The following is a 72,089-nucleotide window of genomic DNA, read 5'->3' as shown; positions in this document are numbered from 1 at the left end:
ATTTGCATTTCTCTGATGGCTAGTGATGATGAGCATTTTTTCTTGTGTCTGTTGGCAGCATAAATGTCTTCTTTTGAGAAGTGTCTGTCCATGTCCTTTGCCCACTTTTTAATGGGGTTGTTTGATTTTTTTTCTTGTAAATTTGTTTAAGTTCTTTGTAGATTCTGGATATTAGCCCTTCATCAGATAGGTTGATTGCAAAAATTTTCTCCCATTCTGTAGGTTGCCTGTTCACTCTGATGGTAGTTTCTTTTGCTGTGCAGAAGCTCTTTAGTTTAATTAGATCCCGTTTGTCAATTTTGGCTTTTGTTGCCATTGCTTTTGGTGTTTTAGACATGAAGTCCTTGCCCATGCCTATGTCCTGAATGGTATTGCCTAGGTTTTCTTCTAGGGTTTTTATGGTTTTAGGTCTAACATTTAAGTCTTTAACCCATCTTGAATTAATTGTTGTATAAGGTGTAAGGAAGGGATCCAGTTTCAGCTTTCTACTTATGGCTAGCCAGTTTTTCCAGCACCATTTATTAAATAGGGAATCCTTTCCCCACTTCTTGTTTTTGTCAGGTTTGTCAAAGATCAGATGATTGTAGATGTGTGGTATTATTTCTGAGGGCTCTGTTCTGTTCCATTGGTCTATATCTCTGTTTTGGTACTAGTACCATGCTGTTTTGGTTACTGTAGCCTTATAGTATAGTTTGAAGTCAGGTAGCGTGATGCCTCCAGCTTTGTTCTTTTGACTTAGGATTGTCTTGGCAATGCAGGTTCTTTTTTGGTTCCATATGAACTTTAAAGTAGTTTTTTCCAATTCTGTAAAGAAAGTCAGTGGTAGGTTGATGGGGATGGCATTGAATCTATAAACTACCTTGGGCAGTATGTCCATTTTCATGATATTGATTCTTCCTATCCATGAGCATGGAATGTTCTTCCATTTGTTTGTGTCCTCTTTTACTTCGTTGAGCAGTGGTTTGTAGTTCTCCTTGAAGAGGTCCTTCACATCCCTTGTAAGTTGGATTCCTAGGTATTTTATTCTCTTCATAGCAATTGTGAATGGGAGTTCACTCATGACTTGGAACCAACCCAAATGTCCATCAATGATAGACTGGATTAAGAAAATGTGGCACATATACACCATGGAATACCATGCAGCCATAAAAAATGATGAGTTCATGTCCTTTGCAGGGACATGGATGAAGCTGGAGACCATCATTCTCAGCAAACTATCGCAAGGACAGAAAACCAAACACCACATGTTCTCACTCATAGGTGGGAACTGAACAATGAGAACACTTGGACACAGGAAGGGGAACATTACATACCGGGGCCTGTCGTGGCATAGGGGGAGGGGGATGGACAGCGTTAGGCGATATACTTAATGTAAATGACGAGTTAATGGGTGCAGCACACCAACATGGCACATGGATACATATGCAACAAACCTGCATGTGGTGCACGTGTACCCTAGAACTTAAAGTATAATAAAAAATAATTACAATAAAAGAGAAAAGAATCAAATAACAAAGGAGAGGAGCTCTGTTTTGTCTGGCAACAGACTTTTCAGCAGAAACCATACAGGTCAGAAAGGAGTTGTATGATATATTTAATGCACTGAAGGAAAAAAAAACCTGTCAACTGAAAATATTGTGCCCAGCAAAGCTTTCCTTTATACGTGAAAGAGAAATAAAGTATTTTTCAGATAAACAAAAGCTGAGGGAATTCATTACCACTAGACCAATCTTACAATAATTCTAAAGGGAGTTCTTCAAACTGAAAGAAAAAGACACTAATGAGCAAGAAGAAAATATTTGAAGGTATAAAATTCACTGGGAAAAGTAAATACACAGACAAATTCATACTAATCTAATACTGTAGTTGTGGTGTATAATCTACTCATATCTCTAGTACAAAGACTAAAAGACAAATTTATCAAAAATAACTATAACTATGGCAACTTGTTAAGATGCAATATAAAAAGATGTAAACTGAAACAAGAAAAAGTCAAAATGTGGAGAGACACAGTTAACATGTAGAGTTTTTTAGTTTTTCCTTTGTTTCTTTTCTTCTCTTTTTGAACAAAGCTAAGTTATCTTCTGTTTAAAGTAACTTGTTTTATTTATAAGATGTTTTTTGTAAGCCCCATGGTAACCACAAAGCATAAACCTATAATAGATACACTAAAAATAAAAAGCAGTGAATTAAAACACACTACTAGGAAAAAAAAAATCACTTAACCACAAAGGAAGACAGGAGTTATTATACAAAACAACCAAAAAACAAGCAACAAAATGGCAATAGCAAGTCCTTACCTATCAATAATAACAATGAATGAAAATAGACTAAAATCTTCAATTAAAAGACATAGAACTGCTGAATGAATAAAAAAATAAGACCCAACTATATGCTGCCTACAAAAAACTCACTTCACCTATAAAGACACATGTAGACTGAAAGTAAAGAGATGGAAAAGATATTTTTTGCAACAGAAACCAAGAAAGACCAGATATAGCTACACTTACATCAGATGAAATAGACTTCAAGTCAATGGCTATAAAAACAGACAAAGTCACTATGAAATGATAAATGTCTCAATTTACAAAGAGGATATAACAATCGTAAATATAAATGTACCCAATGCCAAAGCACTTCAATATATAAAGTAAACATTAATAAATCTAAAGGGAGAGATAAACTTCAATATAATAACAGTAGAGGACTTCAACACCCCATTCTCAATAATGGACAGATAATCCAAACAGAAAATCAACAAAGAAACATCAGAGTTAAACTACACTCTAGACCAAATGGACCTAGCTGACATTTACACATTTCATCTGACTGCTGCAGAATAGACATTCTTCTCATCAACACATGGCACATTTTCCAGGACAGACCATATGTCAGACTACAAAACAAGTCTGAACAAATTCACAAAAGTAGAAATCATATCAAGTATCTTTTCTGACTATAATGAAACAAACTAGAAATCGAGAACTAAAGAAACTTGGAAACTACACAAATACATGAAAATTAAACAACATGGTCCTGAACGATTAATAGGTCAATGAAGAAATAAAGAAGAAAATTTAAAAATTTTTGAAACAAATGAAAATGGAAACACAACATCTCAAAGTCTATGGGATATAGCAAGAGCAGTACTAAGAGGGAAGTTTATAGCAATAAAAAAGAAATTAAAAGTAGGATGATTTCAAATAAACAACCTAATGATGCACTTCAAGAAATTAGAAAAGTGAGAACAAACCAAATCTAAAATTGATAGAAGGAAAGAAATAATAAAGATCCAAGCAGAAATAAATTAAATTGAGACTAAAAGAATACCAAAAGTTGGGTTTTTGAGAAGATAAACAAAATATTTTTGAAAAGAAAAACATTTAGCTAGGCTAAAAAAAAGAAGACACAAATAAAATCAGAAATGAAAAGGGAGACTAACTCATACTATAGAAATACAAAGGATCATTGGAGACTAACATAAACAACTATAAGTTAAAAAATTGGAAAACCTGGAAGAAATGAATAAATTCCTGGATGCATACAACCTACCAAGATTAAACCTGAACAGACCAATAATGAGTAACAAGATCAAAGTAGTAATAAAATGTCTCTTATCAAAGAAAGCTCAGGAACTGATGGCTCCACTGCTGAAATCTATCAAATGTTTGAAGAAGAGCTAATACCAATTCTACTCAAACCATTCCAAAAAATTGAAGATGGAATACTTCTGAACTCATTCTACAAGGCTAACATTATCCTGATCCCAAAACTGGACAAGGATACAACAAAAAAGAAAACAACAGACCAAAACATCTGATGAACAGAGATGCAAAATCCTCAGCAAATATTAGCAAACTGAGTTCAATAACTCATTAAAAAGATTATTTACCATGCTCAAGGGGATTCATCCCAGTGATGCAAGTATGGTTCAACATATGCAAATCAATAAATGTGATACATCACCTCAATAGAATAAAGGACACAAACCATAGAATTATTTCAATAGATGCTGAAAAAGCAATTGAAAAAATTCAACATCCCTTTATGACAAACACTCTCAACAAACAATATAGAAAGAACATGCCTCAAAATAATAATGGCTGCATATGACAAACCCACAGCTAATATCATATGGAACAGGGAAAAATTGAAAGCCTTCCCTCTAAGATCTGGAACAAGACAATGATGCACGCTTTTACTACTTTTACTCAACATAGTATTGGAAGTCCTAGGCTGAGAGAGAAAGAAATAAAGGGCATCCAAATTGAAAAGGAAGAAGTCAACTTATTCTTGTTCACAGATGTATGATTCCACCAAAAAACTGTTAGAACTGATAAACCAAGTAAAGTTACAAGATAAAAAATTGACATACAAAAATTAGTAGCATTTATGTATGCCAACAGTGAAAAATCTGAAAAAAAATCGTGAAAGTAATTCCAATTACAATAGCTATAAAAAATATAAAATACCTAGAAATAAATTTAACGAAGAAGTGAAAGATCTTTACAAGGAAAACTAAAAGACACTGATGAAAGAAATTCATTATTGAGGATGAAAAACATGAAAAGATATCCCATGCTCATGGATTGAAAGAATTAACTGTTAAAATGTCAATACTACCCAAAGTGATCTACAAACTCAATGCAATCACTACCAAAATACCAATGACATTCTTCACAGAAATAGAAAAAAAATTACTAAAATTTGTATAGAACCACAAAGGACTCCAAACAACCAAAGCAATCCTAAGAAAAAGAACAAAGCTGGAGGCATCACCTAACTGACTTCCAAATATACTACAAAGCCATAGTAATCTAAACAGCATGGTACTGGTGTGAAAACAGACACATACGACTGATGGAGCAGAATAGAGATCCCAGATATAAATCCATGCATTTATAGTCAACTCGTTTTTGGCAAAAGCATCAAGAACATAAATAGAGGAAAGGATAGTCTTTTCAATAAATAGTGCCAGGAAAACTAGATATGCAGAATAACGAATCTAGACCCCTACCTCTCACCACATACAAAAATCAGACCAAAATGGATTAAAGATTTAAATCTAAAACCTGAAACCATGAAATTACAAGAGGAAAACATTGGGAAAATGCTTTAGGACAATTTGGGCAAAGGTTTTTTGGGTAAGACCTTAAAAACACAGGCAACAAAAGCAAAAATAAACAAATGAGATTCCATCAGACTAAAAATCTTATATACAGCAAAAGGAACAATCAACAAAGTGAAGAGATAACCTACAGAGGAGGAGAAGATATTTATAAACTGTCCATCCAAGAAGGGGTTAATAACCAGAATACATAAGGAACTCAAACAATTCAACAGAAAAAAAAAAAAAATCTGATTTTAAAATGGGCAAAAGATGTAGATAGAGATTTCTCAAAAGAAGACATACAAATGGCCAACAGGTATATGAAAAAGAAATGGTCAGCATGGCTAATCGTCAGGGAAATGCAAATCAAAACCACAGTGAAATATCATCTCATCCCAGTTAAAATGATTTTTATCAAAAAGATAAATAACAGATGCTGGTGAGGATTCAGAGAAAAGTGAATGTTTGTACACTATTGCTGGGAATGTAAATTAGTACAGTCACTATGGAAAACAGTATGGAGGTTCCTCTAAAAACTAAAAATAGAACTACCATGTAATGCACATAATCCCTCTGCTGGGTATTTATCCAAAAGAAAGGAAATTGATGTATCAAAGAGATACCTGCACTTTTGTGTTTATTGAAGTACTATTCACAATAGTCAAGATATAAAATCAACCTAAATAGCTATCAGTGGATGAACAGATAAGGAAAATGTCTTGCATATACACAATGGAATATTATTCAGCCACAAAAAGAATGAAATCCTGTCATTTTCAGCAACATGGATGGAATTGGAGGCCATTAATGTTAAGTGAAGTTAGCCAGGTGCAAAGACAAATACTGCTTGTTCTAACTCACATGCAGTGAGAGCAAATAAGTGGTTCTCATGGAGGTAAAGAGTTGATTGGTGGTTACCAGTGTCTGGGAAGGATAAGTGGGTTGGAGAGAAAAAACAGAGGATCGGTTAATGGGTATGAAAATGGAGTTCAATAGAAGGAATAAGATCTAGTGTTCTATAGCACAGTGGGGCAACTATAGTTAACAATAATTTGTTGTATAGTTCAAAATTGCTGAAGAAAAGAAATTAGAATGTTCCTAATATAAAGAAGGGGTGAAATTTTGGGGTGATGAATGTCCCCATTGCCCTGGCTCAATCATTACACATTGTAGGTGTGTATCAAGATACCACATATATCCCCAAAATATGTACAACTATTATGTATTGCTAAAATGTGTGTGTGTGTGTGTGTGTGTGTGTGTGTGTCCAAGAGGAACCTAAGTATAGATCACCACTAATTTTAATGTGGCATCCTGAATGAGATCCAAGGACATTAGGTAAAAACTAAGGAAATCTGAATAAAGTATGAATTGGTTAACAATAATGTATCATAGTGGTCCATTAAGTGTAAGAAATGTATCATACTATTCTAAAATATTAATAACAGGAGAAAGTGGGTAGAGGGCTTAATGGGAACTCCCTATACTACCTTTGAAATTTTTTCCTATAAGCCTAAAACTGTTCCAACAATAAAATTCATTAAAATTTTTAAAATGAAAAAAAAAATAAATTAACATGGACAGATAACATTGTAAAAGAAAATAAATCAATGGGATATATCAATTAGTAGAATAAAGGGCAAAAACTGCATTAGCATCTCAATAAATGCACAAAAAGCATTTGTCAAAATCTACCACATTTTCATAACAAAAAAATCAATAAACAAGGAATTGATGGAAATTTTCTCAATCTGACAAAGGTCATCTACAAAAACCTCAGTTAACATAATATGTAGTGGTGAAAGACTGAATGTTTTCCCTTGAGATCAGAAGCAAGCCTAGATATCTACCCTCGCTACTTCTGCTCAACATTGTACTGGAGGTTCTAGGCAGGGCAATTAGGCAAGAAAAAGAAATTAAAAGCATCCAAATGGAAGTGGAAAAAAATTAAACTATCTCTATTTGTAGATTAGATAATTTTTATATAGAAAACCCTAAGGAATCTATCAAAAATCGTTGACTCTAACAAGCGAGTTCAGCAAAGTTGAAGGAATACAAGATCAATACACAACTATCAAGTGTATTTCTATATGTTAGCAATGAACAATTTGAAATGAAATTAGAAAACAATTCTGTTTGCAGTAGCATCAAACAGAATAAAATACTTAAGAATAAATTTAACAAAAGCAGTGCAAAATCTATACTCTGAAACTTATGAAACATTTTGAAATAAATTGAGGAAAATCTAAATAAAGGGAAAGTTTATGGATCAGAAGACTTAATATTGTTAAGATGGCAATATACCACAAGTTGATTTACAGATTCGATGGAATCCTTATCACAATCCAGCTGCCATTTTTGGCAGAAATTGACAAGCTTATTCTAAAATTCATAAGGAACTCAAAAGATCCAGAATACCCAAAACAATCAATACCAAAGTTGAAAGACTCATACCACAAAGCTACAGAAATCAAAATAGTGTAGTTATTGGCACAAGGATAAAGATAGATCAATGGAATAGAATTGACAGTCAAAAGATAAACCATTACCCCTATGTTCAATGAATTTTCAACAAGGATGCCAAGACAATACAATGAGAGAAAGAATAGTCTTTTCAACAAATAGTGCTGGAACCATTAGGTATCCATACACAAAAGAATGAAGTTGTACCCCTATTTCACAACATACACAGAAAAAAAAATACTCAAAATATATCATAGGCTTCAATGTAAAAGCTAAAGCTATAAAACTCTTATAAGAAAACGTAGGCACAGCCGGGCGCGGTGGCTCAAGCCTGTAATCCCAGCACTTTGGGAGGCTAAGACGGGCGGATCACGAGGTCAGGAGTTCGAGACCATCCTGGCTAACACGGTGAAACCCCGTCTCTACTAAAAAATACAAAAAACTAGCCGGGCGAGGTGGCGGGCGCCTGTAGTCCCGGCTACTCGGGAGGCTGAGGCAGGAGAATGGCGTAAAAACCCGGGAGGCAGAGCTTGCAGTGAGCTGAGATCCGGCCACTGCACTCCAGCCTGGGCGACACAGCGAGACTCCATCTCAAAAAAAAAAAAAAAAAAAGAAAAAAAAAAAAAAAAAAAGAAAACGTAGGCACAAATCATCATGACCCTGGATTAGGCAGTAGTTTTTAGATATGACCCTAAAGCATAGTGAAAAAAGAAAAAGTAGATAAATTGTACTTCTCAAAATTAACAACATTTGTGCCTCAAAGGACATCATCAAAAAATTGAAAATACAACCCACAGAATAGGATAAAATTTGTGCAGATCATATACTGATAGGTAACTTAAATATAGAATATATGAACAAATCTTACAACTCAACAATAAATAGACAAGCCACCAAATCTATAAAAGGGAAAAGGATATGAATAGGCATTTCTCCAAAGAATATACACAAATGGCCAATAAGCACATGAAAAGATGCTCAACATCATTAGTCATTAAAGCAATGCAAATCAAAACCACAGTGAGATACGACTTCATCCCTAGTAGGATGGCCATAAGCAGAAAGGTAGACAGCAACAACTGTTGGTGAGGATGTGGAAAATTGAAACTCTCATACACTGTTGGCCAGAATACAAAACCGTGCAGCCACTGTGGAAAACAGTTTAGCATTTTCTTCAAAAAGTTAAGCATAGAGTTACCACATGACCTAACAACTCACTCCTCAGTATATGCCCAGGAGAAATGGAAACTTCCCTTCCATTCAGGAGCCCCAGTCCGCAGGACAAGTTCAACTGGAGGGAGAGGAGAGCTGGAAGAACAAGAATGGGACAGTTATTCCTGTGTGGGTCTCAGGGTGCCAGGAAAAGGATTTTTCATGAGTTTTGGACTTTAATACCCTGAAGGGCCTCTTAGGGTTTCTTTGTGCTGTGTGTGTGTGTGTGTGTGTGTGTGTGTGTGTGTGTCTGCTTCCTTGTGCATGTGAGTAGCTAACTATGTACAAAACAAGCTGTGGCATGTGATGATACAGCCCTCATATTAAAGTATCATCTCATAGCTCAGTAACTTAGGAGGTAAAGTCTAAAACAAATATTCAGCAGGCATTTTATCCCAATCACAAAATAAAAAATTATTAAAAACAACTCTGAATCCCCTGTCTTCCCATAGTCCTGTAGCCTTAGCTACTTCAAGGAGGAGTAAGCTAAGAGGGGCAAGCTCTGGCAGTTTGGGGTGGGAGGACCTGTCTTGGTGGAGAAATGTCAGTCATTTGCTTATGGCCCTTGACGTGGTTTGGCTGTGTCCCCACTGAAATCTCAACTTGAATTATATTTCCCACAATTCTCACGTGTTGTGGGAGGGATCCAAGGGGAGGTAGCTGAATCATGGGGGCTCGTCTTTTCCATGCTATTCTCATAATAGTGAATAAATCTCATGAGATCTGATGGGTTTATCAGGGGTTTCCACTTTTGCCTCTTTCTCATTTTCTCTTGCCACCACCATGTGAGAAGTGCTTTTTGCCTTCCACGGTGATTCTGAGGCCTCCCCAGCCATGTGGAACTGTAAGTCCAATTAAACCTCTTTTTCTTCCCAGTCTCTGGTATGTCTTTATCAGCAGTGTGAAAAAAAGACTAATACAGTAAATTGGTGCCAGTGGAGTGCAGCGTTGCTGAAGACATATTCAAAAATGTGGAAGCAACTTTGGAACTAGGTAACAGGCAGAGGGTGGAACAGTTTGACGGGCTCAGAAGAAGTCAGGAAAATATGGGAAAGTTTGGAACTTCCTAGAGACTTGTCAAATGGCTTTTCCCAAAATGCTGATAGTGATATGGACAATAAAGTTCAGGCTGAGGTGGTCTCAGATGGAGATGAAAAAGTTGTTGGGAACTGAAACAAAGGTGACTCTTATTATGTTTTAACAAAGAGACTGGCTGCATTTTGCCCCTGCCCTAGAGATTTGTGGAACTTTGAACTTGACAGAGATGATTTAAGGTATCTGGCAGAAGAAATTTCTAAGCAGCAAAGTGTTCAAGAGGTAACTTAGGTGCTGTTAAAGGCATTCAGTCTTATAAAGAAAGCAGAGCAAAAAAGTTTGGAATATTTGCAGCCTAACTATGAGATAGAAAAGAAAATTCCATTTTCTGGGGAGAAATTCAAGCCAGCTGCAGAAATTTGCATAAGTAGTAAGGAGCCTAATGTTAATCCCCCAAGACCATGGGGAAAATGTCTCCAGGCCATGTCAGAGAACTTCCCAGCAGCCCCTCCCATCACAGGCCTGGAGGCCCAGGAGGAAAAACTGGTTTCATCAGCCAGGCCCAGAGTCCCCGGGCTGTGTGTAGCCTAGGGACTTGGTGCCCTGTGTCCCAGTGGCTCCAGCCGTGGCTGAAAGGGGCCAATGTACAGCTCAGGCTGTGACTTCAGAGGGTGAGAGCCCCAACCCTTGGAAGCTTCTATATGGTGCTGAGCCTGTGGATGCACAGAAGCCAAGAATTGAGATTTGGGAACCTCTGCCTAGATTTCAGAAGATATATGGAAACACCTGGATGCCCAGGCAAAAGTTTGTTTCAAGGGTGGGGCCCTCATGAAGAACCTCTGCTAGGGCACTACAGAAGGGAAATGTGGGGTCAGAGCCCCCACACAGAGTCCCTACTGGGGCACCACCTAGTGGAACTGTGAGAAGAGGGCCACCATCCTCCAGACCCCAGAATAGTAGATCCACTGACAGCTTGCACCATGCACCTAGAAAAGCCACAGACAGTCAACGCCAGCCCGTGAAAGCAGCCAAGAAGGAGTAAGTCACAGGGGTGGAGCTGCCCAAGACCGTGGGAACCCACCTCTTGCATCAGTGTAACCCGGATGTGAGACATGGAGTCAAAGGAGATCATTTTGGAGCTTTAAAGTTTGACTGCCCCACTGGGTTTTGGATTTGTGTGGGCCCTGTAACCCCTTTTTTCTGGCCAATTTCTTCTATTTGGAAGAGCTGTATTTACCCAATACCTGTACCCCCATTGTATCTAGGAAGTAACTAGCTTGCTTTTGATTTTACAGGCTCATAGGTGGAAGGGACTTGGCTTGTCTCAGATTAGACTTTGGACTGTGGACTTTTGGGTTAATGCTGAAATGAGTTAAGACTTTGGGGGACTGTTGGGAAGGCATTATTGGTTATGAAATGTGAGGACATGAGATTTGGAGGGGCCAGGGTGGGAATGATATGGTTTGGCTGTGTCCCTATCCAAATCTCAACTTGAGCTGTATCTCCCAGAATTCCCACATGTTGTAGGAGTGACCCAGGGGCAGGTAATTGAATCATGGGGGCCGGTCTTTCCTGTGCTTTTCTCGTGATAGTGAATAAGTCTCACAAGATCTGATGGGTTTATCAAGTGTTTCCGCTTTTGCTTCTTTCTCATTTTCTCTTGCCTCCACCATTTAAGAAGTGCTTTTTGCCTTCCGCCATGATTCTGAGGCCTCCCCAGTCATGTGGAACTGTAAGTCCAATTAAACTTCTTTTTCTTCCCAGTCTTGGGTATGTCTTTATCAACAGTATGAAAGCAGACTAATACAGCTCCCCATTCACATTTCTTCCTGATTGATCTACTGGCATGCCTTCAGCTTCTTACTATACTAATTATTATAATCACCACTAGTCAATGAACTCACGACTGTAATCTCCACTAATATAATTGCAGTTAGACAGATATAAATAATTCCTAGCCCCATTAACATGACAAAAAGTAGGTAAATGCAATCTGTCACCTGTGTGGTCTGGGAATCTGTCCTTCAGGTCTTTGTCAGCTTGGGCGAGCCCTTCTGCTCCTCTCCGTGAACAAGCTCATTCATTCTCCTGTCCCCATGGTCAGCAGCGTGGAGTGGGTAGCCCCTCCCTGAGGAGCACATCACTGTAGATCTGCAATGACTACTCTGGCTTTGCCACTGCACTGCTTGTGAAGCAGGCTCACTGTGTGCCCTTATCAATCTCAGAGGAAGACTCTAAACATTTGCCCAATACTATGCACCAGTATCAACCCATTTTATGAGTCTGGTGAGACAGGACACTCACACAAGTTAAGTGAAGCAACTTTATTATTCATAGAAAGGCAGCAAAGGACAAAAGAAGTCTTTGATTAATGGAGAGTCCTCCAAGGCTCAGGAAAACTGCCCAAGGTAGTCAAAGTCTTGCCAGCATGTGCTCCACTTGCACTGCAACCAAGAGATCCTGAAAGCAGTTTGCTCTGGGTTTTGTACCCCGGGGAGACTATGACTCACTGGGCCACAGCGTTGTAGGATATCCTGCTCTAGGAGGGACAGGAACAGAACCTGGGCTATTCCTGCCAGTTCCTCCTAATTTTTGGAAGGTGTTGCATTATCACCACCCTGTACAGTTATTCTGAGAACTTCAAGTGAGAAAAGGGGGAATAGCTGGGTCACCAAGGCCATCCAGAGACTCATCCTGCACTGCTGGCTGCCAAGTTTTGAGAACTTAAACTGAACCTAGTATGGTACCAAGTGCCTTGCCAGCCTGACTCTCAGAAAAAGGTGCCATTCTCATCCCCATTTTACAGATGTGAAAACTTTGCAGGGTTAGCAGTGTTTAGTGACTTGACCAAAGTCCTGCAAATACTGAGTGATAAGCCAGGTGAGCACACATTTTTCTACTAACACATGGAGCCAGAACTCCTCGTCGCTCTCCCCTTTTTTCCGCCTTTTCTTCATCTTCCTCCCTAGTCTTTTCCCCACAACCCAGCACCACCAAGTTTCTGTGGACAAGCAGCTTGAGATATAAGATTCCGTATCACCTTCTGCAACAGCAAGAGGGATATGGCTTCAGAGACATTATGGGAGGAAGGCCAAGGCCTCCAGACTTACAACCCACTCGAGGCCCCTCCCCTGGCTTCGAGCTATATGTCTGGAAGAAAATGCCTTGATTTCTCCCTCACTTCTAGCAGCTCACCCAAGGAACCATCCCCATCCTCAGCATCGCGTCGCTGCAGGTGTGTGGGTGACAATAATGCTGTTCCCAGGTTTACTTTCACACAGTGTGCCAAGGAGTTTCTCCTGGACCTCATGTGATCTCACAGCGTCCTGGGAAGCAGAGCATTATGCCACTTGAATGGAGAAACAGGTCACATCAGAAGGTAGGGGCAGAACCAGCATCAGATCCCAGAGTCTCTCATTCCCAGGTCAGCATCTGTAACAAAAGGGCAGGCCAACCTGTGAGTCTGTCAGGATGTCAGTTATTTTAGTTTTTATTTCAGCACGAGTCTCACTTGCCTGCTCTTCAGAGCCATGGGGGAGGGTGGGGCCAGAGCTGTCTGGATTCAGCTCAGGGCCCTGCCTGCCCCCGCCAGAGCCCCTCACCCTGCCATTGACCCCTGTCCTACCCCCTATGACGCAGTCTGCCTTGTGCAGCCCAGGAAAAGTCCCCAGACAGGGACTGCCACTAACTCATGGTGTGTGACCTTGGGCAAGCACTCCTTTGCCTCCACTGGCCTCAGTTTTCTCATCTGTAAAATGGTCTTTCACGGGACCAGGGCACTGAGTTTGACTGCTCAGCTACCTGTGCTCAGAGCATCCCGTTCCCCAGGGGCTTCAGGGCTGGATGTGGCCTGCACGGCCACTTGGCTCTGCAGCAGCTGCTTCACTTCCTCAGCCAGGATTGTAATTCCTCCTGCTGGAAACTGGGTCCATGCATTTGGCCTGAATAAGTTGATTTGTCGAAATTACTATTTCCTGAGGCTGCTCACATCGGAAGCAGCAGGTGGTTCTCCCGTGTGCTTCAGAAAGCGCCCCAGAGTCCAGCTGGGACAAATCCATCCCTCCAAAGCAACATCTGCTGGAAGGCAGCACTGAATTACGTCGCATTATAACAGCATTTCACTCGGTTCCTGTGACCTTCATTTAGCCAGAACCAGAATCTCCTGCTGAGACGCCCACTCCCGTGTCTGGGGACTTTTCCTGGCCTGCACCAGGCAGACTGCATCATAGCGGGTAGGACAGGGGTCCACGACAGGGTGAGGGGCTCTGGGCCAGGCAGGAGCAGGCAGGGATGGAGAGGAGAGGGCGGGGTTGAGAGGACCACACCCATGGGACAATTCGCTTCACAGGGCTAGTCACCCAGCGTGGGTGGTCCTGGAGACTCCTGTCCCCTTCACCCATTCCCTTTCTCACTCAGCAAACATTTCTTGGCCACTGATGTACCAGGGTGACATACCAGGTTAAGGAGACACAGAGATGGGGAAGAGCTTGCCTTTACCTCAGGGACTCACAGTCTGGAACAAGAGGCAGAAACTCGCCATCAAGAAACAATAACAGACATCAAAGAACAGGAGGAGGGAGCAGTTAACTCCTTCCAGAGTTAGGGGGACAGGCGGGTGTCTCAGGGCAGCTGCCCTAAAAGCAGGAGCTGAGTCAAGGGCCCCGGTGCTGGCCGTTTATCTGGGAGGGTACCCCAGGAGCACACATGAGGAAATGGGGTGACTGAGGCAAGGCAGGGAGAAAAGTCAATGCAGTATGTATTAGGGGTGGGTTACAGCAACAGCAGCTGCGGGGCTCAGTCCTGCTGGGGAGACTGCTGGGGTGCCCCAGAGCCACCTTCCTGTGTGAGCACTAACCACCACCTCTTGAGACATTAACTCCTCCTGTCCCTGCACCTGCCCTTGCACTTCCGGGAACAGTGTGTGGAAGGGAGGGGAGAAAATGGAAATGGTCCCAGGGACCAGGGAGATTACGTGGGGGAAAGTTGAGCATGTTGGATGCAGAGAAGCCTTGGCTGGTAGAGTTGGGTGAGCTAACGCAATAGGAGAGAGCTGAGCACACATTTTTTTTTACCAATACATGGAGCCAGAACTCCAGAGATGTGGATGTGGATGGAACCCTGCAGAGGCAGAGGGAATGGATCCAGGTGGGAAGGTGCCTTCCACTGGGGGAGGGTGGACTTTGCCACAAAACGGCTGAGAACAGGTAAATGTGCCCTTCCATAGAAGGAAGAGAAGGATGTGTGTGCCTCATGGCCTCTACTTCCCAAACAGGGAGAAAGTCGGACCATTTTCTGGGAGCAAATGGTGACTGGTGACTGGATAGGGGCCATGAAGAGGGCCCAGGCCTGAAGCAGCATTTGAAGTGTAGAGCAGTGGGAGTGGGTATGGACCACAGGAAGGTCAGGGGAGGGATGGACGGTACTGGTGCCAGACTTGGCATACAGCTTAGCAGCATTGTTGTCATTACGGGCAGCCCCTCCATGTCTCAGGACCAGAGTAGTGAAAGTCAATGGTCACTTTGGTCCTTTGCTGAGCTTGGCAGTACATGGGTGGCACAAAGAGGACACCAGCCAGTGTGCATGCCATGGTCCTGGGGCAGAACCTCGCCGGCTCCCCATCTCCTCCCCTCCTACTTTTAGTCCTGGTTAAAGTAAGGAGTAGGAGGCATGGAAAAGATCTCACTGGGTGTTAGGGGACTGGCTCTTGAAATAGCCCTGCAGTTCACTTGCTGAATAACCTTGGGCAAGTCACTTTCCCTCTCTGGGCCTGTTTCCATACCCGTTCATTGAAATAATGATAAGACCTGCCCAGCCAGTTGCACATTGATTCCCGTGAAAGTTACATAAATAACTAAGGTCTTTGTGGATGGAGAAGTCCTTCAGAGGCTGGTTTGAGCAGTGCAGAGGTGAGCAGCTATTTATCACAAATTCTCCTCCTCCTCAGTTTTCCCATCTGTAAAATGCATGGGATGGAAGCTGAGCTGAGCGTGGACCACAGTCACCCTGATCCTGAGGCCGAGGAAAGACCCTGGCTCTTTCCGTGCCACCAGCCTTGTGACATTTTGCCATTTTGTGAGGTTCTCTCACAGAATGTGGTTAAATGAGAAGTTCCATGATTCCTCAATACTCAAGCTCATCCTCATCTCTGCACAAAGATGCAATTTCTCTGGATGGGTCCAAAAGAGTCAGAGGTGAGGAGAGAGGCCGATGATGGGAGCATAAGGGACCTGGATCTTTAAAGGACCTTGATGGGCAGAGGTACTCAGAGTTGACCAGAGGACAGGGTGTGGGTTTGAGAGGAGGGTGTAGGGGAAGGGAGCCCAGAGCTCAGCAGGGAAAGAGACCTAGGGAGAGGACTCTGCCTCTGGTTCTTTTCAAACAGAGAATGCATTAAATCAAGAGAATAAACACAGCCCAAGAGAGCCACATTATTCACTTTGAAATGAGCAGAAAATGACGTTTCTGGTCAGGTCCCTCTTCCCACCCCAGGGAGAGAGTAGGAGGTGAGCTTAGACCAGTTTCCTTTTTCTTGAAAGGAGTTCTTAGCTCCTGCGCTCCCACTGACTCGGGCCACCCTCACTGTGAGAATCCAGCAGGCTAGGATGATCCGGCAGTGTTTCAAGCCGGCCCGCCGCCTGCCAGCCCTGGGCCTGGAGAGGCTGTTGATGGTGAGGTTCAGTGGAGGTGAGCCCAGCTAGAGCAGACTTGGGGGAACAGCCTGGCTGAGGGTTGAGAGCAGCCTCAAACAGCTGGTGTGGTGCAGGCATAGACTGGCTGTTGTTGCTGAGTTTGCATGAGCACTGGCTTTGGAGTCAGTCCCAAGTTCTAGTCCAGAGACTGAATCTCTTCTAGCTCTGACATTGAGAGCTCTTCCCTGAGGCTTGGCTTTCTTGTCTGTCAAATGGGCTTGGTGATACCCACCTCTGGGGGTGCTGAGAATATTAGAAACAGTGTATTAGGGACAATGCACAACAGTCACTATTGTGATCACCAGGACCAGCCAGGGTGGGGGTGCAAGTCATCAGACTAAAGTCAGCGCAAAGCCACTGGGCTCAGAAACTAGATGCTTAGGCCAATAGCCTGGGCCCCGCTGAGCAATGTCAGCCCTATTGTCTGAGGGATGTTTAACCCAATGCTGTCCTATTTAGAATACATTCATAGAAAGCACCTAGTTCCACCTCCTCATGGACAGTTCAGGAGACTGAGCCCCAGGTGTTTGTTTGCTCAATGCCACACAGCATGGTGGCAGCTGAGCCAGCATTGGAATCCAGCCTCATGACATTAAGCCATGTGGTCATCCAAGGACTAAAAATGATGTGCTTAAGAGTATAGGCTTTGGAGTCAGACAGACCTGAGCTCCAGCCCCAGCTCTGCAACTTTCATTCATTCAACAAATACTCATTGAGTTCTTGTCATGTGCCAGGCACCATGCCCAGTGCAAGGGACACAGGAGGACAAGACCTCCATGGCCCTGGCCTCTCGCCGCTCACAGTCTGGTGGGAACAAATACCCAGTGAATGAACAAGCTCATCACCCACTGTGAGAAAGCAATGAGGGACAGACACAGGATGGGCCCTGAAAGAGACGGGGCAGTGGGTGCTGGAGGGCCACTCAGGGTATTCAGGGAGGGCATCTCAGGAAGGGGACAATGATCTGGGGACTGGACACAAGGCAGGAGCCAGGTGTGTGGTACTGGAGAAGGGTATCCAGGCAAAGCGCTCGGAGTGATGGGGGAAGGGAAGAGGCTGGAGCATGCAGGAGCGTGCAAGAGGGATGTGGCCAGAGAGGGCGGAGCCAGGGCAGGCGGGCCTCAGAGGTCACGGTCAGGAGCGCAGTGCTCACACGCAGAGCAGTAGGAGGCACTGGAGGGTTTGAGCATGTGAGTGATGGGGTCTGGCCTGTTTTCTCAAAGGATCACACTGGTTGCTGCTGTTTGTATGACCTTGTTGGCTCTCTGACCTGGGGCAAGTTGTTTAAGCTCTCTGAGCCTGAGTCTCCTCATCTGTAAAATGGGGATGATCACAGTACCCACCTCACAGGCATCACTGGAGGCTGCTGTGTGACAATCTGGAGAGCACTTAGCAATGTGACCCGTGTATTTAAGGGCTGAATAAACTTTGCTTTCTCACATCCCCATGTCCAAAGCCCTCATTCTCCACCATCTGACTTGAACCTGTTGATCCTGCCTGTGCAATGACTCCATTATTTCTGCACTGCCCTTAGCCATGGGAGTGTTGAGGCCAAAGCTCATTAAGCTCCTGTCCATCAGAGGTCAGCGGGGAGAGGTCCATGGAGCCCAGGGAGAGAGAGTGGCCAGGCCCCACTCCCACTGAGGGCCTTGCAAGTGGCTGTGGCATCCATCAGTGACACGGCTCCATCTCCTGGGTGCCTGGGGTATATAATGTGCCCCAATCAGGGATCAGCAGAGAGGTCATAGAAGTAATCATTGCTTTCGCTGACTCCTACTGCCAGATTTATTATGGCATAAAGAAACAACTTAGCTCCTGGCAGTAACAGGCAACTGGCCCATCCACGCTTGTAGAAATCTTATTTGCTGGGGCCTGGATGGGTGGAGGTTTCTACGCACACCTGCTTGGCCAGAGGCCCTGGACAGAGCCCGGCTGGACCATTCATCTTCCTGTGCTCCAGGCCACCTTGTCCAAGAGGCCACCACCTCTGACACATTTCACAGCATTTGGGAAGCCGTGCTTAGGCCACAAATTCCCCATCTGATATTGCACTGAGGGGATCCTGGGCTGTTGACCCCAGGAGGCCACAGAGCAGAGCAGATAAAGGCCCAGGTATGGAGTCAGCCTAAACACGGGTTCAAGTCCCTGCTCTGCCATATGTTGGCCAGGTGACCTTGGGTGAGTAAACTCACTTCCCTGAGCCTCCGTGTCTCATCTCTAAACTGAAGGGGTAGGAATCCCCACTTTAAAGAGCTGCTATATGGAGTAAGGGAGAGATAAAGGCTGTAGGGCACACAACACAGGAATAGGCACAAAATGAAAGGTGACCGTCACCATTTTCATTATCCAGGGGCTTCAGTATTATGGTATGAGATATCCTTTATTGAGGGCCAATTATGTCATAAGGACTATGCTGACCCTTTTAAAATATTTTGTCCCTAGACCTCACAACCAATCCTGCAGATAGGTCCTGTTATATTCATTGCAGGGTTGTTAGGGGATTGTGCAAGGTCACCTGACTATGGGGTGTGGAGCTGGGGGCAGGACCTTGTCCTGTGGGTTCTGGAGCTGGTACTCCTCCTAATACACAGCTCACCTCCCCAGCTCCTCTGAGAGGCCACGCAAGGCCCCTGGTCAGTCGGTATGTAGGTCTAGCCTCCCTCCGTTCCTCTCTCCCTCTTGCCAACACTGCCCAACCACGTCACCCAGCCCTTCACCGGGTGATGGACACATGGGGATAAAACAGATGAGCTTCCTGCCCTCGAGGAGCTCAACATCCAACAGGGTGAAGAGCAAAGCTACTGGCCACTGTGCAGAGCAGGTGGCTGGCTCTTGTCCTGACACTGCCACCCTTTCTGCCATATTCTATAACACTTCCCCAAGAAAACGCTTCCAAGGAGCTGTCTGCCATCCCTGGCTCCAACTCCTCTCCCCTCGACCTCTCACTCCTACCGCTCCACCAATGGCTGTATGCCACCTATGACTCCTATATCACCTAGGACCTCTGCATCATCTGTGACTCCCATATCACTTACGATCGCTGCATCACCTATGACCCCCAAATCACTTATGACCTCTGCATCACCTATGACCTCTACATCACCTATGACCTCTATATCACCTATAACCTCCACATTATCTATGGCCTCCATTTCATCTATAACCTCCATGTCACCTGTGACCTCCACATCACCTACGATCTTTATGTGACCTATGACCTCCATGTTGCTGAATGCAGTATCAACCCTTAGTCCTCAGCAGACTTGGCATGTTCATTCCCTTGATACAGCTGGCCATGTCCCCTCCCTAAACCATGTCCTTCATTGGCTTCTGGGAAACCTCCCTGGCTGTCCTGTCTCAGTCTCTAACCTCTTAATGCTGAGGATTGGACTTTATTCATCTACTGTCTACACTTGTGCCCTTGGGGATGCCATCCAGTCTTGTGGTTTTGAAAACCATCTATACACTGACAACTCTCAAAGTTACATCTCCAGCCCAGACATCTCCCCAAACTCTGGGTACCTGGATTCCTATTCCCCCCTCTAGCTGGATGTCTACCAAGCATCAGAGATTCATCATGGCCCAAAGTGAACTCCACATCATCTTCCTCCCCAGGAGTGTCCCTAGCTCAGCTAAAGCCAACTCATTCTCTTGGCTGTCCAGACCAGACTTGGAGGCCATTTTACTTCTCTCCTTCTTTCACCACCCCCATGTCCAATCTTGGAGCAGACTATGCTAACTCTGTCTTCAAAATACACCTAGAATCTGACTGCCTCTCAGCACCGCCATTTCATACAGCTCAGTCTAGGCACTGTCATCTCTCCCTGGTGACTGCAATGCCCATTAGGGCACACATCTCATCCTCACATCCCACTGGCCAGGCATGGGCACTTGACCACCCCAGCCATCCAGTGGGGAAGGAGCACTGTTCTCCCTGATCTGCATGGTTATGGTCTCAGTGACACCCACGGCTGCTGTTTCTATGGAAGAAGAGGACAAATGGGGGCAACTGGTGCCTCTGACACAGGGTCCTCTTGGGGAGGGAGATAAGAGGGTCAAAATGAGGCATTTAAGCTCAAATCAGAAGAATAAGAAGTAAAGAGGCATGCAAAGGGCATGGAAACAGCCTTCTGGGCAGAGGAATCAACGAAGCACAATGGCCCTGAGGTGGGAAGAAGCTGGGCGTGTGTGAAGAATGGGGCAAGGGCCACTGTGGCTGGGGGACAAGTGGGTGCACAGGACAGGGAGGAAGTGAGATGGCCTCAGGGCCGTGGTACGGATTTGGGATCATGCTGAAAGGATAGTGGCAAGGCAGAGGAGGTTTCAAGGAGAGAAATTGGATCTGATTTGTGGGTTCAGAGTCAGAGAGTAGACAGAGAGGGGCCAGTTAGGTGGCCACTGCAGGGAAAGCTGGGGAAGAATGGGCACAGGAGGTGGCAGTGGGGATGGGAGATACACGTGGCTCAGGAGCCTTGGTGCAGGGAGAATCCACGAGACTTCCTGGAGAATGAAATGAGAGGGGAGGGGGGTTTCAGGAGGCCTCAATTCTGGGTGGTCATGGTGTCCTTTGCTGAGATAGGGAAGATCAATGTCAGAAAGCAGAACCCCCAAAAGGCGCCTTATACTAGAGTGGCCCAGAATTGGGGAATTCTAGCTGAGAAAAGGAACGGAGCAGCTCTTTCAGGCACCCCAGCAACATGGGCCAAGCTCGCACCTGAGAGATGTCCATGGTGCCAGGCTCTGGCTCCAGCCTCCTGGAGAAGCCCAGGCCCTGGGGACTGATGGAATGGTTTGCTCTGGAGTAAAAGTGACACATCTTCACAGCCAGGTGGGAGGAAGAGGCCTCAGGGAAGGAGAATCTGGCTCTTCTGTTTGGTTCTTGGACAGCCCAGTTAGGCTTGCTTGTCCAGAGCCGCCTCACTCCACACAGGCAAGGACTTTCCCATTCAAGTTCAGCCTAGGGTCACGCAGACCTGGGTTGAAGTCCTCAGCCTCTTTGGCAGATTATATCCTCCACACACTGACCAGACAGTAACTCCCATGTGCATGCTCTTCTTGCAATGTGACTTTGACACTCCTACCATGCAGCAGTTGAGTCCATGCACCCTGCCTTTGAATCTGGACAGGCTCATGACCACAGTGGCAATGATGCTATATGACTTGTGAGGCTACGTCTTAAAAGACAATATACCTTCCACCTTGCTCTCCTGGGGTGTTTCTGCTTAGCATCCACCTCCATGCTGTGAGGAAGCCCAAGCAGCCCACATAAAGGCCCAGGTGAAGAGGAAGCAAACCCCATCCAAAGCCCACAGAACTCACAGCTGACAGCAGCACCAACTTGTTAGCCATGTGAGTGAGCCATCTAGAAAATGATCTGCCATCCCCAGGGAAGTCACCCCAGCTGATGCTGCAGGGAACACAGTTGAGCCATGCCTGCCAGGCCCTGACGAATTGCAGGGTGTTGTTTTGTAAGCTACACATTCTGGAATGACTTCTTACACAGTCATAAGCAAAAAAAGGAAGTCCCCGACTGGCTGTGGGGCCTCAGACAAGGGACAGCTTTGCCGACCTTCTGTTTTCCCACTGCTATGAGGCAGGAAGCAGCAGTGGTCCTGGGGTGCCTGGAGAACTGGAGAGGGAAGCGTGGAAGGCCCTCCGCTGGGCCTGCATGGGGTGCATGCTCAGAAAATGCTGGCGGGTAGGAGGCTTTCATGACACCCTTCTGTGCGTGCCTGGTCCTCCAACTGCCCCCCAGCTTTGTCCGAGCACCTCCAGGGCAGGGACCATATCCACTCACCTCCTTGTCCTCAGAGACCAGGACAGGCTGGGCAGGGAGCTGGGGTTGGCAAATGTTTACTGAGTGGATGCATGAAGAAGGGATTAAGGTGTGTGTCGGGAGACCAGAGATGGCCTCTGAGGCCACGGGATGGCCCCAGTCCCATCCCTCACACCCAGAGGCAGATAGGGGTCACCCATCGGCCAGCTAATATGATTTATTCCCTCATAGATGGAAGAAAATCTTGAAGTTCCTCACATGGGAGAGGAGGGAGGCACCCACATCTCATCCTCAGCCCAACCCCTGCCTCTGAACACAGCTCATTTACCTGGGCCACAGGGCAGTGCTCATTTACCTGGGACATAGGGCAGTGCTGACTTACCTGAGACACAGGCCAGTGCTCATTTACCTGGAACACAGCAGTGCTGATTTACCTGGGCCACAGGGCAGTGTTGATTTACCTGTAACATGGCAGTGCTGATTCACCTGGACCACAGGGTAGTGTTCATTTACCTGGGACACAGGTCTGTATTGATTTACCTGGGCCACAGGGATGTGCCGACTTACCTGGGACACAGGGCACTGCCGATTTCCCTGGGACACAGGTTTGCAGTTTTTTCTTTACCTGAGACATAGGGCAGTGCTGATTTACCTGGGCCACAGGGCAGGGCTCTTTTACTTGGGCCACAGGGCAGTGCCGATTAACCTGGATCACAGGTCAGTGCTGATTTACCTCGGTTGCTGTTTGGTGTAGATCTGGCCCTCATGGGGTCTCCCTGCCCATGCAGCGCTCTGCAGGAGGCCCTGGGCTGTGCCAGTCTCATACCTGCTAGTGCCCTCTGTGTCTTCTTGGGGAGGGATCTTGTTTTTCAAAATGCCCTTGGACACTCCAGCCCCACAAAAGCAGCTCATTTCCACACTCACCATGTCCTCACCTGCGAGTCTGTGCACATTCTCTCCCTCTCTCTGTGTCTGTTTCTCCCTTCCCCCGATCCAATATGTCAGGCCAATCTGTCCCCTCACAGAGGGACCATCAAGCAATATTTCAACACATGTAACCAGATTGCCTGGCCCTCTGGTCTCTGCTCCCAGCAAGGGTGATCATAAAAGCTGCATGTAACCAGCCCTGGTCTGGTTCAATGCTTGTCCAAAAGTTCTGCCTTCTACTGTGCCTCCCTTCACAGCGGGCACGTTGTTTTGTCTTTGCAGGACTGGGCTGTGGGAGGGGGAAGAGGGGAGGCACACAGGCAGCGGAAGGATGCACAGGACTGCTGGAGCTTGGCTGTGTGTCTTGGCCTTGCCACTCACAGCTGGGGACCTGGGTGTGGAACTGACCTGGCAGAGTCTCCATTTCCCCATTGGCAAAGGGGGACAATGACAATGTCCGGCTCATTTAGGAGATTCTGAGAAAGGGCACGGGGATCATCAGTACCATGGTCAAGACATTATGGCTCTGGAAACGGAAAAATGGCCTCCTCATCTGGTCCTCACAGCAGCCTGGGAGGCGGGTGTCCTTAGCTCCAGTTTGGCACATGGGGAATCTGATTGTCAGCGAGATAAACTGTGGAAACCAGAGCACGATTTGTAGTGAGATGAGGTGCCAGTACTTTAGCAGGGGGTGTGCAGCCCAAAGCCCAGCTGAATGGCCTGGTGCATCCATGGATGGCACCTGGCTTCTTGGATCAGTTGCTGGGAGCTCCTGGCTGCAGTAACGTGAGCTCAGCTGCTCACTCGGAGAAAGCTGAAACCATGGCAGAGAGTGGCTCCCTCTCAGGTCATCAATGTAACCTCAAGGGCTGTCAGAGGCCCCACTCCTGGTCCTGGAGCTGCTCCCACCTCCCCAAATGCCTTGTAGGAGGGCTGCCCAATCCTGGCACCTCCATGCACCTGGATGAACTGATCTCCTGGATTCTGCATGGTGGGTTCACCTCCAAAGCTGCACTTCCCAGGTCTGGGAATCCCTGAGTCTATCTGTCCTGGGTCTGTTTTGGGCTTCAGGGGGTGGCTGCATCTCTGCTCCGCCACCTGCTTCTGGATAGGCCCTGACCCTTGGGCCTGGACCCTCAAATCTGACCAACTCATGGCTTCTTGACCACACCATCACTTGCTGGATATTTCTCTATGAGAGCTCATTCCACAGCAAGCCTGGAGCCTGGATCAAGGAGCCTGTGAGTGCTCACCTCTGGGCAGGAAAGACATTGGGGGTAATCTAGGTTGGGTCCCTCATCACACCCTCCTCATGGTGCCCAGCCCAGCACATGCCATGTCCATAAGACTTTGTGAAATAAGTAGAATATTTACAGGGGTCAGAAGTCATTTTCTTGTTAGCAATGTGGGAGAGAAGGTAAGAGAGAGAAGACAGATCTGGTTTCTGTGCTCAGCTCTGCCGCTGGTTCAAAACATAGCTTTTGGCAAGTTCCTTCCCTTCCCTGGCCTCAGTTTCCCCATATGGGCCATGATAGAATTGGAGAAGATGGTCAGTGATGTTGGTGGGTCCAAGAGTCTCCTGAGATCTGACTCAATTCATACAGACAGGGGCAGGTATCCTGTGATTGTTAAACTATGAACTCTGGGCTCAGTTAGCACTTGTTCCTGTCTCTGTCTATTTGCCCCCTTAAAGTCATTGGTTTCTCTGAGCCTCTATTTTCTTAGCTATAAGTTGAGTATGATGACAGTGGAGATTCACTGAGCAAAGCCAGTAAAGCTCCTCAAGTTGTGCCTAAAAGATAGGAAGCACCCAGTAGGTTGCTCTACCTAGTGATGATGATGGTGATGATAATGATGGCGAGGATGATGGTGGTAATGACAGTGAACATAGTGATGACGATGGTGATGTTGATAGTGAAGATGGTGATGATGATGATGATGATGGTGAGCATGGTGGTGATGATGATGGTGATGGGAAGATGATGGTGATGATGATGGTGATGGTGGTGAAGATGATGATGGTGATGATGATGGTGAGCATGGTGGTGATGATGATGGTGAACATGGTGGTGATGGTGATGGTGTTAGTGAAGATGGTGATGATGGTGATGATGACAGTGAAGATGGTGATGATGGTGATGGTGATGGTGAAGATGGTGATGATGGTGGCAATGGTGAAAATGATGGTGATGATGGTGAACATGGTGGTGACAGTGATGGTGTTAGTGAAGATGGTGATGATGATGGCGATGGTGAAGATGATGGTGATGGTGGTGAAGATGATGATGGTGATGATGATGGTGAGCATGGTGGTGATGATGATGGTGAACATGGTGGTGTTTGTGATGGTGTTAGTGAAGATGGTGATGATGGTGATGATGACAGTGAAGATGGTGATGATGGTGGTGGTGATGGTGAAGATGGTGATGATGGTGGCAATGGTGAAGACGATGGTGATGATGATGGTGATGTTGGTAGTGAAGATGATGATGGTGATGATGATGATGGTGAGCATAGTGGTGATGGTGATAGTGATGGTCTTAGTGAAGATGGTGATGATGGTGATGGTGGTGAAGATGATGATGATGGGGATGGTGATGATGGTGAACATGGTGGTGATGATGATGGTGATTATGATGACGAACATGGTGGTTATTACAGTGATGTTAATAGTGAAGACAGTAATGTTTATAGTGATGACAACGGTGATAATGGTGAAGATTCTAGTGGTGATGAAAGTGAAGATGGGCCAGGCGCAGTGGCTCATGCCTATAATCCCAGCACTTTGGGAGGCCAAGGCAGGTGGATCATCTGAGGTCAGGAGTTCAAGACCAGCCTGACTAACATGAAGAACTGCGTCTCTACTAAAAATACAAAAAAGTTAGCCAGGCTTGGTGGAGCATGCCTATAATCCCAGGTACTCGGGAAGCTGAGGTAGGAGAATCACTTGAACACAGGAATCAGAGGTTGTGGTGAGTCAAGATCGCGCCATGGCACTCCAGACTGTACAGCAAGAGTGAAACTCCATCTGAAAAATAAATAAATAAATAAATAAAAAGAAATAAAGAAAATGAAGATAGTGGTGATAGTGATGATAATAATGAGATTGCTGCTACTGCTGATGATGATAATAATGGAAATATCTGCCCTCAAAGTCTTGCCTCCTGCCAGATTCCACAGTTAATATGGACACAAAGCTGGGCAGGACCACAGGGATTATCTGTTTAACCCCTTCATTTTAGAGCTGGGATAAAGCCTTGGAGAGGCACAGAGGTTATGTCCAAGGTCACACATCCGAGTGGTGGCAGAGTCAGGATCCTGCCCCAGCCCCGTCCTTGTCTCTGCCCCACTCGGGCTGCCAGGCCCCCTCTTGCTGCCACAGATTCTTCTCTTTCCTCCCAGGAGACTGCAGCAGCACCTGGCTCTCGGCTTCTCGCCTGTCCCAGCAGACTTTAACTAGGAGTGTTCATAACTGGATTTTAATTATCCTGGAAGTCCCACAAGCACTTTCCAAGAGACATTTTTCTCTATTATTTTCCTTCAAATGAATGAGTTTGAAGTCATCTATCTCTGATAACCAGGAAATGCCGCCTCCTGACAGCACCAACACCTGTTTACTTCTCAGGGGCTGCTGATCCACTGTTTCCAGAAATAAGGATCTGCCCCGGGTGCATCCCCCTGTACAGGATGGGGAAACTGAGGCCCGAAGCAGAGGGACCTGCTCAAAGTCATACTGCAGGTCAGCAGCTGAGGCAGAGCCTGAATGGTCTCTGGGCTCCTGGCCCACAGTGTCACCACAGCACCACGGCATCTGCCCAGCCTCAAGGAGCCTGTGATACCGTTTCCCAGTGGAGCCATGAGGTCAAGTTCCCCCATTTCTCACCCACATTCTGCCCTTGAGGGTGGAGACATCTCAGCATTTCTGTATGGCTCCTCAGTGTCCTTCATTCTCATTATTTAAAATAAATAAATAATTTTATTTTTTAAAATGGTTTATGCTTGTTGTGAAAATTAAAATGACACCAAAATACAAAGACTCTAAAATCCCAAATGCAACAGAGTTAACACCCTTAACACTGCTAGGAATATTCTATGGCTGGGATTCCCTCCACCACTCCCTGCCTGTCCCATCTTCCTCGCCTCTGCCCTGACCTGGCCCCAGGACGGCCTGTGTGGACTATACCAGGAGGCTCCTTGCATTCTGTCTTTCACTGATGTGACCCAGGGGAGGCTCCAGTAGGAGATCCAAGAGTGAGGGTGAGGGGAGGGGAGGGCCGAGGTCTTCCTTCCTTGCTCCTTCCTGCCTCAACTCCAGGTCTCAGGCAGCTGCTGTTCCATGGCTGGGACCACGGCTCCTAGGGAGGCCCCTCCCACATGGCTCCAGTTCTCACCTGGCTCCAGAAATGCTGTTTCCTCTCCTCATCCCTCCAGCCAAAAGGGGTGGCAATGGCTTCCTGGTATTGCTACTCTCTGGGTGCCTCACACCCCTTCACGGTCTTTTGGCCCTACTGTCACCTCCACAAGCAGTCCCTGCTTTAGAGTCTCCGTCTGAACCACCCAGAGTGAATTTTATTTCCTACCAAGATTCTGACTGATACCTCGCCCTCTTTGCATAAATATTCATCGCTGCAGTTTACCCAAATGGGATTGCACTAAACCTCTTTCCAGGCTAATAAATAGTACCATTCATTCTCTATTAGTGACATTCAAACATGGTGACCACGTAAAGTACTTAGAACAGAGCCTGGCGCATGGGAAGGACTCAATCAGTGTTAGCCACACGGGTCTCGCATGGAGCCAGAGGGCAGCATCGGCTTCTCCGGGGTCACGTGACTGACTGTGGGGCAAGAGTCACTCCCCAGGAGAAACCAAGGTCCTGTTCCTGCAAGAGGAATGGATGCTACAAGCTGAAACAACGGTTGCCATTAGAGGAGGGGGCAGCTCTGTTGGGTTCTGAGGGGTGTACAGGAGTTCATTAGGTGGACAAGAGGGTGGTCAAAGAAGGAAATGAGCAAAAGAGCCTCAGCATGAATGAACTCAGAGTAAACGGTTCAGTATCATCCTCAGGACAAACCCATGAGGGAAATCAAATTATTACCCACACGTTACAGATGGACAAACAGAGGCTCAGGTGGAGCATCTAATCTCAGGGTCACACAGCAAGTAGACGGACCAGGATTTGAAGCCCAATCTGAGTGACCCCCAGGCCCGTGCTTGCTCTGTGCCCTGCCCCATTTTGCCTCTGTTGTCACCAGTGGGGCTGGTGACTCCCTGACCCGGTTGATTCCATGTGACGGACTCAGGCCTGTCTGCAACCTGACCATGTGTGTCCTCAGGGTGAGCTGGATTGGTGGGGTGCAATGCCAACATGCCCCACATGGCAACTAGTTAATTAATTGTCCTACAGCGGACCAGCAGGCCGACCAGCTGCAACCTGGGCCTGCAGGCTGCTCCCTGGGTGTGGGGACTGTGTTTTTCTGTGCTCCCTTCCCCTACTCCAAGTCAGAATTTACCAATCCCACCATTCATTTGTTTGTGCACTGAACTATAGTTCACTTATAACCAGAATAATTAAACCCCAGTGATATGGTTTGGCTGTGTCTCCACCCAAAACTCATGTTGAATTGTAGCTCCCATAATCCCCACATGTCTTGGGAGGGACCCAGTGAAAGGTAATTGAATCATAAAGATGGGTTTTTCCATGCTGTTCTCTTGATAGTGAATAAGTCTCATGAGATCTGATGGTTTTATAAAGGGCAGTTCCCCTGCACAGGCTCTCTTGCCTGCCGCCACGTAAGACGTGACTTTGCTCCTCCTTCACCTTCTGCCATGATTGTGAGGCCTTCCCAGCCATGCTGGACTGTGAGCCAATTAAACCTCCTTTAAAAAAAAAAATTACCCAGTCTCAGGTATGTCTTTATTAGCAGCATGAAAAAAGACTAATCAACCCAGCTTCTACTGACATGGTTAAGAAGACAGGAAGGGCCCCCACTCTCCTGGGACTGCTCCCATTTGGGTTCACCATCACTTATTGACAGACCCCAAGGTTTTGAAATCTATGGCAGAGGATGGTGGAGTCAGGGAATATGGAGCAACTTGGAAACTCAAGTAGGGTAGGATTTGATGGGAATGAGGACTGGGCTTTTCCTGCTGGCAGGGCCAGATGAAGTCCCCGTATCCCCCTAAGTCAATCTTTCCACCCTCTGCTTCTGCCCCTGCTCAGCATCCTCTGCCTGAACTCCTTGGGCCCCATTACAGGACATCATGGCTGCCTCCTCCCAAATTGGCAGGCAGAGTCTGGCTCAGAGCTGGCAGTGATTATCTGGGGAAAAAAAAAAAAAAAAGTGTGTAAATATACGCTCCAAGGCCTTCTCTTTGGGCTCTGTGGTCCCACAGTGAAACCTCCTGGACACTGAGGCTCAGGGACAGGTGTATGGACCAGGCCAGTTCCCAAGAAGACTGAGGTACTTGGCTGCCAGCCTTGATGTCACCTGGACCCTGGATATTGCCTGGGCCCTGCCTGCAACATGGACTGGCCTCCTGCTTCCTTGCTTTTGCACCCTGGCCCTACCTACTTGGGTCCTAGCTCTAGGAATGGGGTGCTGCTGTCTCCCCAGCTCTTCTGCCCTCACCTCCACTTCCCTTGGAGCTCTACTTCCCACTACCAGGCCTCCCAGTGCAGTCTGTGCAAGGGGCAGGGGTCCATGGTGAGGGAAGCAATGACAGAGATGGGGTCTCCGTCACTGGCCAGCTCCTCACAACCAGCCACCCTCCCTTTCCTTCCCCTGCTGGGACTATGTTCTTTGCATTCCTCAGCACCAGCCTTTCAGGCTAGTCTCTTTCCTTGTTTCTCATCCATTTGCCCGTCTAGGCTGTAAGTGCCAGAAGGCAGGGCAGGGGCTGGGGCAATTTTGTTCTCTTCATTATCCGATGTGCTTTGGCCAGAGCCTGGGACATGGTAGGCACACACTAAATGTCTGATGTAACCCATGAATGAACACAAGGACCTCCCAGTTACCAGAGGGGCATGACGGGGAGGAAGGGCAGCACATACTGAGCTTCAGTCACAGGGTGGCCATGGTCAGGATGCAGGAGGCAACAGGGAGGATGGGAACAGAGGCGGACATGGTGGAAGAGGACTCAGATACACACTGTCTCATTCACCCTCCTCTGTGCATCAGACACCTCCTGAGCAGCCCCTGTGTCTCAGGCCCTGAGACTGAGACCCTACCCCTGCCCCAGAAGCTCCTCCTGACTCCTGGAAGTGGGGTGATAAGCTCCACAGTAGGACATGCAGTGACTCCCCCTGGGTCCCAGGCGGCTTGCACATTTTATTTCATTGAATGATTTCATGGGGGAAGTGTTACTCTTTCTTTCTGACAGGTGGAGAAATCAAGGCTCACACCTTCTGATGCCAAACTCTACGACTCCGCTCCAAAACTGGCTCCCCTTTGGGTTCTTTTACTTATTTTACTTATTTTGCTTATTTGTTTATTTATTTATGGAGATGGGGTTTCGCCACGTTGCCCAAGCTGGTCTCAAACTCTTGATCTCAAGTGATCCACCTGCCTCGGCCTCCCAAAGTGCTAGGATTACAGGTGTGAGTGACCGCACCCAGCCCCATTTGAGTTCTGGATCATTATTGCTTGTTGGCAGCTAAGTCCTGGGCAGAGCCTTGGGGACACAAACAGATGACAGGTGGTGCGGACGTGGTCGGAAGGAGGTCCCAGCCAGGTGAGGAGACAGCCATGTGAGATGTCACAGAAGCACAGAAAGCGTGGGGCCTGAGGACCAGCCAGGAGCCCCAGGAGAGCAGGGCACTTTCTGTCTTTTTCATCACCTCAGGAGAAGCTGGGGTTTCATCATCGTGTTTGTAAGTTAGCGAATGAACAAATGAAGAATGAATGAATGGATGGTGGCATTGATAAATTCTGACAAGACACGTGAAGGAAGCACAGAAAAGCTAGCACCTTAAATATTAGTGTCCTTGCATTATTACTGTGTGATGTTGGACAAGCCCCTTGCCTTCTCTGGGCCTCAGTTTCCCCCTCTGTGAAACAAGTGATCCTGAAGTCTCATGGCAACTCACCCATTCTAAGCTCTTCCATATTGGGCAGGAAGAGGGGCTGAGACACCCCTGTTGGGCCCTGCACAGGTGCAGCTATTGGCCTGGGCTGCATCCAGGATTTGAGGGGGGACATGCACCTGCACCAGGATGGGTCAGGTGTGAGGGTGCACGACGTGAGCAGTAGGTCACCCACTGAGGCCAGGCTGACAAATTTTCAGTACAGTTCTCACACTCACCCCCTCCACTCCTGGAGGAAACAGATACTGTCTCCTTCAGAGGAAGCTTGCTCAGGACGTGGGGGATCTGACGGGCCCCTCAGGTGGGGAGGCAGAGGGACAGTGGCTCCAAGTGCCTGGAAGTCTGTCTCTGCTTACCCACGGCCACCCTTTGCTCAGGCTGGTCCTCTCTCCTGGAGTATCTTCTGTCTTCCTAGGCAATGGGGGTGAGGAACTGGGACCACAAAGGCAAGTGGAACCCAACCTGTGTTCGAGACACACACAGTGACTGTGACAGGAGCAATAAGAAAAGCCAGTGTCTACTGAGCCCACTCCTGCAAGCCCTCCACTTCAATTACCTCTTTTATTCCCCCCAGCCCTCCAGAGAAGTAGATGAGTTGGTTAGGACTTTTTTGTTGGAGACTAAATTAAAGTGGTCAAACTAAAGAAGGAGTTAGTTCAGTGTTTCCAAGAACTGGGAAGGATAGAGATAAACCTGCTTCAGGCATGGCTGGATCCAGGGATTCAAATTAGATAATCAGATCTCCTTCTTTCTTAACGTCTTTTATTGTGCCAAGAGCGATCCAGCCCTGTCTACCTTTCTGGCTCATCCTCTCCATGGCCCCCATCCACTCATGTTGGCCTCCTCTTCCTTGGAAACTCCCTGGTCACTCCCACCACAGGCCCTGTCCCTGCTCCCTTTTACCACCTTATGGGACAGGCAAAAGAGGGGAGGCAGGAGTTGCAAGCTTGCGTCATCCCAAATGGGACTCCATAGTGGAGAAAGAGTTGCCGTCTCCCAGTAGCTGGAGACCAAACCCCAGACAGGGATTCCAATTGGCCTGATTGGGTCACATGCCCATTTCTTGGACCAGTCAGTTTCCAGAGATCTATGGATCTGTGATCAATGGATCTCTGATCTATGATTGGTCTGGCTGGGCGTTTAACTGTCTCTAAGGAGGGGAGGCAGGTTGTGGGCTGTTATCAGTAATCCTTTCTGAACCTCATGGCCTGGGGAGTGCAAAGAGCTCAGTTTCCTAAATGAAGGGTAAAGGTGGTACTACACACAGAGGAGGAAGGGATGACTAGGGAATAAAAACAGCATGTGTTGATTACAGTAGATGTTATTAATTCTACCTTACAAAGGAAGAAACTAAGTGTCAGAGAGAACCTAAACAACCCTAGCAGATTAGCAGACTGGGCACGCAACAGCCCTTCACTGTGACCACTAAGCTACAACACTTCCCAGGGACACAGGCCTCTGCAAGCACCTCCAGCAACCCCAGGCCTCAAATCCAACAGGTTTAAACTCATAATTCCATCCCAAACAGGACAATTCTTAAAGCTCAGGCTCTCAGCCCCCTGGAAGGCCCCAGAGCTTACAAACCTAATCATCATGATAGATTTAATCTGAAGTTCCTTTTTTCCCAGACCACAGTGAACTGAGCATGCTGCCCGTGGCAATTTCTTGTCAACTGAGCCATGCTGAGCATGAGTGCATCAAAGGGAACAGAGGCCAAGTAGGTGTTGCCAGGGGCGACAGCAGCCTGGAGGTGGCTGAAGTGTGAGCTGTGTGGCATGTGGGCACATTTCCTGGTGAGGCACACAGCTCAGAGCGCTCAGAGGCAGCCAGAGTCTCCCTGGTCCCCACTTCCAATCCCAGTTGGTCTTTAAGGGATGTTGCACAGCGCCTCACTACTAAGCCTCAGGCCAAACCCCTTCACTTTACTGATGAGAAAACAGAGCCCTGAGAGGCCCAGGCACTTGTTCAAGGTCAGAAAGTAAGTCAGAGGTGAAGCAAGAAGCGCGGAGGGAAGGCAGATTCGCTGCCAGGCACTGTGATGGGCGCTGTTACAAACTTTACTTAACTGAATCTTTGGGCAATTATGAGTCCCTTTTCATTCATGGGAAGAGTGACACTGCTTCTGAGTGTCACATAGCTGGGAAGCGACAGAGCAGGTTTGGAACTGATTGGTGCAGAAGCCAAGACCTGGCCCACTGTGCTGCTCATGTGTCCAGTCGTCTCTTTGCCCCCTCCCCACTGGAGAGCGCGCCTCTGTGCCAGGCTGAAGCCCTGACCGCTGCGATTCCACACTCCCTGGAGCGCCAGTTCCACCTAGCTTCAGACAATGGGAGGTGCTGGCAGAAGGTTGCAAGCCCGGAGAAGTGGGGAGAAGCTGCTATTCTCCTTTCTCTTCGCTCCTGGTGATGGAGGCTGCTGTGGCTCGTGGTTCTGGCAGCAGCAAGAACTTCTGTGATCTTGGCAACAGCCATGGCAGCCCCCTCTCGACCAGAGTCAACAGCAGTGGCCTGTCAGCCCTGGGTGGCAGCCATCCCCGAGTCATCCCTGGGCTGCCATCCCTTCCCTTTCTGCTCCTTCAGCCCTCGCCGCCCTTCTATGGCCAGTGTCTACATTAGCCCTCCTCTGTATGTGATCATGTTGTAGGTTGGCTTCCTAAATGGACCCTGAATGGTGCAGCACGGAACACCGGGATTGTTCCTTGGAGATAAACCCTCAAAGATGGGATTTGGGATGGGCTAAATGGCTGATTCACAGCAATGACCTCACTGACACGGAGAAATGAGACACTGGTGGTCCATGGTATGCAGGGACATCAAAATTACCTAAATTACCACCTGTGTTTGCCTGGGATGAGATGTCAGTTGAAGGCAAGACTTTAGCAGACCAAGTGGCCACTGCACTTGACCACTAGAATCAATGCCTATGACATGGAGTGTGGGGTGGGATGGCGATTTCTGACTGTGTTGGAGAGTTTCTAGGAAAAAAAGTGACAAGCTCTGGGCTTTAAACTTTCAGATCAAAGTATCCTCAGAGAACTAGAGACATAGAAAAGACCTAAAGAAATGTCTTGCCTTTTGTAACCAGAGAAGATACAGCTAAAAATCAAGCCCCAAATTTAATCCACATTGCAATCCAGTTTCGTGGATGGAAGAATTACAACATAAATTGAACTCACACCCTTGCCACATCCCGTATGTGAAATCAATAAGGTATTGATTGAAAAAGAGAGGGATCCCCAGATAGGAATAAGAGCTCAGATGAATCTGAGAACCTCAAACCCCCAGCTCCCCACAAGCCTCCTTTGAATCTGTGTCCCTATTGAGGCAACCAACCTCCCCTTGCCTGAAGATTCTATAAAATTAAAAGATACTGAGGTGGTGAGTCTGTGAGTTCTATCACACTTTGTACATTTCCATTTAATTTGCCTGTGTCCTATGCAGAAAGGCAGATTGATCTTGGAGAGAGATCACGAGTTATTATAGACTTGCTCAGGTGGTGGCACCTGCTATTCCAGATGTCACATCTCTCCTGGAGGATAAAATCAGCACAGCTCCTGGAACTACATGCAGCTATTGTTCTGGCAACTACCAGAAGGAGTTCACTGTAACTCACAGCAGGGACAACAGGATATCCTGTCGTACTTCAGAGCTGTGTCAACTCTCCTGCTAGGACATAATCTAAACTGAAGGAACTTGGTGACTTAGGACATCATGGACATCATGCTGGTTCGCCAGACTGATGACATCATGCAGAATGCACTTGCTGTGCAGGAAACAGACAGTACCAAAGAAGCTGTAACAAGACATACGCATGCCAGATGGTGGGAGTAAACCCCGTTAAAGTCCAGGAGCCTGACACCTACATGAGGGTTCTGGGGTCCAACATTCTAGGGCACACTTGGATATTGTTTCTATCGTGATGGACAGCTGGCACTGCCTTCCAAAGGGCAGAGGCAGCAACAGAGCTGCAAGGATTGGGCTTTTCTTCTCCGTGTGTGTCATCCTCTGGACAAGGATGCCACGAGGTCACTTGCATTCCACAAACCTAGAATAGACTCGCAGGTCCAGGCCACCACCTGCAAAGAAAGAAGTACAACATTTAGTGGGCTTCTCTGGATTTTGGAAGTGACGCACCTGCCTCCCCCTCACCTTTGTGTATGATGCTCTGTGCATTTTTACTGACTCATCTGTAAAGCCGCTGATTTTGAGTGGGCCCCAGGCAAGAAAAGCTCCACAGGAAGTCTAGGCTGCTGTGCTAGCTGCTCTGCCACTGGGGCATCTAATGATCCTCAAAGTGACCGTGACAGATGGAGCTGCTGTGGAACGTGTAGCAAGTCCCCATAGCATGGACCCTCAGGGTACTGGAGTCAATCTTTGCACTCTTCTGAAGATAACTGTTCTCCACGGGCATCAAGTCTCTATGACACATCAGCTGCCCATCCTAAGCCGGGTGTTATCTGATCCACTGAGCCATAAAGTTGACTGTGTGTGGCAGTAATTTGTCATTGAGTAGAAGTGATGTATACAAGTCTGTACTCCAGCAGGCCCTGAAAGCTCGCATGCAGTGCATGTGCAAGTGGCTCGCATCACCCGAGCACCTGCCCCTTCCTTCATCGCTGCTGTCCTCTTCACTCACACTAACGGCCTCCCTATGTGTGAGGCTCCCTATGACCAGTCAAATGAGCAAGAGAAACTAAGTCCTGATTTATAGGTAGCCCTACCTGATATTCTGGCGCCATCTGGAAGTGGACTTCTGCAGCATTTCAGCCCTACTCAGGAGTGTCGCTGAAAAACTGCAAGGAAGGGAAATCCTCCCAGCTGCCAGAACTTGGAACAGCCCATGCTTGCCCGCTCTGCCCGCTGGGCAGACGGATGTCCAGAGGTGAAGACGTACGTTGATTCACAGGCAGCATCTAACAGATTGAACAGATGATCAGGTAAATGGAAAGAACAGGATTAGAAATTTGGGAAGTAAGGATGCACTCAAAGACAGCTCAGCCCCTATCCTGAGGGGCCCGCTGGGATCAGCTGGGAATGCTGGACCCATTGATTCGGTCAGTAAACGCTCTAGGAGGGACAATACAGCAGTGAATACATGGATCCAGTCCCCACCTTCCAGGGGCACCACATGGTAAATATCAAATCGTGGCTGTTCTCGGATGTTCACGCTTCAGCTCATTTAATCTTCGCATGTGCCATCTATCAGGATGAACTACTCCGTTGCCGTGTTGTACACAGGTGAGTAACTGAGGCTCAGGGAGGCTGAGTGACCTGGCCAAGGTGCAGGTGGGATTTGCACTCATTTCTCTCTCACTCCAGATCGTGTGTTCTTAATCACCATGACAAAGACAGGAAATGAAATCAAGCCTCATGTTTCCCAGGGCTGTTGAAAGAACCTTTCCATGGGTGCCCAGTGAATGCGAGCCTTCTGGTACCTCTCAGTTCATATGCAGCTGACCATGGAGGAATCAGCACTTGCTGAGTCCTGATTATGAGCCAGGGGCTTCCTGGTGCACTCTCCCATTCACCCACCCAACATCATCTCTGTTTTATAGAAGAGAAAATAGAGGCCCAGACAGTGCCTGAGGTTAGACAGCAACCAAGGGACAGAGGTAGCAACAGAGCTGCAAGGATTGGGCTTTTCTCCTCCTTGTGTGTCATCCTCTGGACAAGGATGCCACGAGGTTACTTGCGTTCCACAAACCTAGGATAGACTCGCAGGACCGGGCCACCACCTGCAAGCCCTCCAGGACTGCGCCCCTGCTCATGGCCATCACCCTTGCTCTTACCCACAGCACTCTGGTCACCGGTCTATTTGCTGATCCTCTTGTCCTTCCTTCAGAACACTCCCCTTGCCTCCCACCCCACACCTCCACGCGTCTCATTTCTCACTTCATTCAGGTCCCTACTCAGATAGGACATCCCCTAAAAGGCCTTCCCTCTATGAGATCTAAAACCCACCCACTCCTTTTATGCTTTATTATTCTTCACAGCTCCTATCAATAATTAATCATAAATAAGTAACCGTTTATGTGCTCATTGAATATATTTTCCTTCTCTTACGTCGCGTTCCCCCAAGAGCAGAACTTGAGAGAAAAATACAGGAGTATTTGCTTGGGAGATGCAGGCAGGTCTAGAGGGGGAGGAAGGAAGTGAGCGAGAGAAGAGGAGGATGCACAGTTAAGCTAGCTACCACAGTGGGCAGCTGGAGTACATCCCACTGGGGATCCTGAGAACCATCCTGCCTGAAGGGCGAAGGGGCTGGGGCATGTATGCACCACCTCTTGAGAGGCATTGGTCAGGAGCTGCTCCCGGCTCAATTCCCTGGGACTCTGGCCAACTGGCCATCCGAGGTTCTGGAAGCAGCCTTCTCTAGAGGATTCCAGAAGCTAGCCATCCTGCTCCAGCCCTTCTCAGGATTCTTGGGCACAGTCAGGTACAATGGAATGAAGCCACAGGGAGCGCCGGAGTGTGAGGTGCCTGGAGTCTGAGGTTTAGGAGAGGGGAGATGCAGGCAGAAGTCAAACCTACACCCGCAAGTGGATCTGGGGGTCCCCGTCCAGCAGTGGAGCCGGCAACAGCCAAAGTTCTCTCCACCTGTCACCCAGAGGTCTGTTGCGGACTTTTATGGGGTTTCCACCAAACCAGAGGAGTTGAAGTAGATGACCCTACGGCCTCCTTCCCCACCTTCCCCAGCGTGTATTGTGGCCTCTGGACACATTCCAAGCTCCCCTGGGAGCTGGCACCTTGTGTCCCCGCCATACCATGGGCTCCTCCTGGGCAGGCCTGAGTCTCTGCTGTTCTCATTTCTGTTCCTTCCAAACCACCTTGCAGTGTGGGCCCGACCAACCTGGAGTAAGGCCTGGTTATCGCAGGTCCCCACAGCCTCTTCCAATGTGGCCTCTTCCAATGTGGCCTCTTCAGGATTGTGACAGCCGTGCTCCCAGGACTGCGGTGTTTGTGTGAGAGTGTGTGTGCATGCGCACATGTGTGCATCTGTGTGTTTGTGTGTGTATGTCTCTGTGTGTCTGTGTATGTGTGTCTGTGTGTGTCAGTGTCTGTGTGTGTGTGTCAGTGCATATGTGTCTATGTGTGACTGTGTGTCTGTGTGTGTATCTATGTCTGTGTGTATGTGTCTGTGTGTGTGCATCTATGTGTGTGTGTATGTGTCTGTGTGTGTGTGTCAGTGTGTGTCTATGTGTGACTGTGTGTCTGTGTGTGTATCTGTGTCTGTGTGTGTGCGTCTATGTGTGTGTGTGTCTGTGTGTGTGTATGTGTGTGTGTCTATGTGTGACTGTGTGTGTGTGTATCTGTGTCTGTGTGTATGTGTCTGTGTGTGTGCGTCTATGTGTGCATGTGTCTGTGCGTGTCTGTGTGTGTCAGTGTGTGTGTGTCTATGTGTGACTGTGTGTCTGTGTGTATCTGTGTCTGTGTGTGTGTCTATGTGTGTGTGTCTGTGTGTGTCTATGTGTGTGTGTCAGTGCATGTGTGTCTATGTGTGACTGTGTGTCTGTGTGTGTATCTGTGTCTGTGTGTACGTGTATGTGCGTGTGCATCTATGTGTGTGTATGTGTCTGTGTGTGTGTGTGTGTCTATGTGTGACTGTGTGTCTGTGTATCTGTGTCTGTGTGTGTGTGCGTCTACGTGTGTGTGTGTCTGTGTATGTGTGTCAGTGCATGTGTGTCTATGTGTGACTGTGTGTCTGTGTGTGTATCTGTGTCTGTGTGTATGTGTCTGTGTGTGTGCGTCTGTGTGTGTGTGTGTGTGTGTGTGTGTGTGTGTGTGTAACAGAGCAAGAAGGATCTGAAGGCACAGCCCCAGCATCCAGCAGGGGCATCCAGACGGCCCCTCCCAGACCCCCGGTCCTATCTCCTCCTGATTCTGAGCTCCGGAGATGAAAAGGTACATAGGAGAGGGGAGCTCCCCCAATCCACAGACCAGGCAGCCCTGGAGCTGGGATGGGACCCCAGGACCCCAGACTCCCCTCTCAAAGGGCCACCATGACAACCCGCTGGCCCCACTTGCCCAGCAGCCCTCACACCGCCTCAGACACAGGTCAGGGCGTCATCTCTAAGTGTGTGCCTCCTCCATGCTGGGGCGGCTGTGTTCTCTTAAATAACTATGAAGGGGAGGATAGAATTAGGACACACAAGAGAAGCCCATGCCTTGTGAGATGAGGCGCTCCACCCTCCTACCTTCCTTGTCAGCTCTCAGACTAATTCAAAGTAATTAGATGTTCCATAGTTCTCTTTTATACATTTCAATAAATGTTTATGAAAACCAATTGACATTTTCTATATTTAATGTATAATAACTAGTCTTATAAATCTAAATTATCCCTATAAATCTAAATTAAACACCCAGGTTTACATGTATTCAGGACACCTAATTAATAAAGCACTGGCAATAACCATTACTAACCTGTTTACTTCGAGCTGACCTTCACTTTCACAAGATATTTCTGTGCTGTGTGTGGTGGGAAGGAGGGAGCACAGGGTCTCTGGGCAGTTTGCTTGTGGTTGTCAGCCTTTTCCAACTTCATGGCGCCCTCCAGAGCTGCCTAGGCCTTTTTGTGTCCGGCTTCCTCCAGGCTTTGGGTCATCTCCCTGCCCAGGATGGAGAAGGAGGTGGCCAGAGCGGCCTGCAGGTGAAGGCGTAGGTAGGAATCTAGAGGCCTGGCTTGGCCACTAATGTGCTGTGTGATCTCGGGCAATTCACTTACTCTCTCTGGACTTCAATTTATTCTTCTTCATAATAAGGCAAAGACAAGGTCATCGTGAAGGCCTTTTCACCAGCTGTGGGGAGAGAGTCTTGGGTGTGGGGAGGTTGATCCATGACATATGAGCAGTGTGACCTTAGGCAAGTGATTTAACCTCTTTGTGCCTCAGTTTCCTCATCCATACACTGGGGACAGTAAGAGCACCTACCTCACAGAGCTCTGTGATGTGCCTAGTTCAGGACCTGATAGCTGAGACCCTGTGGGGTCAGCTGTGGTTATTCTCCCAGGGCGGCCATTGTAAAGGTTGTCAGATCCGATGGCGGATTTATGGGGAGGGATGGGACAGCAGGAACAACGTGGGATGGGAACACCAGTGGCCAGAGCTGCAGGGAAGCGTCAGGGGATGGAGGGGCTTCTCTGGGCTGAGTCCCCCAGAGGACAGAAGGCCCTGCCCCTGCCCGGCCCCCAGGGTTGGTCCTCTGATGTCAGACCTGTTAGAACACGAGTTGGATCTCTTGAGAGAGAACAGTGTCGGGGAAGCTCGGCCTCTAAGTGACGCACCCATTCCTACATGTCACTGAGCGCCCAGCTGCGTGCGGAGCCCCAAGGTCTGCACCAGGTCACCCTCCACCTCCCCACCCTTAACCACCCACAGCCAAATGATCACCAGCTTGGGCTGGGCCCTTCCCTCATCCTGGCTGCCCCCACCTTAGTCCCCAGAACTGTCAGTCACACAGGCCATGGTGAACACCAAGATCTCCTCACAGCCCAGGCTCCACCTCCCCACAGTCGACCCCTTGCCCAACTCTCCCTACAGCTCTCCTCCCTCTCAACCTCTCCCACTACAGCACCCCCTACATTCTACCTCTGCTGCAGCCCACCTGACACTCCACCCCTTCCCCAACCTACCCTTCCCCCCACTCCTCCCCCAGCCCTCCCTTCCCTCCACCCCTCCCCCAGCCCACTTCCCTCCACCCCTCCCCCAGCCCACCTGACACTACACCCCCTCCCCTACACCAGCTCTCCACAGCCCACCCCATGCAGCCGTGTCCCTGGGCTTGGTGCATCTCACACCTCAGCCGCCCTCTTGGCTCCTGCTGTGATTGATATGATGCATTTGCTCTCATGTTAACTTTTATTACTTATTGATTTTTCTCTGATCTAGCTCGGCTGTGTCCATTTTTATCTGATCAAACAAGTAGAAGCCATTCAGTGGGAAAAGCAGAATTTAAAATTCCATGACCACAAATGGGGATCCATATTAATTGGCCCATCCCCTTTGAGGGGGCAGGAGAAGGTACCAGCCTGTCACTCAGCCATCACTGCTGGGCTGGGAGAGCCTGAGGAGGGGGATTTGTCCAACATCCCATTAAAGGGGCTTTGAGAGAGCCAGGCTCTGGAGGTTGCTCGGTGAAGGCCCTGGGTCTGGGTCTAGGATGGGAATGCCCCCTTGTGTGACCAGAGGACCTTGGACGGTCCTGGAGGCACTGACAGGGCTGTGTCTGAGGTGGAGGCTGAGGGGAATATTGGAAGGAGGCTCAACAGGGGTCAGACAGGACAGGATGGGAGTTACAGGGAAAGAAACGGGTGAAGCCAAGGACAGGCCCCAGTGGAGGCAGAGACTCTGAGCTGAGTACTCAGGTGCCCGAGGAGCTCGCAGGGCGTTGTCTTCCCCACCCCCGACACACCCCAGGAACATGTCCAGGGACCCAGCTGCCAGGCAGGGCGATGGAGCTGGGAGGGGAGCCCTGGGCTGAGTCCCCAGCCCCAAGCATCCTGCTTTCTCCTCCTGATGTGGGACTATCATAGTGGCCAACCTCTGTGCAACCACAGAGAGAGGTCCTGGGGGGCCATGTCGTGGTGGAGGGAGTGCTGTGTTGGGGTGTGGAGACCTGGAGCCACCTCTGGGCCCTCCACCTATTAAATGGGGACCTGGGCACATCATTCACCTCCCTATACTGGGTTTCCTCTCCTGTGAGGGGGAGAATGGTAGGACCTGCCTCTTGGAGTTGTTGGTGGAGGGTTTGTAATGAGGTCTTGTCACACAGTCCTTCACTGCACAGTGCCTGGGCCACATGGGCTCAATGGGGGCTTCAGAGGGAGCTGTGATGACAATGATGATGATGATGGTGATGATGATGATGATGATGATGATGGAGGCGGTGATGATGGTTGTGTTAAAGTTCTCCAGAGAAACAGAACCCTTTAAGTGTGTGTGTGTGTGTGTGTGTGAGAGAGAGAGAGAGAGACAGACAGACAAAGAGAGAGAGAGAGACAGACAGAGAGATAAAGAGAAGAGGAGAAAGACAGAGTTTTCTTTTAAAGAACTGGCTCACGTGATCATGGAGGCTGGCAAGTCCAAAATCTGCAGCCCAGGCTGGCAGGCTGGAGACCCAGGAAAAGCTGATGTTGTGGCTCAAGTTTGAAGGCCACCTGCCAGCAGAATTCCTTCTTATTCAGGGAAGGTTGTCTTTTTTCTCTTACATCCTCCAACCGATTGGATGAGGTTCAGTCACATTATTCAAAGTTAAAATTTAATCATATCCAAAAAAATACCTTCGTGGCAACATCCAGATTCGTGTTTGACCAAAAATCTGGGCTTGATGGCCTAACCAAGTTGGCACATTATCCATCACAATGGTGATAATGGTGATGCAGGGAGAAGAAGAGGATGCAGGCAGAAAACCACCACTGATATCTGACCCTTCCCCCTAATTATCCATCCCCATAATGCAATAGCCTCCTCCTCCAGGGTCCTGCTCCCAGCTGCAATTCCCCTGTGTTGGGGAAAAACTGAGTGTTGGGAAAAATGCTGAGGCAGGGCTTGCACGTCTGACATAATGTAAAAGAGTCTTGGAACATGTCCAGGGTCCAGGGCCTAAAACCCCTCGTGGCCTTTGGAACACCAAGCTCTGTGCGAAAGGGTGGAAGGCTGCCCTGCCGTACCACAATCTAAGCCCAGGGTATAAAACCCCTCGTGGCTTTTACGGAATCCAGGGCTCAGGGCATAAAACCCCTCGTGGCCTCTGGAATATGTCTAGACTTGCTGGCTCCTTGCTTCTAGCTCTCCCAGGCTCATAGATAGATTGTATTTTAAACTAGAAAAACATATTTCTCTTTATCTCAAGTAGCAGAATGTGTCCCATATGCTTCCAAGAAAATGCTAAACCATCACAGCTGTAGATCATGCGCTTGATACAATGCCTTCTTTCAACCCCCACATCCTCACCACTTGCTTCTTTGTTTGATCACCAATAAACAGCGTGGGCTCCCAGGGCTCAGGGCATTCGCAGCCTCCATACTAGCATTGGCCCCCTGGTCCCACTTTATGCACTCTTAACTTGTCTCGTCTCATTCCTTTGACTCCACCAGACTTCATAGCCCCCCAGCCTGGTGTTGGGTCTGATCACCCCAACACTCTGTTTTTGTGCTGTGTTGGGGTCATGTTGGGCCCTCCCTGGACTATCATTCCCACAGCTTCAGGGCCTGGGTCTGTCTCAGTCCCAGGTCTATCCCCAGCAGAAGGCTCAGTGCAGATAGTTCTCTGGGTGTTCTTGGACCAACCTGTCCTCCTTGCTTTCTAATTTGTAGTTCTCAAGAATAACTGTAGAATGTACTGAGAATACAACATCCTGAAATCCAAAGGGACTGGCCAGAACAGCCAGCTCTGTTCCAGCTCCTCCAAAAATAGGTTGTCCTTCAGTGCTGGGGCTCAGCAAGTCCTGTTACTCCAGGCAGCTTTCCAGGGTCCCTCAGCAGCAGTTCTAGTGAGGCCTGCACAGATGAGATTCCACCCACCGTGGGCAGCTTTCCTGAGTCTGTGAGGAGCAGCTCACAACAAATCCTAGGTGTCTATTGTCCCTTGCGGCCTATCTGTAAGGAATACACCTGCTTTGTGTAATTTGTGTGTGGGTTTGTTCTGTCTCACTAGATTCAAAAAAGTTGGTAACTCGTACATAGTAAACCTGCTTCATACCCGGTACCTGGAACATGACAAGCACACACTAAAGCATGTGTCCAGTGACTTGGCAGGAGGCAGAGAAGCAGGAACCAGTCCCTTTGTGGTCCCTGATCCCAGAACATCCTCAGGCTGCTCTCCCCCTGCTGCTCCTCCATGTGTCTTCCCTGTTCCTGGGTCTTAGTGGACACCAAGGGGCTTGGAAACCCCCATGACTCAGGAGCCTCCTTCTCAGGGTTTTGACCTTCCAGACCCCTTTGTGCCCTGGGGTGGTGACAACTCACATACCTGAGTAGTCAGAGGTCATTTGCTTCATGGTGATATTGACTTTTACTAGTGAAGAGGCACAATTTCCCCTGCTTTCTGCTCTGCACAGTAATGGGGCATAAATTCAAGGGGCTTGAGAGACCTCAAGTCCCAGGAGGATCCCTCCAGGGACACCCAGCATGGGCATTCTTTGGGTGCCCTCCAGGACCCCTCAGAGAGTGGTGAACTCTGTTATCTCCAATCTTCTGGGTGACTGGCTTGCCCAAGGGTAGCCAGAAGGAGACAGAGCTAAGAGTTCCCCTCCACTCTCCATCTAGAACTAGGGCTCAATCCACTCCTCTCCTGACCTCTCCAGGATGGGTTTGCCTCTGAGTGCCCCCATCCATGCTCTCTGCACTTGATTTCCAATAGAGGCTCAAAGTATGCCCTTTACAAGGTCAATATGCTCACTGGGGGAGGCCACAGTCTATGCAGCGGCTGCCCATACTCCCCAAGCCTGCAGTCATGGGGCAGCAATGAAGCCAACAGTGCCAGTTGCAGGCAGGAAATAGGAGGGAATCTTGCTCTGCCAAATACCAGAATGACTTAAGTGTTCGTTTCAACTCTTGTAACTGATGGTTGTAAGTTAAGATAAGAACAATGGTCATACATGGCTGGCTCCCTTCTGCAGAAGGCAGTGAGGTCAATCAGCAATGGATGTTTGAGGGATGCAGGCTCTGAGAGGCAAGAAGGTGTTTCTCAACTTATTGGTGAGAAAACTCAGATCCAGAGAGGTAAAGACTCTTGCCTAAGGTCACACAGCACAGTGACAACAGAACAAGGGTTGGAACTCACCTCTTTCCAGGACAGGACACTGCCCCAATATCAACACTCCAGGTGGGGGTGGAGGGAGAGGGCAGTGGGGGCTGGGAAGTAGGAGAGGGCAGAGAATGTCCAGCCATGTGCACTCCACAAGGACAGGGCTTACTGTGACCCTTGTTTTCTCCTGAATCTGCAGGGCCGGGCACAAAATAGGTGCTCCATAAATGCCCATTCTCTGCAGAATCCCCAGGCCCTCCTCACTGGGTTGCCAGGTCTGCATGGACTGGTGCAGGTCCAGCATTTGCTGCTGCACTTCCACATCTCTTCCCCACAGCTGGGCAGTCACATGCCCTAAGCTGTTGACGTCACTCCACCCCTTCGCTCCTGACTCCAGAAGTCTTGGCAAAGACTTGAAAATCCATCTGAGTTCAAATGAAAAAACACACACCTAAAAATGCTGCTTGTATTTCCCCCACTTCTCTGTCATCCATCCAAGTTCTGTCTTCACTTTCCCATCCCCTCAAATATCCAGCCCTCTGTATCTTCCCTCTGTCCTTCCTAAAGGACAGAAAGGCCCCACCTGTTCTGGAAAATGAAGGAATGATGGAAGAGCCAGTAATTACTGAACATTGTCCCCCTGCTTCCGAGGTGACAGAGCAGCTCAGCAGAGCCTGGCCCAGCTGAGTTGCAGGACAAAGGCGGAGCTTAGGGAGATGGGGTACACGCATGTCACCAAAAGCCACTGAGACCTGCAGCTGGTGACCCGGTCACGTCCATGGCCTGAGTGCTGAGCTCACCCACAGCCATGGAGTCCACATGCATTGAGGGCTTGTTCAGAGCTGCCATCCATCATCACTCAGTCAATGGTGCTTGAGTGCCTGCTCTGTGCCCTGTACTGTTCCAGGACTTGAGGACACAGCTCCTCATGGAGCCAACATTCTAGCGCAGCAGACAGGCTCCAAGGTCACGCCTCTTGGCCAGCTTTGTCCTGCTTTGCAGAATCCTGATGCAGGACCCTCAGGGCCATGTCACTGGCAGAATCTTGTTGGCCCCGGTCCCATGGCCTGTGATGGGGCTGTGACTGCTTTCACAGGTGAGAACCAAAGGGGGCTGCTGAGGCTCTGCAGACCTCCTGGGCCTGCAGTCTAGGTCTCCAGGATTCTACTCAGGGCCTCCTTCCTTGTCCCATTGGGTGTTCCTATTTAGCAGCTGCCCCGAACCCTCAGCTATCTCGCCAGAGATAAAGGGTCAGAGGAGTGGTCAGCTCTCCAGATGGACACAGATGGAGCAGGTGTGCATTCAGTGGTCATTCCTCCATTATTGCCTCTACAGTCAGAGCTCTCTGTAGCCAGCTGGCAGAGCACGGAGGTGACCCTTTCATTCCACAGTTCCCTGGGACAGATGAGTGAATCAGCAGTTTCTATGTCCAGATTAAGAATTGCCCAGCCTGGTTGACTGCTCACCAGTTGTGTGAACTTAACCATGTCTGTTCGCCTTTCTGGGCCTCAGTTTTCTCCATCTGTGGAGTGGGCATGTTGGTGGTATCTGCCTTCCAGAGCTCTTGAGAAGGGCCAGGCAATGATGCTGGGCATACTACCTGGCGGTGGTGAGCCTCCACCAGCAGTTCCTATGTGTTACAAGATGCCCCAGACCTCTTCCTATTCTGAGCTGCAGCCCTTCCAAGTCTCCCAAACCCATTTCCTCTCCCTGCACCTACTGTCCCAGCCAAAGTGTGGCCATCCTCCCTGTCTCAGCCGATCCATCATGTCAAGGGGGAGAAGGACACATGGGCAAATGGTACAGATACAGAAGATTTTTACGCTCACACAGGGACTCTGCCTAGGGATGGGGCTACTTTAGAGGAGAGATCAAGGAAGGCCATTCAGTGGAAGCGTCCCTTGATTTGGCTCTCAACAGTGTATTTTCTCAACAGTGTATATTTTCCAGATGGAAACAGCTGCGGGGTGGGGTGGAGGTCCCCCAGGCAGAGAAAGCATCAGGGTTAGGAGCATGGGACTTCAGAGTGAGGCGGGCGGAGGTTTAAACCTGATGGTCAGCACTGGGGAATCCCTGGCCTGGACCCTGGCTCTGCTGCTTGCTGGTTGTGCAACCTCAGATCTGAAGTCTCCCGCTCTGGACCCCAGTTTCCCATCTGTGATAAACCAGTATAAACCAGCAGGTGCTCAGGTGATCACTGCAGGAGGTCTGGCTGCACGGGAAGCTCCTGGGGTGTGAGGGCTTTGGGAATTATCAACAGAAAGGTGATAATTTAAATCTCAGGTGTGAAGGGGACCCCCCAGGGAGAGTGTGGGAGGAGAAGAGATAAAAGGAAAGCAGTGGAGAGTGCCCTGGAACCTTCCCCTTGATTCCGCCTGTGGACTCCTCTGATATCAGAATAAGGAATCAGACTCTGGCCACAGCAGGAGAGTGAAAAGTTAGACACAGAGAAGTACTTTCTCACCATGACAGAGACAGAGTGTAGTGGTTAAGAGGGTGTACGCAAAGCCCAACTCCCCGCTTACCATGTGACCCTGGGCAAGTGACTTGACCGCTCGGTGCCTCAGTTTCCTCATGTGTAAAATGAGGACAACAGGTATACCTGCCTCACCGTTGTCAAGAGGGTTAAATGAGGTAATCCATGTATAGCGCTATGCTCAGCACTAAGCAAGTGTTTAATGTGAGTTACATGCAATGATGATGATGTTTATGGTGATGAGGATTCTGATGATATTAATGGTGACAATGGTGATAACAATGACAATAATGAAGATGACAGTAGTGGTGGTGGGGAAGATGATGAGGATGATTGTTACGGATGGAATTGTGTCACCCGAAAATTCATATGTTGAAGCCCTAACCCCCAATGCTACTGTATTTGGAGACAGAGTCTTCAAAGAGGTAAAGCTGCATGAGGTCATCGGGATGGTGACCCTAAGCCAAGAAGACTCTTGTCCTTATAAGAAGAGGAAGAGGGCTGGGCACAGTGGCTCACGCCTGGAATCCCAGCACTTTGGGAGGCTGAAGCAGGCAGCTCACCTGAGGTTAGGAGTTTGAGACCAGCCTGGCTAACATTCCAAAATCCCGTCTCTACTAAAAATACAAAAATTAGCCAGTCATGGTGGTGCATGCCTGTAATCCCAGCTACTCGGGAGGCTGAGGCAGGAGGATCACCTGAGGTCAGGAGTTTAAGACCAGCCTGGTCAATATGGCGAAACCCCAAGTCTACTAAAAATACAAAATTTAGCCAGGCGTGGTGGTGCATGCCTGTAATCCCAGCTACTTCAGAGGCTGAGGCATGATAATTGCTTGAACCCAGGAGGCGGAGGTTCCAGTGAGCTGAGATCACGCCACTGCACACCAGCCTGGGCAACACAGTGAGACCTTGCCAAAAAAACGATAAAAGAAGAGGAACAGACACCTTCCCCTGTGTACACAGAGGAAGGCCACGTGAGGACACAGCAGGAAGCCTGACAGCATCCACAAGCCAAGGCGAGGGGCCTCAGGAGAAACCAAACCTGCTGACACCTTGGTCTTGAACTTTTAGCCTTTGGAATGGTGAGAAAATGAATGTCTGTTGTTGAAGCCTCCCAGTCTGTGGCTTACCTTCTTGTGGCAGCCCAAGCAGACGAAGACAGGAGTGAAGACGGGTCCCAGGCCAGGCTCTTCTCAGCTCTCTGCCCCACTGTTGCCAGAAATGCCTCGTGTTCCATCCTCCCATTCTGTGCTGCCCCAGGGTTTGTTGGGTGAAGCTTAGTCTCCATCACTCTAGCATCAGTATTACTTAGTAAAAACTGTAGGTTGAGAGCTGGATAGGACAGAAGTATTGAAAAATGATAAGGCCTAAGGATGGAGAACACATTTTTTTGCTCAAATCACAAAATTTGGAGCAGAGGGAAAGCCCAAGAGAGGTTGAAAACAAGGCAGGCATTAACCTCCTTGACTCTGAGGAGAGAAACTTTATGGGACTAAGGGTTGCAGTGGGCAGTAGCAGAAAGGCTTCTGGGAAGGCTCTCAGGTTGTCCTGGGTCACTAAGGGGGCACGAGTGTGGGTGGAGGGCTCTCTATACTTTGAAGTTCGTGTCCAGAAAGTAGCCACATCTTCCCAGCTTATTCTGATAGTTTCTGTCTTAAAGAATGATGTGGATACAAATTGCAGAGCCTGTGGCAACCAAATCACGAGCTTTCATACTGTATTAGTCCATTTTCACACTGCTACAAAGAACTTCCCTGAGACTGGGTAATTTATAAAGGAAAGAGGTTTAATTGACTCACAGTTCTGCATGGCTGGGGAGGCCTCAGGAAACTTACAATCATGGCAGAAGGGGAAGCAGTCACCTTCTTCACAAGGTGGCGGGAGAGAGAAGAGTGAGCACAGGGGAACTGCCCTTTATAAAACCATCAGATCTCATGGGATTTACTCACTATCAAGAGAACAGCCTGGGGAAAACTGCTACCATGATCCAATCACCTCCCACCAGGTTCCTCCCTCAAATGTGGGGATTACAGGGATTACAATTTGAGATGAGATTTGGGTGGGAACACAGAGCCAAACCACATCACATACTCACATCGGCCCTTCAAGCCATCTTACATCAGGATGTGCAATTGTGTATATAAAGTGGCTGGAACATGGAACTAGCTAAGTTGGTGGTGAGGATGATGGTAATGATGGTAATGGTAATGGTAGATGATAGTAATGGTGGTAATGGTAATAACTGATGATAGTAAGAGTAATGGTAAAGTTAGTAATAATAGTACTGGTGATTATAGTGATGGTGTTGATAGTGGTGATGGTAATAGGTGATGATGGTAATAGTAATGGTAATGAGAGTGATGATGGTGATGGCGGTAATGATGATGATGGTGATGATGAGGTAGTGGTGTTGGTAATGGTAATGAGTAATGATGGTAATAGTAATGGTAATGGTAATGTTACTGATTGTGATGGCAATGATAGTGATGATGGTGATGGTGATAATAATGGTGATGATAGTGGTGGTGTGATTGTGATGCAGATGTGTTGGTGATAATGAGGATGATGATGATAATGATAGTGGTGGTGGTGATGGTAATGAGTGATGATGGTGATGGTGATAATAATGATGATGGTGATGGTAATGGTGGTAATGGTAATGTAACGTTAGTGATGATGATGATGATGATAACAGTGATGACGGTGATGGTGATAATAATGATGATAGTGGTGATTGTAATTGTAAGGAGTGATGGTGATAATGGTGATGATGGTTGTGGTGGTGATGCAGGTGGTGGTAATGGTGATGGTGATTATGAAGATGATGATAATGGTGGTGATGGTCATTGTAATGAGTGATGGTGGTAATGGTGATGATAGTGATGAAGGTGATGGTGATAACAGTGATGGTGATAGTGGTAGTGATGCAGGTGGGGATGGTGATGGTGATGATGAGGATGATGATGATGATGATGGTAATGGTAATGAGTGATGGGGATGGTGATGATAATGGTGACAGTGATGGTGATGATGGTGGTGATGGTGATGATAATGGTGATGGTACGATGGTTATGATACAGTGGTAGTAATGGTGATGATGGTGATGATAATTGTCATGGTAATGAGAATGGTGATGAAAATAACAAACACTGGTTGAATTGAGCAGCTTTAATGGGGAGAGCTGTTATCTCTGATGGGGATTTGACAATCTAGAGATGCCCCAGCCAGCCCTTCACATTCCCTACTCTGCCCCACCTCACCTGCTCTACAGGAGAGGATCCAGGAAGCCTCACTTTTCAGAATTCCCTTGAAGAGGACTTGGGGATGAAGTTGGCTAATTCCATCTCTGGATGTTGGACACAGCTCCTACCTCTAGGGAAAGTCTGGGGTGGAGATAGGGGAGATGCAGGTAGGCCGGGGGCAGTGGCTGTGGACAGAGGGACAGCAGGTAGGCTCAGTCCCCCTGGCTTGTTAGTGGGAGACCGTTAGCACAGCAGCCCTGCCCTGAGATCAGCTCACTTTCCTGATCTAACCAGCAGTTTGGGACATTAAACTGTACCCCCAACCCAAGCCCATGCCCCGAGAGGTTTCAGCTCAGATAGGAAACGACTCCTATCGCTAAGGCAAGAGTCTAGACACAAACCAGAGACCGAAACTATAATTTTCAATTCTAATTATGCAGTGTGAGTTCATTTTTGAAAGTAAAATAAACAATAATCAAATAAAATATCCCACCCCTAAAATAAAAAATAATTAACATCCTGAGTTATTTCTGTTCATTTAAAGGAACGGGGCATTTTTATTCTTTACTCCCTTCCTGTTCTTATGGTTTGACTTATCCTTCGAGATCATTTGCTGAGCACCTACTTGTGCCAGGCAAATGCTGGGAGCAAGAATGAGAAATAAAGAAGTCAGACAAGGTGCCCACCCTCCTAGGGCTCATAGCCAGGAGGAAGACATGGCCCTTCAAGGAAAAGTCACAAAGATTGAAGTACACCTTGAAATGAGCCAAACATGCCATGTGCAAGAGGCTATGTGGAAGAATAGTCAGGGGGACTAACCTGGATTGGCAGGTGACGTTAGGAGCTGATATCTAACCTGAGGCTGAATAAGCCAGTTACCTGAAGAGTAAGGGCTAGAGTGATCTAGGGAGCAGGAACCTCATGTGCAAAGGCCCTGGGGTAGGAAGGAGTGTGTTGGAGGATCTAAAGAAGGCCCTGGGGTTGTGTGTGGTGAGGAAAGAATGTGCGGAGGTGGAGGAGGCAACAGCCGACCTGCAGGGCTTTGTGACCTTGGCAGCAGGGCTGGGTTTACTCGAAGTTTCCCAGCTGGCATGGAAGAGTTCTAAGCAAAGGGGCAGCTTGATTAGCTTGGGGGTACTACTAACCACACTTGACACTGTGTGGGGGGCCTGACTGCCTCTTCATGAGCCCCATCATTGGAGAGGCCTGCAGCCCTGTGGGTGCTGGTGTGGAACAGGTGGGGACATCAGAAGAGGCTGAAGACACAACTGGGTTAGTGTGTCTAGGGGCCAGGGCAGAAGCTAGAGTAGAATTACTTTAACCTCCAAGGATCCAGGAAAATCATGGCAGGAAATGGACTTCCCCAGGTTTCCACCCAAGAGTGTTTAGGTCATAAGGGCTTCCTGGGTGTTTAGGCCAAGACCCCTGACTCTGCAGACTCCAGCTCTGCAGCACCCAACATGGGCTCACGTGTTTGGATGACCTGACCCTCTGTGGGGAGCATCATGACCTGAGTTTGACATGACAGAAGTGCCTTAGCCCTGAGCAAACCATCTGTCCCAGGGGGCCCACTGAGGGCAAACTGCTCCACAAACCAAGCCAGGCACAGCAAGGGCAGGACAGCAGAGAGGATAACAATGCCAGACAGACCCGGGCTGGCTCCCAACACGAACAAGTCCTGACCCAGCAAAGGTGGGCAAAACTCTCCCCTCCCCTGAGTCTCAGTTTCTGCATCTGCGAAATGGACACTGTCTCACCACCACCTGGGGCATTGCCCAAACACACACACACACACAAACAGAACAAAACTGAACCAGCCCTCACAGTCCTCTAGGTCAGGGGTCTCCACCCAACCTTTTTGGCACCATGGACCACTTTTGTGGAGGACAATTTTTCCACAGATGGGCGTGGAGGGGGGATGCTTTGGGGATGATTCAAGTGATTACATTTATTGTGCACATTATCTCTATTATTATTACATTGAAATATATAATGAAATAATTATACAACTCACCATAAAGTACAATCAGTGGGAACCCTGAGCTTGTTTTTCTGCAACCAGATGGTCCCATCTGGGTGTGGTAGGAGACAGTGACAGATCATCAGGCATTAGGTTCTCATAAGGAGTGCGCAACCTAGATCCCTTGCATATGCAGTTCACAAGTCTCCTATGAGAATCTAATGCTGCCGTTAATCTGACAGGAGGCAGCACTCAGGCAGTAATACAAGCAACGGGGAGTGGCTGTAAATACAGATGAAGCTTCGCTTGCTCCGCTGCTCACCTCCTTCTGTGCGGCCCAGTTCCTAACAGGCCATAGACCAGTACCAGTCCGTAGCCTAGGGGTTGGGGACCCCTGCTCTAGGTTGTACGGCCCTACTCTCTGAGTGTCCAGGAAGGGGGCTGGAGTTGAGGCCGAAGGAGTGGGGGAAGCAGGCTGCACTGTTTTCAGTCTAGAGAAGAGGCTGTCCACAGAAGGGAAAAGGGATTTCTCATCCTCAAAAATATCTCAGTTGCAGCCTGGATGTCTAACACCCGGGAACATCCCTGGCTGCTCTGACCTTAGATCTGGAACTAAGGCTTCATGCAATGCCTCCCCAGCTTCCTTCCCCAGATCCAGCCCTTGCTGACAGCAACTAGAAACACAGCCCAATTCCATGTTCAAGGAGCATGGGAGCTATGGGCCCACATGCATCAGGATGGCTGAACAGAAGTAGGTAGGGTGTGGAGGTGAGGTGGGAGAGGGGTGTGGGCAGATCATGGAAGGAACTGTCAGCCTGGGGAATGTGTGGATTTTGTGTGGTCCAGACACGGTAAGTGCTCAGCAAATGCTTCCTAAAACACTGAACAGCACCTCCTGCCTGGAGCAGTGGAGGGGGATTCAACAATGAATCCCCCAGGTCCTAGCAGAGCCCCTGAGTCCACGGAGGCATGGATGGGAGGGGATACTGGTGGCCCCCCTGCCCCTGGCCCCTGGGTTATGCAGCCCAAACCCTGGCATTAGAGCAGCATCCTCACCTGGCTGCACACTCAGATAACCTGGGAGCTTTGAGACGGCACCGTGCAGGCCCAGTCCAGCCCTATCACTGCACTAGAGACAGGGCCTTTGTGGGGTGTCATGGTCAGAGGGAAGGAGGGACAGTGGACCCAGGGCCTGCTTCTCCTGTTCTGAAGGCCTCACTTCCTAGACGGGGCAGGTCTGGGTATTCACGTGGGGCCAGCAGTGGTGGGCCCAGATGCCTGCCTGCTCCTGGCACCCCTTCGTGGGTCTGTTTAGGAGACACTGATGGTCCACATGGGATCTCTAAGCCTCTCATAACCCCACAGATGGCTTCCACTGCCCCCTGCTTTCCCTGTGCAGTGCCCATAGGTTCCTCAGGATGTTTTCCTCCTACCCTGTCCTCAGGGACGGGCCCCACAGCCTCTGGAGCTGTGACAGAATGAGCAGGTCTCATCACCCATTGGTCCATCTTTCTTATCACAGCAAAATGCAGTCATGTGTTGCCTAATGGCAAGGATGGTTCTGAGAAATGCATTAGCCGATTTCTTCATGGGAACATCATAGAGTGTCCTTATGAAAACCTAGATGGTAGCGCCTACTCCCCACCTAGGCTAGATAAAATAGCCTATTGCTCCTCGGCTACCAACCTAGTATATTTCTGTACTGAATTCTGTAAGCAACTGTAACACAATGGTAAGTATTTGTGTATCTAAACATAGAAAAGGTACAGTAAAAATACAGAATACAATATAAAAATGGTACACATATACAAGGCACTTACCATGAGTGGAGATTGCAGGACTGGAAGCTGCTCTGGGTGAGTCTGTGAGTGACTGGTGAGTGAATGTGACGCCCCAGGGCATTAGTGTACATTACTGTAGACCTTATAAACCCTGTACACTTAGGCTACACTAGGTTTATAAAATAATATTTTCTTTCTTCAAAAACAAATTAACCTAAGCTTACTGTGACTTTTTTACTTTATAAACTTTCTTTATTTTTTAGACGAAGTTTCGCTCTTGTTGCCCAGGCTGGAGTGCAATGGCACGACCTCGGCTCACCGCAACCTCTGTCTCCCAGATTCAAGCGATTCTCCTGCCTCAGCCTCTCGAGTAGCTGGGATTACAGGCATGCACCACCACGCCCAGCTAATTTTGTATTTTTAGTAGAGACGGGGTTTCTCCATGTTGATCAGGCTGGTCTTGAACTCCCAACCTCAGGTGATCCACCCGCCTCGGCCTCCCAAAGTGCTAGGATTAGAGGTGTGAGCCACTGCGCCTGGCCTACTTTATAAACTTTTTAACTTTTTTACTCTTTTGCAATAATGCTTAAAACACAAACATTGTATAGCTGTACAAAAATATTTTATTTCTTTGTATCCTTATTCTGTAAGTCTTTACAAAACAATAAATTTTCCCTATTTAAACTTTTTTTGTTGTTAAAAACTAAGGCACAAACACATACATTAGCCCAGGCCTGCACAGGGTCAGGATCATCAGTATCACTGTCTTCCACCTCTACATCTTGTCCCACTGGAAGGTCTTCAGGGGCAATAATACTCACGGAGCTGTCATCCCTGTGGTAAAGGTGCCTTCTTCTGGATACCTCCTGAAGGACCTGCCTGAGGCTGTTTTGTTTTTGTTTTTGTTTTTGAGACGGAGCCTCACTCTGTTGCCCAGGCTGGAGTGTAGTGACACAATCTTGGCTTACTGCAACCTCCGCCTCCCGGGTTCAAATGATTCTCCTGCCTCAGTCTCCTGAGTAGCTGGGACTACAGGTGCGCCCTACCATGTCCAGCTAATTTTTGTATTTTTAGTAGAGTCGGGCTTGCACCATGCTGGCCAGGATGGTCTCGATCTCTCGACCTCATGATCCACCTGCCTCGGCCTCCGAAAGTGCTGGGATTACAGGTGTGAGCCACCACACCCGGCCCCTGAGGCTGCTTTATAGTTAACTTTTTTTATAAGTAGAAGAAGTATACTCTAACAGTGATAAAAGGTATAACATAGTAAATACATAAACCAGTAACATGGTGATTTGTTATCATTAGCAACTATTCTGTACTATATATAATTGTATGTGCTAGACTTTTATATGACTGGCAGTGGAATAGGTTTGTTTACTCTGGTATCACCACAAACACGTGAGCAATGTGTTGTGTTATGATGTCATTATGGCTGCATCACTAGGCAATAGGAATTTTTCAACTGCATTATAATCTTGTAGACCATTGTTGGCCGTGTGGTCTGTCATTTACCAAAATGTCATTATGCAGCACATAATCAATTTCACACAGTACCATTTTTCTTCTTCCTGAGGGACTTCTTATATCATTTCTTGTAGTATTTTATGATTAATTCTTTCAGCTTTCATATGGCTAAAAACAACTTTATTTTGCCTTCATTTTTTGGAAGCTGTTTGATATGGTTTGCGTCTGTGTCCACACCCAAATCTCATGTCACATTGTAATCCCCAATGTTGGAAGAGGGGCCTGGAGGGAGGTGATTGGATCATGGGGGCAGATTTCCCCCTTGCTGTTGTCATGGTAGTGAGTTCTCATGAGATCTGGTTGTTTAAAAGTGTGTAGCACCTCCCCTTTCTCTCTCTTCCTTCTACCCTGGCCATGGAAGATGTTCCTGCTTCCTCTTCACTTCTGCCATGACTGTAAGTTTCCTGAGGCCTTCCCAGTCATGCCTCCTGTAAGACCTGCAGAACCATGAGTCAATGAAACCTCTTTTCTTTATAAATTACCCAGTCTCGGGTAGTTCTTTATAGCAATGCAAGAATGGACTAATACAGTATTTTTGCTGGGTAAAGAAATCTAGATTAACAGGTTTTTTCTTTCATTACATTAAAGATGTTGCCTACTGTTGATCTTATCCACTGAATTTTACATCTCAGACATTATAGTTCTTACGTCTAGAATTCAAGTTAGGGCTTTTATGCACTTCGTGTCTCTATGTTTTGAACACCTGGGATACAGTTCAATAGCTAGCTTAATGTCCTTGTCTTCTCATTATAATACTGGCATCAGTTTTGTGCTGATTTCAATTAATTCAGTATTCTCTTCAGTATGGGTTGTGTTTTTGTGCCTCTTTGTATGACTGGTAATTTTTGTTTAGCTGCTAGACATTGTAAATTTTACCCTGGTGGGTATTTGATCTTTTTTTTCCTTTTTGTATTCCTGTAAATATTCTTGAGCTTTGTTCTGGGATATAGTTAAATTACTTGGAAACAGCTTGATCCTTCTGGGTATTACCTTTAACTTGTTGTATTAGGCTAAACAGTGTCCCCTGCAAAATCCTGTCCATGTGAAACTTAAAAATGGGACCTTATTTGGAAACAGGGTGTTTGCAGATGTAATTAGTTAAAATGAGATCATACTGGATTAGGGTGAGCCCTAAATTCAATGACTGGTGTCCTTGTAAGAAAGTCATATGGGCCAGGAATAGTGGCTCATGCCTGTAATCCCAGAACTTTGGGAGACCAAGACAGGTGGATTGCTTCAGCCCAGGAGTTCAAGACCAGCCTGGGCAACATGGTGAAACCCCGTCACTACTAAAAATACAAAAACTATCTGGGCATGGTGGTGAGCGCCTATTGTCCCGGTTACTCAAGAGGCTGAAGTGGGAAGACCACTTAAGCCCAGGTCGAGGCTGCAGTGAGCCATGATCACACTACTGCACTCCAGACTGGATGACAGTGGGGGGGAAAAAAAAAAAGGTCATATGAAGACACACAGGGAAGAATGTAATATGAAGATAGAAGCAGAGGTTAGAGAGATGTACCTACAAGCCAAGATTGCAGAGATTACCACCAGAAGCTGAGAGATAGGCATGGAAATGATTCTCCTTCACAAACTCCAGAAGGAACTAACCCTACCAACACCTTAATTTCAGACTTCTGGCCTCCTAAACTGTGAGGGAAAGAATTTCTCTTGTTTTCAGCCACCTGGCTTGTGGCAGCCCTAGGAAACTAGAAGATGTACATAAATTAGTCTAGGACGAATAACTCCCCACATCTGAGACAAGATCTTTTTGAGCACTCTGCCCCATGCCCCACGAATTCAGAGAGTTTTCAGTCTAGCTGGTGAACACAGCCATTATTCCTGGCCCTGGACCAGTGCTGGCTGCTGTTCACCCCAGTACTCTCAAATTGTTCTCTCCTGGCATTGTTGTCACACAATGGACGGATCAGTGCTCAGTCAAATACTTGAGGGGCACCCCCTGTACATCTCTGGGGTTCTCTTTTCTTGTGCAGCTCTCTCCTGTCTGGTGCTCCATCCTTGTAAACTCGAGCTGCCTGAGTCTCCCCTGACTCTGCTCCTCTCCTCCATTCCAGGAGCCTGCTGGGTTCCACCTGGGCTCCTGCTTCCTGCACAGTGATCTGAAAACCTTCCTCAGGCAGTGAGCTGGGGGTCATCAGAGGACTCATCTCCCTTGTATCCCTTTTCCTCAGGGATCACTGTCCTTGGTTATCTGATGTCCAGTGTCTTTATAAAAACATTGGTTTATATATTTTTCTTTCTTTCTCTTTCTTTTTTTCTTTCTTTTTCTCTTTTTCTTTCTTTCTTTCCTTCCTTCCTTATTTCTCTTTCTTTCTTTCTTCCTTTCTTTTGGCTGTTCAGGCTGTTTCTTTTGGCTGTTCAGTGCAATAAATTCATTGCATTAGTCCATCTTGAACATGAACAAAAGCATAATATCTTAAAGGCTTAGAATCCAAAGAAGCCTTATAATCTTGAGATGACTTAATCATAGAATCTCAGAGTCTCGGGCTTTTTGAAGTACAGCAATTTGGAATCTTAGCTTGCTCAAAGGAGTGAACACTTTCTGATAATAGGATCATCTCCAATATTCATTAAGTACAAATTGTGCCAGACACTGTGCCCAGTGCTTTGAACACGTGTCATTTAGTCCCCATGACAACTCTGGGAAGTAGAAACTTACTTTGCCTGACTTTCCAGATGAAAAAAAACTGAGGCTCAGCATGCCATGCTATGGTCTGAAAATATCTCCCAAAATTCATGTGTTGGAAACTTTATCCCCAGTGCAACAGTGCTGGGAGGCAAGGCCTTGGAGGAGGCAATTAGGTCAGAGTAAGGCTACTATAAAGTGGCTTAAAATGGCTTGGTGGAGGGAAGTTGGCCCCTTTTTGCCCTTCTACCCTCCACCGTATGAATACAGTATTAATCCCCTCTGGAGGATGCAGCTTTCAAAGCTCCATTATGCAAGCAGAAACAGACCCTAGCCAGAGAAACCTGCCAATGCCTTCACCATGGACTTCCCAGCCTCCAGAACTGTGAGAAATAAATTTCTGTTCTTTCTAAATGACGCAGTCTTTGGAATTTTGCTATAGCAGCACAAATGGACTAAGACAGGAACTGGTACCAAAACAATGGAGTGTTGCTATAACAAACACCTACAAATGCAGAGGCAGCTTTGGAAGCAGGTGATGGGATAGAGACGAACAATTTTGAAGCAAATGCTAGAAAAAGCCTGCATTGCCATGAACAGGGTATTAAGTAAGGGTGATACTGGTGAGGGCTCAGAAGATGAGAGCTGTAGAGAAAGCCTCAGTCTTCTTAGAAATTACTTAAGTGGTCATGACCAGAATGCTCTAGGAAAACGTATAGTGAACGCCATTCTGATGAGGCCTCAGACGGAAATGAGAAGGAGATTCCTATGGATAGAAGGAAGCCAGGTGCTCTTCATCCAGAGAATGGAAGAATAACAAAAAGGCATTTTGGAGATCTTTGGAGGCTGCCATGCCCCTCACAGGCCCAGGGTACTAGGGCCTTGGGGACAGAAGGGTTTCAGAGGAAGGGCCCAGGACACACATGGGGCCTCAGGACTCTGCTCAGGAACACCTCATGTCTCTGCTCCCCTTATTCAGGCACAACGCTCCTTGACCACCCTACCTATGGCTCAAGCAGACCCAGGTGTGGCTTAGGCCACTGCACCAGAGAGCTCAAGCGGTGAGCCTTGGAGGGTGCAGAGTGCAGGAGCTGTGGAGGTAGATGTGAATGGATACCTCAGAAAGTCTGTGGGCGCAGGCAGAGAACTGCCGCAGAGATAGAGCTACCACAGAGAGCTCCCCACTAGGGCAATGCCATGGGAGTGAGGCTGCCCCTGAGACCCCAGAGCTGTAGAGCCACCAGCATGCAAAACTCCAACCTGGGAGAGCCAAAGGCATGAGACTCCAATTCATGAGAGCTGCAGCCAGCAAAGCCACGGAGGAAGGGTTGCTAGGGCCTTGGGTTCCCAACACCTACCCCATGTGTCTGGAAGGCTGGACTTGGAGTCAACGATTATTCTCAAGCCTTAAGATGTAATGCTGTTTGCCCTGTTGGATTTTGGACTTACCTGGGACCTGTTACCCATCCACTATTTTTATTTTTTTATTTTTTATTTTTTGAGATGGAGTCTCGCTCTGTTGCCCAAGCTAGAGTGCAGTGGCATGATCTTGGCTCACTGCAACCTCTGCCTCCCGGGTTGAAGTGGTTCTCCTGCCTCAGCCTCCTGAGTAGCTGGGATTACAGGTGCACCCCACCATGCAAGTTTAATTTTTGTATTTTTAGTAGAGGCGGGACTTCACCACATTGGTCAGGCTGGTCTCGAACTCCTAATCTCGTGATCCGCCTACCTCAGCCTCCTAAAGTGCTGGGATTACAGGTGCCTGCCCCGTTTTTTCTTTTCTGTTTCTCCCTTCTGAAATGGAAATGTCTGACCTGCACCCCTCCCAGCATCATATTTTGGAAGCACACAAATGTGTTTGATTTCACAGGCTCACAGCTGGAAGGGAATCTGCCTCAGGATGAGTGTCTTGAGTCTCTCCCATGTTTGATTAGATGAGACTTTGCACTTAGATCTTAAAGTTGATGGTAGAATGAGTTAAGACCTTTTGGGGCTACTGGGATGGGATGAATGTATTTCATATGTGAGAAGAACAAGAATCTAGGGGAGGCCAGGGGAGAAATGCTATGACTTGAGGATGCCCCTCAAAAATTCTGGTGTTGCCGATGTAAAAGTATTAAGAGGTGAAACCTTTAAGAGGTGACTAGGCCGTGAGGGCTCCTCTCTCAAGAATGGGATTAGGCACACTTATAGAAGGGTTTAATGGAAGACCCTCTCCCTGTGAGGACACAGCAAGAAGGTCTTCACAGATGCCAGAGCCTTGATCTGGGATTTCCAAGCCACCAGAGCTACGAGAAAATAAATTTCGGGACAATTTGACTTCTTCTTTTCCTAATTGAATACTCTTTATTTCTTTCTCTTGCCTGATTGCCCTGGTCAGAACTTCCAACACTATGTTGAATAGGAGTGGTGAGAGAGGGCATCCCTGTCTTGTGCCTGTTTTTAAGGGGAATGCTTCCAGTTTTTGCCCATTTAGTATGATATTAGCTGTGGGTTTGTCATAAATAGCTCTTATTATTTTGAAATATGCTCCATCAATACCAAATTTATTGAGAGTTTTTAGCATGAAGGGCTGTTGAATTTTGTCAAAGGCCTTCCCTGTTTGCAGACAACATGATTGTCTATTTAGAAAACCCCATCATCTCAGTCCAAAATCTCCTCAAGCTGATAAGCAACTTCAGCAAAGTCTCAGGATACAAAATCAGTGTGCAAAAATCACAAGCATTCTTATACACCAATAACAGACAAACAGAGAGCCAAATCATGAATGAACTCCCATTCACAATTGCTTCAAAGAGAATAAAATACCTAGGAATCCAACTTACAAGGGATGTGAGGGACCTCTTCAAGGAGAACTACAAACTGCTGCTCAAGGAAATAAAAGAGGACACAAACAAATGGAAGAACATTCCATGCTCATGGATAGGAAGAATCAATATCGTGAAAATGGCCATACTGCCCAAAGTAATTTACAGATTCAATGCCATCCCCATTAATTTACCAATGACTTTCTTCACAGAATTGAAAAAAACTACTTTAAAGTTCATATGGAACCAAAAAAGAGCCTGCCTTGCCAAGACAATCCTAAGTCAAAAGAACAAAGCTGGAGGTATCACGCTACCTGACTTCAAAATGTACTACAAAGCTACAGTAACCAAAACAGCATGGTACTGGTACCAAAACAGAGATATAGACCAATGGAACAGAACAGAGCCCTCAGAAATAATACCACACTTCTACAACCATCTGATATTTGACAAACCTGACAAAAACAAGAAATGGGGAAAGGATTCCCTATTTAATAAATGATGCTGGGAAAACTGGCTAACCATAAGTAGAAAGCTGAAACTGGATCCCTTCCTTACTCCTTATACAACAATTAATTCAAGATGGATTAGAGACTTAAATGTTAGACCTAAAACCATAAAAACCTTAGAAGAAAACCTAGGCAATACCATTCAGGACATAGGCATGGGCAAGGACTTCATGTCTCAAACACCAAAAGCAGTGGCAACAAAAGCCAAAATTGACAAACAGGATCTAATTAAACTAAAGAGCTGCTGCACAGCAAAAGAAACTACCATCAGAGTGAACAGGCAACCTACAGTATGGGAGAAAATTTTTGCAATCTACTCATCTGACAAAGGGTTAATATCCAGAACCTACAAATAACTCAAACAAATTTACAAGAAAAAAACAAACAATCCCATCAAAAAGTGGGCAAAGGATATGAACAGACACTTCTCAAAAGAAGACATTTATGCAGCCAACAGACACATGAAAAAATGCTCATCACTAGCCATCAGAGAAATGCAAATCAAAACAACAATGAGATACCATCTCACACCAGTTAGAATGGCAATCATTAAAAAATCAGGAAACAACAGGTGCTGGGGAGGATGTGGAGAAATAGGAACACTTTTACATTGTTGGTGGGACTGTAAACTAGTTCAACCATTGTGGAAGACAGTGTGGCTATTCCTCAAGGATCTAGAACTAGAAATACCATTTGACTCAGCCATCCCATTACTGGGGATGTACCCAAAGGATTATAAATCATGCCGCTATAAAGACACATGCACACATATGTTTATTGTGGCACTATTAACAATAGCAAAGACTTAGAACCAACCCAAATGTCCATCAATGACAGACTGGATTAAGAAAATGTGGCACGTATACACCATGGAATACTATGCAGCCAAAAAAAAGGATGAGTTCGTGTCCTTTGTAGGGACATGAATGCAACTGGAAACCATCATTCTCAGCAAACTATTGCAAGAACAGAAAACCAAATACTGCATGTTCTCACTCATAGGTGAGAACCGAACATTGAGAACACCTGGACACAGGAAGGGGAACATCACACACCGGGGCCTGTTGTGGGGTGGGGGGACAGGGAAGGGATAGCATTAGGAGATATACCTAATGTGAATGACGAGTTAATGGTTACGGCACACCAACATGGCACATGTATACATATGTAACAAACCTGCACGTTGTGCACATGTACCCTAGAACATAAAGTATAATATAAATAAATAAATAAATAGAAAATAAATTTCGGTTCTTCATAAATTACCCAGTCTGTGGTATTCTGTGACAGCAACACAAAATGAACTGAGGCAAGTCAGTTGCTGAAGTCAGACCTCCTTGTAATCAGTGTGGTCAGAACTTAGCCCAGGTCTCTCAGCCTCTGTGCTGTTTCCTTCCTGCAAGGCCTCTCTGCTGAGTGCTCACCCATCCTCTGTGCACACACACCTTCAGTGTCGGGGAACTCATTACCCCTCCCCAGGGCTGCCCACCTATCCCAACTTTGGACACATTTCTCCTTCTCAGGACATCCACCCATTGGCCCCCACATCTACCCTAGGAATCTTCACCCAGGACCTCTACAGACAGAGGGAGCAGCTACCCAAGGTAAGGCAACAACTACACAGAAGAGGAGAGTGGGATGAGGAAAGCCCCGGATGCAGCCCATCCTGGTGAAAGATAAGGAGGTTTATCCAGAGGGAGGGAAGCCAGTGGAGACATGGGGAGCAGGCCCCGTGGAAGACAAATGAGAACAAAGCCCAGAATGTGGGAAGGCAGCAGGGCCGGGCGGGGCTGGGCGAGCAGGACACATGGCACAGGCATGTGATTCTCCAGCAGTCAGAGCTAAGGCCCTAATGAGACTGGAATCCTAAGTGCTGTGCCTTGAATTTCTTGGCTTTTTTCCCTAGAAATTTATTCTGCAAATGTGCCTTGTGCCATCCATTCTCCCAGATGGCTTTTTAAGTGAAGCTGTTTGTTAAGTGGGAGAAGAACAGGGACAGGGTGGGAAGGGGAGGAACAGGTGGAGCCGCTGCAGCCCTGCGCCTCACCCCCAACCCTCGAAGGAGAGGAAGTAGGAACAGCAAGTGGGAGAGTGGGAGGGTGGGCAAGGGGAGCCCCCGTGGTCCCACAGAGTGTGGCCTCCCAGGGTCGGGACCCTGTGGCACAACTGAGTCCACATAACCGGGGTCCCAGTGACAGTCTCTTAACAGTGACTGGGCCCCAGTGTGAGCACTGGGTGAGCACTTTGGAGTCGCTGGCCCTGTACATCCTCCCACATTCCCATGGAGCAGGCACCATGGCCCTCATCAGTCCCCAGAGGAGAAACTCAGAGAGGTGCAGTCACTTGTCCAAGGTCACACAGCTGGTGAGAGGCTGACTGGGGATTGAAGCTCTGGCTCTTAATTAAGATGTCACTGCTGCTCAGGCTGTCAGCTGGAAGAACCTTCGTGATCAGCCCCCCTGAGGCACGCAGGCCCCAAGTCATCAATTTCTCCCTCTGTACAGTGGGCTGGTTGGTGCCCAGTTGTCCCCAAGCCTAACTCTGCATCAGAATCTCCTGGGGACTTCTCGGCAGTGCTGAGGCCTGGGCCCTGCCTCAGTATCTAGAATTTTTAAGCCCCACCCCATCCCAGGACATTTTCTCAACCCACTTGCACAGGGTCACACTGAAGGTTGGAGGGTCTAGAACCCACACCCTACTCCCTGGTGAATTCTCAAGGTGAGTGTTTGCAGAGCTGATTGCAGTAGAGGGATGAGGAGGTAGAACTGTCCATGCTGCACGTCTGCAGCTGTCCGGAGGGAGGATGGCGATGGATCCCATTTCTACCTCTGCATCTGGAGGTCTCTTTTGCCCCCTCCTTCCTCTGTGTAACCCCCACCCCACCCCCACTCCTCCCTCCAAGCCTGGCTTGGAGGGGCCGAGATGGATCAGCATGGTGCCTGGCCACAGCTGGCATGTCCATCACCCTGTGCCAGCCACCCCAGCCTGGGGTGCACAGCAGCAGCTCAGTCAATCATTATGGAAGGGAAGAAGACAGGGCCTGGGAGAGGCGTGGTGCCAGGACAGGGGTGGCACAGTAGAAATGACAAACAGGCTTCCCTGTGGCACTTTTCCAGGCTGGCATTATGTTTCCCCAACCAGCAAATGCAAGACACACACACACACACACACCCCTACCTTTGTTGCCTTTTCTTCCCTACGGACAAGGCGGATGTGTCAGCTTCCTCCTCAGTCTCCGAGTGAAGGGAGGGGAGACGCAGGGTTGACTTGACGATTAGGTGGTGGAGATGAGGTGTCTCACCTTGTACCTGGGGGTTTTGTGTTCTTGGCTCCTCCAAGAGGCCGCAGGCACCTCCCCTGATGTCTGTGAGCCCAGCGTCCTCATCTTAGCCAGGCATCCTCACTCCCCTCACAAAGCCTGAGCCCTTGCATGTCACAGAAAGCCCTGACACTGCCTTGCTAGGAGGCTCAGCGAACAGAAGTTTCACTTCGTGAACCCACAGGGACTCTGACCCGGACCTCTGAGGAGCAAAGGTCCTATCCCGTGAGGCTCCCAGTCCCCGGGGGGATGGGCCTCTGTCACGGTCCCCTGGTCCCTCTCACACTGGGGCCTCCCTGGCCAGGATTATGTACCTGAACAGGGGTCCAAGCACAGGAGCATGTTCTGGAACCCACCCCTGATATCCTGCAAAAAGCCAGGGAGGGCAGCAGACAGGAGAGAGAGTGAGGGCTTCCGTCAAACCCACTTCTCTGATATTAACCCTGATTCGGCCTCTGGTGGTGAGTGTGGACAGGCAGGTGATTTGGGGAAAACTGAACATAGGGGAGTGGATGAGAATCCAACATCCCCGTGGACATCTGCTGCCACCGTTGACAATGACAGTGATGATCATCGGTCCCCTGTGTGCCAGGCACGGTGCCAGCCCGACATTCTTTATCCCCTGGAATCCTCACAACCATCTCCTGAATAAGGTCCCTCCTCAGAGGAGGAGACCCAGACTCTGATAGAAGCCATCGCCTGCCTGTCCCCAGTCTGGGCCCCTGGTGGCTCTGGTGTCATCTGAAACCCCCAGCTTTTCCCACTGACACCACCTCATCTGTGAGATGTAAAATCTGCTCACGTTCTGAGGACAGCATGCAGTGGAGACAGTCCCTTTTAGAGGAAGTCTGCGGAGGCGAGTGTCAGAGACGATGGAGTACTGTGTCCTCCGAGACCAGTATTGTCAGAGGCGCCCATTACGGAACAAATGAGCTGCGTGCCGGCTCAGGATGCACGGAGGAAATCGCTACAAGGACAAGGGAGTGAAGGGAGAATCCATCAGCCTGGGGCAGGGTGGGGCTGCCCGCAGTCTCACAGCCTGGCTGGGAACCAGCTTATAGGGGTGATGGGTGAGGAGTGAGGGGTGTTCACAGGAGTTCTTCCTAAGACAGGAGCTGCTGGGATCAGAAGTTTCTCCTGGCTTAAATTTGTCCCATGAAATCCAATTCCAGAAATGTTTTATATGGTGGGTATCTGTGTCTGGGGCTATGCTAAATCCTCCATATATACCTATAATTATCTACTTTTCAGGGCAATGCTATGGAAACAGTCATTATTACTCTAATTTTCTAGAATGGGAAATTGAGGCACAGAGAGGTAAAGATGCCTAAGTTTACACAGTTGCCAGGCCCTGGAGCCAAGATTCACAGCCAGGCTGCCTGGCTTCAGTCTGGGTCCTTCACCACCTTGACACACCATGCCTGCCTGAAGCGCAGTGAAGAGAGACAAATCACTCTAAGTGAAGGAGAGCTTGAGCAAAAGATGGAAGCAAGAGAATTCTACAACCAACCTGTCTTTTTCAAAGAGCATCTGACAGTTCAGGCTTCAGCAAAGATTCCTGGAACACCTACTGTGTGTCAGGCAGTGTTCTGGGCACTGGATGGGCCCAGGGAGGGAGACCAGGCTACTGTGGGTACAGGGTACAGGGAGACCTGGAGGAGGAGAGAGCCATGCCTGCGGCACAGGGCAGTTGAGGCAGAGATGGGACCAGCTCCTCTGACTCCCTACTTGGGGCTGCTTCATCCCAGGTTGGCTCTTGTCCTTGTCAAGCAGCTTCCTGGAAGCCCCAGAACTTAATTTGCTTATCAAGTTGCTGGGAAATAGGAGCCACAGGTCAGGGCTCCATGTGCCAATGATACCATGAAATATCATCTGGGACCAATCAAATCAGTAAAACAAAAAAACAAATAAAACATTAATACATAATGCTAATGAATGTGTGGTGAAATAGACATTCTTATGCAGTGCTGTGGCAGGGAGTGTCAAGCAAATCATTCAGGAAAGTGATTAAGTAATAAAGACCATGAGGCTTCAACATATTTATATCCTTTGATGCACTGATTGCACTTTTAAGAATCTGTCTTGAAGAAGGGATCAGGGATTCAGGCAAAGATAATGCCCCAAGATGTTTATCAAAGTCTGATGATGTATAAGAATGAAATATTGTAGCCCCTAAGTATCTAAGCTGAAGGATGGTGATACCAATTTTAATGCATCCAAATGTTGGTCTAATATAAAATTATTAACATGATGCTTTTGAGAAATTTCTAAGGATTGGGAAAATGTTCCCAATATAATAATACATAAGGAAAAAGGCCAGGGGCGGTGCCTTACAGCTGTAATCCCAGCACTTTGGGTGGCCAAAGTGGGGAATTGCTTGAGCTCAGGAATTCAAGACCAGTGAAACACATGGTGAAACCTCATCGCTACAAAAAAATACAAAAACTTAGCTGGGTGTGCCAGCTACTCAGGTGGCTGAGGTGGGGGGATCACCTGAGCCCAGGAGGTCGAGGCTGCAGTGAGCTGTAATTGTGCCACTGCACTCCAGAGTGAGACCCTGTCTCTGATTTTTAAAAAAAAGGAGAAGAGGAGAAGAAACAACTGAATAAAAGCATGATCCCAATTACATAAAATTTGATATATACATAGTGAACGATTAGAGGGTGATGATGATAACAAAAAAATAATAATAATGAGGCTACTATTTACTGAGTATTTGCTATGTGCCTGGCACTGCACTAAGTGCTTTACATATATTAGTTCACTTAATATTCACAACAACCCCATGTAGAGATATTATTATCTCCATTTTACAGATGAGGAAAGAGAGGCACAGAGAGGTTAAGTGAAATGTCCCATGCCACAAAGCTAAGAGGCTGAGCCAGGATTTGAACTCAGGTCTGGCAAACTCCAAAATCTTTGCATTATCACAATAACTCACTCCATTTGCCAAGATGGGGAAACCAAGGCAACGTATGTGGTGCTGAAGGTTGGCAAAGCCAGAGCACCAAGGGTGTTGTGATCCATACTGAGACGTTACACTTCATCCGTGGCCCTGAACAGAAGACCCTGGCCGATATAGATTGGATCTGTCTCTCCTCCCACATTTCATGTTCAACTATAATCTCCAGTGTTGGAGGTGGGGCCTGGTGGGAGGTGATTGGATCGTGGGGATGGCATTCTCATGAATGGTTTAGCACCATCTGCTTCCTGCTGTCCTCAAGACAGTAAGTTCTCGGGGGATCTGGTCATTTAAAAGTGTGTGGTACCTCCTCCTTTGCTCTCTTGCTCCTGCTCTGGCCATGTGACGTGCCTGCTTCCCCTTCACCTTCCATCATGACTGTAACTTTCCTAAGGCTTCCCCAGAAGCCGAGCAGATGCCATCATCCTTCCTGGACAGCCTGTGGAACCTTGAGCCAATTATAAATTACTCGGACTCTGGTATTTCCTTATAGCAATGCAAGAACAGATTAACACATCAGCCATGCTCCTGAGGATCTCAGACCAGGACAATGACCGCTCACTGGGATGCACTGTGAGCCGGGGGAGGGGAGGAGCACGGGGGCTGCTTTCCAACCCCCACTTCCTACCCTGCACTTTGTGCCCCAGCAACACTAACTGGCTTGTCAATTCCTACACTCCTGATACGGTCTCTTCCCTCCACACCTTCGCTCATGCTGTGTCCACTGCCTAAAATGCCCTCTCCCCTGCCTTGCCTGGCTACCTGGCAAACTCCTCTGTATCCATCAGCATCCCAGGCAGAATGTCATCTCTCTGGGAAGCTGCCCTCTTGCTCCAAGGTGGAGTTAGCATCTCATGCAGTCCTTGGAATGGTCCTTGTCACCGGTGTTGCTATCATCTGTGTGTCTCCTCCTCCACTAGAACGTGGACACTGTGGGACAGGCACTGTGTCTTTTGCCAACAAGACCAGGCATGGTCTAGGAGGGGCCAGAGCATGGGCATTAAGGGTGGAAGCTCCAGAGTCCAGCTCCAGCATCACCACTTACTAAAGCATGATGTGGCAGGTGACTTTATCCTTCTGTATCTCATTTTCATCATGTTTCGAGTGGCGATCACACTGGCATCACCTCATAGGGTCTGCAAGGATGAAGGGAGTGAATACCTGCAGTGTTAGGTGGTGCCTGGTGTGTAGATGGCACTAAATAAGCATTCGCTCTTATCTCTGTCTTTGACTCTTCCTGCCTACACAGAGCCTGATGCGGAAGCTGTAAATGTTTTTTGAATGATTAAGTGACTGTCTCGGCCTGGCTTTAACCACCGTTAAAATTCCCCATCCCCAAGAGCTCCTTGCTCAGGGTCTGTGCCGTCTTTCCCAGCAAGCTGATCCGTGCCCTTTCCGCTGCCATCCTGCTCTGTGGTCCCGGAGGCCCTGTGCAGGCATCGATAGGCTCCCAGGCCCTCTGGCTTCAAGGTGGGTTTGACCATTGGGGCCACGAGCAGGAGATGAGAGAGCAGGTCTTCATCTCCCTGCACCTCCCCTGCTGTGTCTCCGGATTGGCTGCATTCCTCCCCAAAAGGCCACAGCCCTTCTCAGCAGAGCTCCACACATGCAGCTCTCTAGCTGTCTCTGACTTACCCTCCTCAGGCCTTGGCACTGAAGGACTCCCTATTCCTGTTAATCCGGGGGTCCTGCACCGTCCCTTGTGGTCAGTGCCTTTCAGAGCTCCCGCAGCCCTGCGTGAGGGAGGCCTGGCTCCTGCAGGGCCCTGCCCCACCCTGCACTGCCTGCTTCTCCCCTTCACAGCCCTGAGCTCTGACCTGCCTGCCCACTGATCTTACTTTAACATGGCCTCTGCCAGGAGAGCTGCCCCTCATCTCTCCAGCCACCCACACCCTCCCCGGTTCAATGTCCTCCTGGAACCTCCCCAAACTCACCTCCTCTGACCCCAGGGCCCTCTGGAGTCCCATGGCTGGAAGCATCTCTCATCTAGACCTGCACGGCCTTTCGTGTTTGAGTTGTTAACGTGAGGCAGAGCTGATGTACTGGGGGCCAAAAGCCCTGAGTTCAAATCCCACCTCCACTCCACACCAGCTAGGTGAGTGTGGCAAGTCATCTCGCCTCTCTGAGCTTTGAGTTTCTCACCAGTGAAGTAGGCAGGACCGTCAGGACCCTACGTGGCCAGTGGAGGCTGCGAGGCAGTGACAGATGCAAAGCACTCTGTGCACATTAAGAGGCTCAGTAAATGGCAGGGACCACACTGCTGTTGAAGTGACAATGATTATCGTACGTCCACCTCCTTCTTATGCCGCAAGCTCCTCAGGGCAGGGACCAGGCCTGATTCAATGCCATGCCCTCAGTGCCTAGCTCAGGGCATGGCAGCTGGTAGGGGCTCAAGAAAGATGCTCACCATGCAGCCAATTTATGCCACCAAACAAGTATTAATAAGGACTGTTTTAGATGCTAGGACTGCGGCAATAAGCAACACAGACACGACACAAATTCCTGACCCTGAGGATCTGGACAGCTCGAGGGACAGAGCCTGGAGTTGAGTTGCCCGCAGAGCCGTGAGAATCCGAGAACGTCAGGGCAGTGAAAGACTTGGGGGATGCAGCGGTGCTCTTGCTGTGCCACCCTCTAGCCCCTCAGGCCATGCCTGAGCTCACCTGCAGCTGCAGTGGGCAGTTCCCGAGAACCTCCCAGCTTCCTGCTGCAGGTGCCACGCTCTGGATGTCTCCAGCCCCACAGGAGCTTGCACAGCCCATGAACAGGGCCAAGTAGAGGTGCGGGGGGATTCCAGGTACACAGAGGTAGACCTTGACCATAAGAGGCAGGAGGCAGTCGGGGCATGCAGCACGTGGTTTCTACAAGGGGCCCCAGCAGGAGGGGGTCAGTTGCCCAAAGAAATATCAGCTCCCAATGCAGCCTTTCTGACCCTTCTCTCCCTCCAGCTCTTTCTCTCTCTACTCTCATCTGTATGCTTCCTGAGGTCACCTCCCAAATACACCACCAGCAACTCAAAACCTTGCTTCAGGGACTGTTTGGGGAGAGCCCACCTAAGACAGAGGCCCTCTAAGTCCAAATGCATCATTGTGCCACTGAGGCCAGGGACTCATTTGATTCGCACAGCAGGTTGAGCCAGAGCAGCCCCTCCCAAAGGGCAGAGTCTGCAAAGCCAGCCTGGGCTCTGCCTGCCCTTCCTTCAGCCACAAGCTGAGCATTTCAAAATTCTTTGGGTTTGCATTCAAAAGATGCAGAGAACAGATGACGCAATTAAGTTTATACAAACGTGTTCAGGAGTGAGTTTTCTGATCCACCCTGTATCCTTAAACAGAGCCTGTGTTTACTTCCGAATGAGGTGCCTTCTCAGCAGAGCCATCTGGGCTGCTGTGCAACTCTGTGCACCTTGACGAAGATGGTCACTTCCTCCTCATCTTGCCTCCCTTTGCAGGGAGTCTGGGTCATCTCACCCACACTAGGTCTTGGAATGATGTCTCAAGACTCCTTCAGGTCCCACCCCCTGGGTCGAGGAGCAGAGATGCGACCTCCTTTGTCCTAAAGGTTCCATGCAGGGCCAGGGAGGTGTGGTGGCCTCCCAGGGGACACAGTGAGGCTGGGGCGGAGGAGTCCGTCTCAGGCTCCTCCCACTTCCCATCTCACTGCTCTTCCCGTCCAGCTGCGCATTCAGGCCAGAAAAGTCTCTGAGCCTAAAGAGGGAATGGAGCTCCTCTCACCAAAAGGAGCAGCCTGGCATATTTTAGAGTGCACTCTGTGCTGGCTCCAAGCTTGGCCCTCAATTTACATCACCACATTCAACCTCACTACA

At 48.1% G+C, this 72,089-nt stretch overlaps 1 long non-coding RNA gene across 1 annotated transcript; it reads right to left on the bottom strand.

The window, feature by feature from the left end:
* Positions 1–34,394: 34,394 nt before the first annotated feature.
* On the bottom strand, positions 34,395–65,438 carry LOC102118268 (uncharacterized). Its single transcript, XR_273942.5, has 4 exons — positions 65,163–65,438; positions 48,646–48,847; positions 36,019–36,210; positions 34,395–35,373 (listed from the first exon to the last, which is right to left on the bottom strand). It is a non-coding gene; the product is annotated as an uncharacterized lncRNA (long non-coding RNA).
* Between the last annotated feature and the right edge of the window lie 6,651 nt (positions 65,439–72,089).

The sequence above is a fragment of the Macaca fascicularis genome, chromosome 1 (assembly GCF_037993035.2).
Source record: "Macaca fascicularis isolate 582-1 chromosome 1, T2T-MFA8v1.1".
NCBI classification, from domain to species: Eukaryota; Metazoa; Chordata; class Mammalia; order Primates; family Cercopithecidae; genus Macaca; species Macaca fascicularis.
Note: the sequence above shows the minus strand (reverse complement) of the source record. Positions and strands in the feature narration are given on the sequence as shown.